This window comes from Capra hircus, chromosome 18, assembly GCF_001704415.2.
Source record: "Capra hircus breed San Clemente chromosome 18, ASM170441v1, whole genome shotgun sequence".
NCBI lineage: Eukaryota > Metazoa > Chordata > Mammalia > Artiodactyla > Bovidae > Capra > Capra hircus.
In genome coordinates, this window is record NC_030825.1 from 27,420,348 (window position 1) to 27,491,701 (window position 71,354).

At 44.4% G+C, this 71,354-nt stretch overlaps 2 protein-coding genes and 1 non-coding gene across 5 annotated transcripts; 2 read left to right on the forward strand and 1 right to left on the reverse strand.

The window, feature by feature from the left end:
* On the forward strand, window positions 9,868-41,738 carry CCDC113 (coiled-coil domain containing 113). Of its 3 annotated transcripts, none has more exons than XM_005692042.2 (9): window positions 9,868-10,046; window positions 14,114-14,240; window positions 15,332-15,493; window positions 20,556-20,711; window positions 21,489-21,569; window positions 24,785-24,940; window positions 28,215-28,364; window positions 40,210-40,365; window positions 41,370-41,519. In XM_005692042.2, the coding sequence occupies exons 1-9, from the start codon at window positions 9,946-9,948 to the stop codon at window positions 41,454-41,456; spliced, it is 1,176 nt and encodes a 391-aa protein (XP_005692099.1). In that variant the 5' UTR covers window positions 9,868-9,945; the 3' UTR covers window positions 41,457-41,519. The 3 variants fall into 3 exon arrangements, with proteins under 3 accessions (XP_005692099.1, XP_005692100.1, XP_005692101.1); XM_005692043.2 differs by having other exon boundaries at window positions 9,946-10,046; window positions 28,257-28,364; window positions 41,370-41,456; XM_005692044.2 differs by lacking the exon at window positions 15,332-15,493 and having other exon boundaries at window positions 9,946-10,046; window positions 28,257-28,364; window positions 41,370-41,738.
* Window positions 40,742-55,878, reverse strand: PRSS54 (protease, serine 54). Its single transcript, XM_005692041.1, has 8 exons — window positions 55,716-55,878; window positions 54,691-54,928; window positions 54,460-54,551; window positions 51,550-51,721; window positions 47,083-47,341; window positions 46,363-46,494; window positions 42,152-42,453; window positions 40,742-40,877 (listed from the first exon to the last, which is right to left on the reverse strand). Exons 3-8 carry the CDS (start codon window positions 54,515-54,517, stop codon window positions 40,817-40,819), a joined length of 984 nt encoding a protein of 327 aa, XP_005692098.1. The 5' UTR covers window positions 54,518-54,551; window positions 54,691-54,928; window positions 55,716-55,878; the 3' UTR covers window positions 40,742-40,816.
* Window positions 53,430-53,501, forward strand: TRNAW-CCA. The gene has a single exon. It is a non-coding gene; the product is annotated as a tRNA-Trp (tRNA).

Consider the following 71,354-nt stretch of genomic DNA (forward strand, 5'->3'; position numbering starts at 1 on the left):
GAAACCAGGATATCTGACTTTTCCTTTTTTTTAGCCACACCATGTGGCTTGTGGAATTTTAGTTTACTGACCAGGGATGGGACCCATGCCACCTGCAGTGAAAGTGTGGAGTCCTAACCACTGGGCTAGCCTGGCTCTTTTTAACCACCTTCCCCACCCCACTGTCCTAAAACTTCCCCAAATAAAACAGAGTAAAATCCCAATGTATCAAGATATAAGACAAATATTAGCAAAGTTGCTCTGAGGGTGGGGGTCAAGGTCGGGGTTCAGAGAGAGAAGACAGAGCTGCGCTGAGACTCACCATCACTGTGGAATTCTTTTCCTCTTCATTTGAGCACCATGCTGCTGCTGCTGCTAAATCGCTTCAGTCATGTCCAACCCTGCGCGACCCCATAGACGGCAGCCCACCAGGCACCTCTGTCCCTGGGATTCTCCAGGCAAGAATACTGGAGTGGGTTGCCATTTCCTTCTCCAATGCATGAAAGTGAAAAGTGAACGTGAATTCGCTCAGTCGTGCCTGACTCTTTGAGACCCCATGGACTGCAGCCTACCAGGCTCCTCCGTCCATGGGATTTTCCAGGCAAGAGTACTGGAGTGGGTTGCCATTTCCTTCTCCATAGTAGAGGGCTATTAGGGAGTACGCTGGGGAGGTAGAGAAGTAATTTAGACCCATATTCAGGAAAAACCTCAAATGTAGACTTTTGGTGTAACAGTCTAATGTGGATCCAATTATATTTGCATCATATTCTTTTTTAAAAAACTATTGATTTGTTAAATGTAAACACTTAAACACCCACTGCAATATGTACAACCCCCACCCCCCCACCCTCTTTTTGGACATATTGTCTCCTCCTCCTTTTCCTTGTTCTTCTCCTTCTTCCCTTTAAAGATTGAAGGATGAATTGTCTCCTGAAAGAAACTAGGACTATTTGGAGAAATGGCTGTTTCTAGATTTGGGTAAGGGAAATGTAGATGAACATCTAGTTTGCCAGAAACTAAGCAACCACACAGAAAATGGTGTAGATATGTTAAAAGGATGAAGGAACCAGTTTGAAGGGGCTCCCACTGGCCAAATTTGAGATAATTTGAGCATTAAATTAAATAATGATAATAAGGGATTACAAATCGTAGAATAACAGAATTCATAGGTCCATACAGATATAAATAAATAAAGTACAATCTTGACTAATAAATGTAAGATTCCTAAGATTAGAAAAATCACCATTTGGCAGCTGTCTCTGTAACAATTTGTTCAGGCAAGAATTACCAGTGATGGTGGATGAGAGTACGATGAGAAATAGAGTATTTACAGACATAAATTATCTCTCCACAAAATGCTTATAAAGGACAGAGAAATTCAGTAACCTTAAAGCAGAGAAACCTGGTAGGCACCACCTTAGTCAAGAGACCAAAGTTGAAATCACACACTATCAAACGCCTCCTGACACACGGTTCTGAGAATGGCATATCGTTTCTGCGGTTTTCCTGCCCAAGAGACAGAACCTGAATCTAATCGTGGCGAAACACCAGACAAGCCCGAAGTGAGGAGCACAGATCAAAATAATTGGCCTCGACTCTTTATAAATGTCAGGGTCACAAAAGACAAAGACCAAGGAACTGTTCCCGATCAGAGGAAACTGAAGACACAGGACCACTAAATGCAGTTCTGGACCAGAAGAATTCACATGTCTGTTTTACTAAAAAGACATTAGTGAGGCAATTGACAAAAATTTAAATAAGATCTCTGTGTTAGATAACAGTATGAAATCAACGTCAATGTTTTGATTAACATTATCTTATAAGATAATATCCTTGCTTTTAGGAAACACACCCTGAAATATTTAGTGATAAAGAAGCATATGGGGTCTGTAACTACTCTCTAACATTTCAAGAAAAATGTTTGGGTAAGGAAAATATAGATGAAAGTCTATTTTGTTTTATATATATATTTACATATAGAGAGGGGCTTCCCTGATAGCTCAGTTGGTTAAGAATCCTCCTGCAATGCAGGCGACCCTGGTTCAATTCCTGGGTCAGGAAGATTTCCCTGGAGAAGGGATAGGCTACCCACCCTGGTCTTCTTGGGTTTCCCTTGTGGCTCAGATGGTAAAGAATCCGCCTGAAATGCGGGTCACCTGGGTTCAATCCCTGGGATGGGAAGAGCCCCTGGAGAAGGGAAAGGCTAGTCACTCCAGTATTCTGATCTGGAGAATTCCATGGACTGTATAGTCCATGGGGTCGCAAAGAGTCGGACACAACTGAGCGACTTTCACTTTCACGTGGAGAGAGAGGTGAATGATGAAGAAAATGTAGTGAAATGTTAATATTTGGAGAAGGTAGAAAATCTGGGCAAAGGTGTATGATAACTTTTTATTATATTTTGCAGCTGAATTTATTTCAAAATCAAAATTTTAAAATAGCACAATATTGGGATTTCCCTGGTAATCCAGTGGTTAAAACTCTGTGCTTCCATCGCAGGGGGCACAAGTTTGATCCCTGGTGGGGGAACTAAGGTCCCAAATGCCTTGAAATGCGACCAAAATAATAATAATAATAATAATAATGCTGTATTAAAAATACACCTCATAGAGTGGGATTATTATTGTGATCCCCAAATGGGTAACTTATGATCCGAGGCTAGCGTCTGGGATAACATAGGCAAATTCATCAAAAATACTATTTTATTAGATAAAATAAGTTCACTGTTGGTTTTTTAAATCGGAAGGCTATAATTTGTTTTCAGTCCATTACTAATCATAAATTAAGAAGTACATAACTGAGAAACTTGAAAGGTAATGTACATGCAATAAAGTACAATTTTATACTGTGCTGTGTGTGTGCTAAGTCGCTTCAGTCGTGTCTGACTCTTTGTGACCCTGTGGACCCATAGCCCATGAGGCTCCTCTGTCCACAGGATTCTCCAGGCAAAGAATACTGGAGTGGGTTGCCATGCCCTCCTCCAGGGGATCTTCCTGACCCAGGGATTGAACTCACGTCTCTTGTCTCTTGCTTAAGCAGGCAGGCTCTCTGCCACTGGTGCCACCTGGGAATCCCACAATTTTATATTATACATATGTAAATTTTGCAAGCTCGACTACCATTGATACTCACCCATTTTTTAATCCTCTCAGGACCCCGACCAGGTGGGCATGATTATCTTCATTTTACAGAGAAGGAATCTGAGGAAGGTCACACTCTAGCATGGGGTAGGATCCAGATTCAAAGCACTATCTTTTGAATTCCAAAGCCAGTGTTTTTAAACACTCTGCTACGCAAATTATTGGGCTTCCCTGGTGGCTCAGAGGTTAAAGCGGCTGCCTGCAATGTGGGAGACCTGGGTTTGATCCCTGGGTTGGGAAGATCCCCTGGAGAAGGAAATGGCGACCCACTCCAGTATTCTTACCTGGAGAATCCCATGGATGGAGTAGCCTGGTAGACTACAGTCTACGGGGTCGCAAAGAGTCAGACATGACTGAGCGACTTCACTTTCACTTTCATGCAAATTATTGAGGCTATTGTCATCAACAGACATCAACTGAGTACCAGCTACTTTAGCTCCTCACGCCTCAGTTTCCTCATCGGTAAAATGGAATCATAGTAGCACTTTTATTAAGACATTTCAAATGCTCTGAATAGTTCCTATACAGTCATGTGTGAATAATTTTAGTACCTACTATGCCTAAGGTCAGGAAGCAACAGTTAGAACCAGACATGGAACAACAGACTGGTTCCAAATAGGAAAAGGAGTATGTCAAGGATGTATATTGTCACCCTGCTTATTTAACTTCTATGCAGAGTACATCATGAGAAATGTTGGGCTGGAAGAAGCACAAGCTAGAATCAAGATTGCCAGGAGAAATATCAATAACCTCAGATATGCAGATGACATCACCCTTATGACAGAAAGTGAAGAGGAACTAAAAAGCCTCTTGATGAAAGTGAAAGTGGAGAGTGAAAAAGTGGGCTTCAAGCTCAACATTCAGAAAACTAAGATCATGGCATCTGGTCCCATCACTTCATGGGAAATAGATGGGGAAACAGTGGAAACAGTGTCAGACTTTATTTTGGGGGGCTCCAAAATCACTGCAGATGGTGATTGCAGCCATGAAATTAAAAGACACTTAGTCCTTGGAAGAAAAGTTATGACCAACCTATATAGCATATTCAAAAGCAGAGACATTACTTTGCCAGCAAAGGTCCGTCTAGTCAAGGCTATCACGTATGGATGTGAGAGCTGGACTGTGAAGAAAGCTGAGCACCGAAGAATTGATGCTTTCGAACTGTGGTGTTGGAGAAGACTGTTGAGAGTCCCTTGGAATGCAAGGAGATCCAACCAGTCCATTCTAAAGGAGATCAGTCCTCGGTGTTCTTTGGAAGGAATGATGCTAAAGCTGAAACTCCAGTACTTTGGCCACCTCATGCGAAGAGCTGGGAGGGATTGGGGGCAGGAGGAGAAGGGGACGACAGAGGATGAAATGGCTGGATGGCATCACCGACTCGATGGACATGAGTTTGAGTGAACTCCTGGAGTTGGTGATGGACAGGGAGGCCTGGCGTGCTGCAATTCATGGGGTCGCAAAGAGTTGGACACGACTGAGTGACTGAACTGAACTGAACTGATGCCTAGGCACTGGGATCACCATGAGATCTAAGATTCTATTCTCCACTCCCAGGCTAATCCCCACAAATGTAAACAGCCACTGGAAGCATCTCACATTGAGGACCAGCCTGTGGATATCTGGTTCAGGGAACCAGATAGAGGGATACCTTGGAGGGAGTGGCCTCAGCCAGCAAGACACTGAGATAGGCCTGCTGACATCACTCCTCAGTCTGGAAGAAGCAGCTGCCTTTATTTGGCAGTAGTCCTCATGGTGACTGACTCCCCAGGCAACCTAGCATATGTCTAACAGAACCCCCGCCCCAACCCACAACAGATCTCATCTGTCACCATCAATACCATGGTCTGGGTGAAGGAGACTTGTCCTTCTGCCTGGAGATCTCCCCACTGGCCTTGCAGGCCCCTGCCAGGATCAGTCAGGATCCAACCAGAAGAGAAACCACTTCTAGCATCTGAAAAGCACACGACTGCAGGGATTTAGATACATACGTGGTGGAAGAGTGGAGGGGAGCCAAAGAGCCGCTGAGAGTAGGAAGTTATGGCCTCCTCACAGCTGGAGGGACAAGGGGGCAGGTGACGTCACTGGAGACCAGGGCCACGGTCACCTGCAGAAGCTGCAGCCACAACTGGCCTGTCCCCTGGGGGCTGCGGAAGAGATGTGGCCACAACTTGGAAAAAACCCTGGTGCTGGGGAAGACTGAGGGCAGGAGGAGAAGGGGACAACAGAGGGTGAGATGATTGGATGGCATCCCTGACTCAATGGACACAAGTTTGAGCAAGCTCCGGGAGATAGTGAAGGGCAGGGAAGCCTAGTGTGCTGCAGTCCACGCGGTTGCAAAGAGTCAGAAACAACTTAGTGACTGAACAACAAAGGCATGGGGAGGGGAGAGCTCCATCCTCCCACCTCCACCTCCCACCGCTGTGCCCCAAGCTTCTTCCTTTCACCTGTCCACTGGGCTCCAGACAGGGCCCTCCAGCTGCCCTGGGAGCCTAGGAAATGCAGACTGAATGGCTCATTGTCAGCCCCTGCCCCACCCCACCCCCTACATGGAAGATGAAGGGGAAGGAATAGATCTCAGGGCACAAAGGCCAAGACTAGCCCATGGCTTTTCCACCTTGGCATTCCAACAGCTCATCCAGTGCCTGGCACACACCCAGGCTTCATAAACATGTGAACAAATGACTGACCGTTGGGGCAGGAAGGCACAGCGCCCTATGCCACTGAATGTTTTAAAAAGTGAGCGACAGTGAAAGTTGCTCAGTCGTGTCTGACTCTTTGTGACTCCATGGACTGTATAGTCCATGGAATTCTCCAGGCCAGAATATTGGCGTGGGTAGCTGTTCCCTTCTCCAGGGGATCTTCCCAACCCAGGGATTGAACCCAGGTCTCCCGCATTGCAGGCAGATTCTTTACCAGCTGAGCCACAAGGGAAGCCCAGAACACCTGGTATAATCACTTGAAAAACTGGCAGTATCAACTAATATCAACTAATGCTGAACTGACTTTGACCCAGCAATTGCACTCCTAAGTGTGTACTTAACATAAATGTGTACACACGTTCCCAGAAGACATTTACTAGTGGTAAATGTTCTTAGCGGTGCTTATGACAATAGCCTTGTACTGGAAACCCCTCCAAAGCTCATGGACAGTGGTATGGACAAACACAATGGAATATCGTGCAGCCGCGGTAATGAGTGATCTATAACTACCCACATCAATGCAGTTGGCTCTCATCAACAGGACGGCGAGGAAAAGCAGCCAGACACAGAGGCGTATGTGCTGCACAATTCCATTTGTATAAATAGAAAAACAGGCAACACTAATGTCTGCTTCTGAAGTCAGAGTCCTGGTTGAAGCTTAATCCTTTGGATGGATCTGATCCTATGATTCTGAACTGAAAATGCAGAGGCTACAAAAATGCCAGGCAGGGGGCAGCATCCACATGGAAATGTTGAAGTCTGTAGGAAGAAGTGGTCCCCGGAAAACAAAGGGCGAGGGTGACCTCTGGACTTTGAGCCTCTCTGAGACCTTTTCTGTTTGTACCTACCTAGATTAGCAGACATATTCTCCTTTCTTCCCCAAGAAGAAATGCCTCTCTGAGTCAGGTTTCCCAACCTCAACACTATTGATATTTTGATAGAAATATTTGTTAGGGGAGCTTGTCCTGTACCTTGAAGAGTGTTTAACAGAGCTCAGCAAGTCCCCCACATACAAACCTTCAAGTTGCGAACTTTCATGTCCAATCATGTAAGTTAGTTCATGTGTCTGACATACATTGCCAAGTACACGCGTCCTCTACAAGTGTGGCTGTGCTGTGGCATACTTGACTGTCCTGTGTTTGTCTGTTTTTTACACATTGTTCAGATGCTCAGTCATGTCCGACTCTTTGGCATCCCCATGGACTGTATCCCTCCACTTTATCCCTGAGGTTCTCTTGGCAAGAATCCTGGAGTGGGGTGTTATTTCCTCCTCCAGGGCCTTTTGGCTGAGATTGCAGATGGTAAAGCGTCTGTCTACGATGTGGGAGACTCGGGTTCTATCCCTGGGTTGGGAAGATTCCTTGGAGAAGGAAATGGCAATCCACTCCAGTACTATTGCCTGGAAAATCCCATGGACAGAGGAGCCTGGTAGGCTACAGTCCATGGGGTTGCAAAGAGTCAGACACGACTGAGCGACTTCACGTTCACGTAGGGGATCTTCCCGACCCAGGAATCGAACTCTTATCTATTGCATTGACAGGTAGGTTCTTCACCACTAGCACCACCTGGGAAGCCCCTTTTTATGTATTCAGTTCAGTTCAGTTCAGTTCAGTTGCTCAGACGTGTCTGACTCTTTGCGACCCCATGAATTGCAGCATGCCAGGCCTCCCTGTCCATCACCAACTCCCGGAGTTCACTCAGATTCACATCCATCGAGTCAGTGATGCCATCCAGCCATCTCATCCTCTGTCGTCCCCTTCTCCTCCTGCCCCCAATCCCTCCCAGCATCAGAGTCTTTTCCAATGAGTCAACTCTTCGCATGAGGTGGCCAAAGTACTGGAGTTTCAGCTTTAGCATCATTCCTTCCAAAGAAATCCCAGGGCTGATCTCCTTCAGAATGGACTGGTTGGATCTCCTTGCAGTCCAAGGGACTCTCAAGAGTCTTCTCTAACACCACAGTTCAAAAGCATCAATTCTTTGGCGCTCAGCTTTCTTCACAGTCCAACTCTTACATCCAGACATGACCACTGGAAAAACCATAGCCTTGACTAGACGGACCTTAGTCGGCAAAGTAATGTCTCTGCTTTTCAATATACTATCTAGGTTGGTCATAACTTTTCTTCCAAGGAGTAAGCATCTTTTAATTTCATGGCTGCAGTCACCATCTGCAGTGATTTTGGAACCCCCCAAAATAAAGTCTGACACTGTTTCCACTGTTTCCCCATCTATTTGCCAAGAAGTGATGGGACCAGTTGCCTTACTTGTGTATAAAGTATTAATATTATAAATCCATTACAGTACTGTATAGCCGATTGTGTTAGTTGGGTACCTAGGCTAAATTTGTTGGACTTATGAACGCCCTCTCAGAATGGAGCTCATTCATATGTAGGGGAATTACTGTGGTGGGTGGAAAAGCATCCCTAAAAATTTATGTCCATCTGGAATCTCAGAATGTGACCTTGTTTGAAATAATGATCCTTGCATGTCCTTATACAAAGAGGAGAGGCCACACAAGACACAAGGAAGAAGGCCATGTGAAGAGGTAGGAAGAAACTGGAGCGACAGAGTTAAAGGGCAAGGAACGCCAGGGATTGCTGGGAAACATCAAAAGCTAGATAGGATTCGTCCCTAGAGCCTTCCAAGGGAGCCTGGCCTTGACAACTGCTTGATTTTGGACTCCTAGCCTCCAATATTGTGAGGCAACACATTTCTGTCTGCGGCAATTTGTTATGGCAGCCTTGGGAAACTAATTGCAAGCACTATCTCTGATTTCTAAACTTTGGAAGTCAAAGGTACCCTTTTCAGTTATAACAAACAAAGATTTCTCCAGATACTGCAGAATGTCTCCTAGTGGGAACGGGGGATGCAAAACAGCTGCCCCTTGGCCCTTGTTAAGAACTGTTATGCTAAGGGGGCAGAAATGGTGAGAGGACCAAGCAGAGTGGTCCTGGTGCAAGTAATGGTGAATGGTGGAAGTCACTCAGTCATGTCCGAGTCTTTGTGACCCCATGGACTATACAGTCCATGGAATTCGCCAAGCCAGAATACTGGAGTGGGTAGCCTTTCCCTTCTCCAGGAGATCTTCCCAACCCAGGGATGGAACTCAGGTCTCCCACATTGCAGGTGGATTCTTTAATAGCTGAGCCACAAGGGGAGCCCAAGAATATTGCAGTGGGTAAGCCTATCCCTTCTCCAGGGGATCTTCCCCACCCTGGAATTGAACCTGGGTCTCCCGCATTGCAGGTGGATTCTTTACCAACTGAGCTATCAGGAAAGCCCAGCCAACTTGTCTAAGCTACTATATTCCTCAGTTTCCGGATCTGTAAGAGGAAGAGAACAATACCAACTTCATAAGACTGTTCTGAGGATGAAATGAGTTGATGACTATAAAGTGGTGTGAGCCACAACACTGTCACCACTGTCACTTCAGGTTTCAACAGTTAGTTTAGGGGCCGTCTCCTCATTTAACCAGGAGCTTCTTGACATACTGAATGGCCTGCTCCATACATTCCCCCCAAGATACTCAGGATCATATACTAATATGATCAATGCCTATTTAGAAACGTCTTAAGTTTATACCCATTTAATAATCAGCCAAGTTTTTCCCTTCCAGGAATGCAGATTATTGGTATCTGAGAGAAGCTGCAGTGAGTATGTATGAAGCTCCAGATGGTGAACAGAGTAGAGGCCTCACAGTGAGGTGGAAAAAGGAAGACACTCCTGCCAATTCAATGAACTTTCTGGGTCTCAATTTCTCCATTTGGAAATGGAGAATAGATACTATTACAAGGTTATTGCAAGGATTTTTATAAACTATGCTCAACATGGTGTCAAGGGTATTAGTAAGTGCTGAGCAAACAGCTTGTATTATCATCGTTTTAAGTATACTGTTGAAAAAAAGTAAACAGCGAATGCACCTAGGTATCTAGTCCAAGGACAGCGATCTCGCTTTGGTCTGCCCTGGGCTGGCCAAAGCACTGGACTGGGCCTCCGGAAGCCCCGCCCCTCCACTACCGCGTCGGGTCGCCCTGGCAACGCACTGCTTGGTCGCAGCCTGAGTGAAGCGGTCGCTGGTTCCCTGCGCTCTTGGCCACAACTCGGTATTGACCAGAGTAGCTTCGGCAGTGATGACGGACGACGACTCTGAGACTTCTGCCTCGGAGACACCTGGCCAGGAAGAGAGCGATCTGCCTGTTTTCCAGTTGTGTGGGCTGGTGGAAGAGCTCAGGTACCCGCCGGCCGGATTCTGAGGGTGGTCCCTACTCAGCGTGTGGGCTCCGAGGTTGGTCCAGCATGGAGATACTCCAGGTCCACGCTGAACGCTGAGGAAACTGAAACCAGCGCCCCCCCCCCCCCCCCCCCCGCCCCCGGCAACCACCAAAAAAAAGTGGTAAAGGTGCCTACCTTTGCTCTTTATTCTTGTATCTCCACCTTCAGGGCACTAAAAAGCCACTGGTGGAGACAAAGATGCGAAGCCTAGAGGGTAATTGGTGAAGCTAGAGCTTTAGCCTAGTGGGTCTGTCTGGTACCATGCTATGTGCTTAGCCACTTCTCTATTGTGCAATGACAGCTTGGACCAGGTAACCTCTAAGTCCTTTTCCAATGCTAAGATTCTATAATAAAATTAAGGTGGAAGCAGATAGAAGGGAGGCTATTGAGATACTTTTAATATAAAGCAATATACCTAAACCAGAGTATAAGCATAGAAGTGAACAGCAAAGAAGGACTAGCCCAATTGTCTATATTTTTACCAGTCTGTTTTAATATCTGAGAAACGCTTGGCTGGAAGAAGCACAAGCTGGAATCAAGATTGCCGGGAGAAATATCAATAACCTCAGATATGCAGATGACACCACCCTTATGGCAGAAAGTGAAGAGGAACTAAAAAGCCTCTTGATGAAAATGAAAGAGGAGAGTAAAAAAGTTGGCTTCAAGCTCAGCATTCAGAAAATGAAGATCATGGCATTTGGTCCCATCACTTCATGGGAAATAGATGGGAAACAGTGGAAACAGTGTCAGACTTTATTTTGGGGGGCTCCAAAATCACTGCAGATGATGATTGCAGCCATGAAATTAAAAGACACTTACTCCTTGGAAGAAAAGTTATGACCAACCTAGATAGCCTGTTGAAAAGCAGAGACATTACTTTGCCAACAAAGGTCTGTCTAGTCAAGGCTATGGTTTCTCCAGTAGTCATGTATGGATGTGAGGGTTGGACTGTGAAGAAAGCTGAGCGCCGAAGAATTGATGCTTTTGAACTGTGGTGTTGGAGAAGACTCTTGAGAGTCCCTTGGACTGCAAGAGATCCAACCAGTCCATTCTGAAGGAGGTCAGTCCTGGGTGTTCTTTGAAAGGAATGATGCTAGTGCTTTGGAATGATTCAGTACTTTGGCCACCTCATGTGAAGAGTTGACTCATTGGAAAAGACTCTGATGCTGGGAGGGATTGGGGGCAGGAGGAGAAGGGGACGACAGAGGATGAGATGGCTGGATGGCATCACCGACTCGATGGACGTGAGTCTGAGTGAACTCCGGGAGTTGGTGATGGACAGGGAGGCCTGGCGTGCTGCAATTCATGGGGTTGCAAAGAGTCGGACACGACTGAGTGACTGAACTGAACTGAACTGATAGCAAGTAAATTGGATATCAAGATTCTATGAGGTAATTGAGGTTAGTTGTACAACTTACTGGTTTCGCATAGAACATCCTGGCCTGGCAGCTGAATAGCTGTTACTGCAAAATGTTTATAAATAGTTTAGGTCAGAATTGAGGTGTTATTATTAAAATAGCTACAATCTTGAGTGCTTATTATGTGCCAAGTATTTTGCACATATGAACTCATATAATAACAAAATAACCCTAGTAATATGGTGAGGAAACAGACACAGAGGTTAAGTCACTTTCTTATAGTCACACAGCTAGTCAGTGGTAGAGCTAAAATTAAGACACAGATCGCACTATTATATATAAACTACATAAGTAATAAGAACCTACTATATAGCACAGAGAAATCTATTTAAGGCTCTGTAATGACCTATATGGGAATAGAATGAAAAAGATTGGATATATGTATATGTATAACTGAGTTTGCTGTAAGCAGAAACTAACACTACTTTGTAAATCAACTATATTCCAATACAAAATTAATTAAAAAAAGACTTTGGTGCAACTCCATAGCCTACACTGGGAACATGACATATGCTGAAAAAGAAAGATGCTTTGATGCATCAGGCTTTTCTGTTGAATCTTTCCCACTAATATTAAAATTCAGCCAAACAGGATTTTCAGCACAGTAAACAGATGTTCAGCTCAATACCATATGAAAATATCAAAGCTGTTCTCTCTCTTATATATACACTTACATACATATGTGTGTATTATACTGTTGCTGTTCAGTCTATAAGTTGTGTCCGGCTTCTTTTGTGACCCCGTGGAACAGAAGGAACCTGGCAGGCTATAGCCCATGAGTGCATACTAAGTCGCTTCAGTCGTGTCCGACTCTTTGCCACCCTACAGTCCATAGGGAATTTCTCAGGCAAGACTACTAGAGGGAGTTGCCATTTCCTTCCCCAGAGGACCCTCCCCACCCAGGAACTGAACTTACATTTCCTGCACTGGCATATGGGTTCTTTACCATTGATGGGTTCTTTACCATCGTGAAAGTGAAAGTTGCTCAGTTGTGTCTGACTCTGCGACGCCATGGACTATATAGTCCATGGGATTCTCCAGGCCAGAATACTGGAGTGGGTAGCCTTTTCCTTCTCCAGGGCATCTTCCCAATCCAGGGATCGAACCAGGTCTCCCACATTGCAGGCAAATTCTTTACCAGCTGAGCCATCAGGGAAGCCCTGTACACTTATGTAACATACAGATATGTTAGATAAGTTGAAAGGGTCACAGTCTTGGCATATACAGGATAAACTAGCTTTGTCATCTCTAATGTTTAAAAACCATCTGTTCAAAGCGTTCCTACCTTTTATAATAGACTTCTAGAGAATAATACTTCATCCACTGGGTGGCTGGAAATAAAAGAACTGAGAAATATAAACCAAAGTAAACCTCTGAAGATTGTGGATGTGTGTAACTTCAAGAATTCTGTAGTGGACTTGCCTGGTGGTCAGTGGTTAAGAATATGCCTGCCAATGCAGGGGACACAGCTTTGATCCCTGGTCTGGGAAGATTCTGCATGCCACGGAGCAATTAAACCTGTGCGCCACAACTACTGAGCCTGTGCTCAAGAGCCCGAAAGCCACAACTACTGTAGTCTGTGCACCTAGAGCCTGTGCTTTGCAACAAGAGAAGCCACGGCAGTCAGAAGCCCGTGCACCACAACTGGAGGGAAGCCCCTTGCTGCAACTAGAGAGAGCCTGTTTGCAGCAACAAAGACCCAGTGCGGCCAAAAGTAAAATTTAAAAATAAAATATTCAGTATTAATTCAGAAGGAATTTCACAGATGAATTAGAAGATATTTGAAGATGAAACTTGTACCAATTTTCAGTATATAGGCATGTCTCATTTTATTGCGTTTTGCTTTATTGTACCTTACAGACATTGTGTTTTTTACAAAACAAAGGTTTGTGGCAACTCTGCATTGAGCAAGCATATTGATGCTTTTTTTCCCAACAGCATTTGCTCATTTTGTGTCTCTGTCACATTTCCATGATTTTTGAAATATTTCAAGCTTTTTCTTTATATTATTATATTTGTTATGGTGATTTGTGGTCACTGATTTTTTGATGCTACTATTGCAAAGATTATGACCTGCTGAAGGCTCAGATGATGGTTACTGTTTTTATTTTTTATTTTTAGCAATAAAGCATTGTTAATTAAAGTATGTACTTTTTTAGACATAATGGCATGCACACTTAGTAGACTACAGTATAATATAAACATAATTTTAATGCACCAAAAAAACAAAAAATTATGTGACTCACTTTATTGCACTATTTACTTGATTGCAGTTGTTTGAAACTGAATCCATTATATCCCCAATGTATGCCTGTAATACTAGTGCTCTGAACTTTATGGCTCATTAGATGTATATTAAAAAAATATAGAGAGTATGTAAATAGCATTCACTGTGTGCCAGGCACTGTCCCAGAGTCTTTGCTTTCCTTATCACAACTCTCAAAGATAGGTGCTATTATTATTCCCATTTTACAGATGAGGAAAGAGAGGCACCGAAAGGTTAAGTATCTTACAAGATCATACAAAGCTAGTAAGTGTTAAATACTAGGTACTTGGGATTTAAACTCCAGTTGGTGGAACTTTTTCAAGGGCACTCTCTGTTTTGCAGTTATGGAAACTCTGCTCTCAAAACTGAGACAGAGATGTTTGAAAAATATTACAGTAAACTGGAGTCCAGGGACCAGCGACCTCCACGATTATCAGAAATCAAAATAGCAGGAGCAGAAATTGCACAGGTATGCAAGAGAGATCTAAGAATTCTTTAAAGCTCTTTGCCCCTTTAGAGGCAAGTAACATTTGTTATCTGCCTTTGCTGTGCCCTTCTTGGCCAAGTGGCATATGACTTTCTCCCTGTTCTAATTTTGGTTCTTTTCCCTCCAAGGTTTCTCTTTAGATTAGGATTTACATATATATACTACCATGTGTAAAATAGATTGCTAGCAGGAACCTGCTGTATAGCGCAGGGAGCTCAGCTCAGTGCTCTGTGGTGAACTAGAGGGGTGGGGTAGAAAGGGTGAGAGGGAAGCCCAAGAGGGAGGGGATATATGTATACACATAACTGTTTCACTTCATTGTACAGCAGAAACTAATACAACATTATAAAGCAAGTATACTCCATTTAAAATACAAAAGGGAAGCTGACTCAAAAAAAAATAGTACGGAGTGGGGGTCTATCTTTTGAGGATCAAACAATGCCATCTTCAGGTCCACACACTTCCTGGGTCACCTGCTTTTGACCTTGGGCTTCATTGCCCTGTTGTTGCTGTTCAGTCGATTAGTCATGTTCTACTCTTTGCGACCCCATGGACTGCAGCACGCCAGGCTTCCCTGTCCTTCACTATCGCCCAGAGTTTGCTCAAACTCGTCCATTGAGTTGACAATGTCATCCGACCATGTCAGTGCCTAGGAAATCCAACGTTTTTGTCTGTTTTTGCTGAAAACCTTGGCCCCCAGTGCATTTTCTCTTTTATATCCAGCTCAGGAAGCACTGAGCTCCAGGCTTTCCCTGACACTGATTTGATTGCTAGTCTGTAGCAATTTACTTTAGTTCAGGGTTTCCCCACACTCAAGACACTTCCTCTTACTTATTTTCAGTTCATTGTCAAGCATAGACCTTTGAAATATTTTGTGCAGTACCTTAGGTTGACTTGTGAAATGAACATCACCTCTGGCCCAGTGTCCAGCATCATTTATCATGGAGTTGGTTTGCTCTGGCCATCATTCAGAGTGATTTCTAGCATGTTCGAGTGGTCCTTTTGATACCCACCTTCGATTGCTTTCTTACCACTTCCTACTTGACAATGGCTTTGTATTGCTTGTGTTACAGTTACGAAGCAGGCGTAAATCCAAGTCCCGCATGGGCATGGAACGTGTGATGGGCCTCAGTGTGGACCAAAAACTGGAACTTGTGCAAAAGGAGCTGGAAGACACAAAGGAAGAGATCAGGCACATGAGAGCAAATGCTGAGCGCGACCTGCAGCATCACGAGGTAGGCCTTCCAGTGGGCCGTCCTCCCTGGGCTCCCCGCTTCTGCCTCAGCAAGAAGCATCTTTATTACGCTCATATGATTGTTGGTGCTTTGAGAGAAACGCACTCGGATAAAATAAACTGAGGACCTGCCTTTAAGGAACTTACCACTTGCTCGAGGGGATATCAAATTTTAAACTTTTTGGTCTTCCCTGGTATTCCAGTGTTAAGAATCTGCGTTCCAATGCAGGGGACACAGGTTCGATCCCTAGTCTGGGAAGATTCTGTGGGCCATGGGGCAGCTAAGCCCCTGCAACTACAACTACCGAAGCCCCACAACTGTGGAAGCCCTAGGGCTCCAGAGCCTGTGCTCCACAACAAGAGAAGCCACCCTATTAAGAAGCCTGTGTACTGCAACTAGAGAGAAGCCTCTGCTTGCCGCAACTAGGGAGAGCTCTCATGTAGCAACAAAGACCCAGCACAACTAAAAATGAATAAATAAAATTAAAAAATTTTTAAACTCTTTAAATGAAAAATTTCAAAATACACAAATGTAGAGAAGCTAGCGCAGTGAACCCTCATGCATTCAGTGCCCGCACATAGCAGGCACCAACATGTGGCAGCTCTTGTTCCCTCCGTATCCCTACCAACTTCCCCCTCGTAACTGGCCACTGGGCTATTTTAGGAAGGGGATCTTACAGATGCTGTTTATCTGTAAATATTTCAATATATGTTTCTAAGATGTGGATTCTTTAAAAAAAAAAAACCCGTAATCAACAACCATCAGTTCAGTTCAGTTCAGTTCAGTTGCTCAGTCGTGTCCGACTCTTTGCGACCCCATGAACCGCAGCACGCCAGGCCTCCTTGTCCATCACCAACTCCTGGAGTTTACCCAAACTCATGTCCGTTGAGTCAGTGATGCCATCCAACCATAAATGCTCTTAAAAAATTCAGAATAATTCCTTAACGATATATGGGGCTTGAGGTTTAAGTCAGTGAGTCGAGTGAAAAATCCCTCGTCACCCTCCATGGGCTGCATCCATGACGATGGTTCACGTCATATGGGAGACCAAGGTGGTCAGTTTTCCAACAGGAAGAAATATCACCGTTCATTTGATTGCCAATAGGATGAAGTTGCTGGCTTGCATTTCATAGCCATCTTGTATGAAAAAATAGATGTTTCTGTTCTATTTCTAAATTTCTTCCATTTCTAATGGAGGCATCATATTCATTTCCTTGAAAGGGACAGATAGTGAACTCATGTCCCCATTGATAGAACCATCTCTACGGTGTAAACCTCTCCTGCCCTTCCCCCGCTCTCCTCCTTTCTCTTTCCCAACACGCTGCATTGAATTCTAACATGTTTAAGGAGCTCAGGATGTGGCAGCATTGTCCTCACATGCTGAACTGTGTGATTAAACATCATGGTGTGGGTTAGAGTGGTCAGAGAAGACATGTTGGGGCGGTAGGGCTGGACATAGGACTTGACATGTGAAGAATGGCGGCTGCTGTTGCAGGAATAGGAAAACAAGGGCCCCCTAAGTAAGGTGAATGACATGAACAAGGAAGTGGAGGTGGGAATGTTCATAGCAAGTTCATAACCCTGAGGAGGTTGGTGAGGTCGGAGGAGAAGGTGCTTTGGGGGCTGTATTAGGAAATCAGGTTGAGTAGGCAGAGGGGTTTCTCTCTGATGTTTTAGAAAGCAGGACCCCAGTGAGGATAATTGAGCAGGAGAGTGATGTATCAATTCATTTCAGTTGCTCAGTCATGTCTAACTCTGTGACCCTAACTGCAGCACGCCAGGTTTCCCTGTCCATCACCAACTCCCGGAGCTTACTCAAACTCATGTCCATTGTGTCAGTGATGCCATCCAACCATCTCATCCTCTGTCATCCCCTTCTCCTCTCACCTTCAATCTTTCCCAGCATCAGGGTCTTTTCCAGTGAGTCAGTTCTGTGCATCAGGTGGCCAAAGTTTTGGAGTTTCAGCTTCAACATCGGTCCTTCCAATGAGTATTCAGGACTGATTTCCTTTAGGATTGACAGGTTGGATCTCCTTGCTGTCCAAAGAAGTCTCAAAAGTCTTCTCCAACACCACAGTTTAAAAGCATCAATTCTTCAGTGCTCAGCTTTCTTTATAGTCCAACTCTCACATCCATACATGACCACTGGAAAGACCATAGATTTGACTAGATGGACCTTTGTAGGCAAAGTAATATCTCTGCTTTTTATATGCTGTCTAGGTTGGTCATAACTTTTCTTCTAAGGAGTAAGCATCTTTTAATTTCATGACTGCAATCAGCATGTGCAGTGATTTTGGAGCCCCCCAAAATAAAGTCTGGTACTGTTTCCACTGTTTCCCCATCTATTTCCCATAAAGTGATGGGACCAGATGCCGTGATCTTTGTTTCCTGAATGTTGAGTTTTAAGCCAACTTTTTCACCCTCCTCTTTTACACTTTCATCAAGAGACTCTATAGTTCTTCGCTTTGCCCTAAGGAAGGTGTCATCTGCATATCTGAGATTATTGATATTTCTCCTGGCAATCTTGATTCCAGCTTGTGCTTCATCCAGTCTAGCATTTCTCATGATGTACTATGCATATAAGTTAAATAAGCAGGGTGACAATATACAGCCTTGGTATATTCCTTTCCCAATTTGGAACCAGTCTGTTGTTCCATGTCCAGTTCTAACTGTTGCTTCCTCACCTGCATACAGATTTCTCAGGAGGCAGGTCAGGTGGTCCGATATTCCCATCTCTTTCAGAATTTTCCACAGTTTATTGTGATCCACATAGTCAGAGTCTTTGGCATAGTCAATAAAGCAGAAGTAGATGTTTTTCTGGAACTCTCTTGCTTTTTCAATGATCCAGCAGATGTTGGCGACTTGATCTCTGGCTGCTCTGCCTTTTCTAAATCCAGCTTGAACATCTGGAAGTTCATGGTTCATGTCCCAGTGAAGCCTGACTTGGAGAATTTTGAGCATTACTTTGCTAGTGTGTGAGACGAATGCAATTATGCAGTAGTTTGAGCATTCTTTGGCATTGCCTTTCTTTGGGATTGGAATGAAAACTGACTTTTTCCAGTCTTGTGACCACTGCTGAGTTTTCCAAATTTGCTGACATATTGAGTGCAGCCATTTCACACCATCATCTTTCAGGATTTGAAATAGCTCAACTGGAATTTCATCACCTCCACTAGCTTTGTTTGTAGTGATGCTTCCTAAGGCCCGCTTGACTTCACATTCCAGGATGTCTGGCTCTAGGTAAGTGATCACACCATCGTGATTATCCGGGTCGTGAAGATCTGTTTTGTACAGTTCTTCTGTGTATTCTTGCCACCTCTTCTTAATATCTTCTGCTTCTGTTAGGTCCATACCATTTCTGTCCTTTATTGTGCCCATCTTTGCATGGAATATTCCCTCGGTGTCTCTAATTCTTTTGAAGAGATCCCTAGTTTTTCCCATTCTATTGTTTTCCTCTGTTTCTTTGCATTGATCACTGAGGGAGACTTTCTTATCTCTCCTTGCTATTCTTTGGAACTCTGCATTCAAATGGGTTTATCTTTCCTTTTCTCCTTTGCCTTTTGCTTCTGTTCTTTTCTCAGCTATTTGTAATGCCTCTTCAGACAACCATTTTGCCTTTTTGCATTTCTTTTCCATGGGGATGGCCTTGATCCCTGTCTCCTGTACAATGTCACAAACCTCATCCATGGTTCTTCAGGCACCCTGTCTATCAGATCTAATCCCTTGAATCTAGTCACTTCTACTGTATAGTCATAAGAGATTTGATTTAGGTCATACCTGAATGGTTTAGTGGTTTTCCCTGCTTTCTTCAATTTCAGTCTGAATTTGGCAATAAGGAGTTCCTGATCTGAGCCACAGTCAGCTCCCGGTCTTATTTTTGCTGACTGTATAGAGCTTCTCCATCTTTGGCTGCAAAGAATATAATCAATCCGATTTCAGTATTGACCATCTGGCGATGTCATGTCTAGAGTCTTCTCTTGTGTTGTTGGAAGAGGGTGTTTGCTATGACCAGTGCGTTCTCTTGGCAAAACTCGTTAGCCTTTGCCCTGCTTCATTTAGTACTCCAAGGCCAAATTTGCCTGTTACTCCAGATATCTCTTGACTTCCTACTTTTGCATTCCAGTAATGTATAGAAAGTAGCATTTAAGGTGGATAGATGTTCTGGCCTGTGAAGTTTATGGGGAGGGAGGAGCCTATGGCCAGATGCTGGCCAGCAAAGGAAGATGCTTTTGTTCCTTGGTGCCCAGTGAAAGAGCCTGATCAAAGATGATTTGCTCTGTGGCTACTCATTTTATTCTTAAAATAATATATGCGTGTTTGCATTTTTAAATTTAAAGATAATCTCTGTTGTAGCAAAATTTAAACATGCAGGTAAGCTAAAAGAGAAATATTTGAAAACATCCACCTAGAGGTAATTACTGTTGGTTCCTGTATTTGTCTCCTAGAGTTTAGATTTCCTATGTATATATGAATGTCTTTATAAAAAGGTATCATATTATTTTGTGAACTGTATTTTTCACTTAATAGTGTCTTTTTGTATCAATACATAGATTCATTATAACTTTTTTTTTCAAATTATAAAAGTATATAGTAAGAGTACTTCTCTGCCTCCTTCCTAGTCCATCTTTCCAGATACAGCTGTGGTTATTGTTTTGGCATATAACCTCCCAGATATTATATATGTGTAATATATATATGATATGGTATATATATGATATATGATATACATATATATGATATGGTGATATATGATACATATTAGTGTTATAATTTTAATGATAAATAACATTTCAGATATGGAAATTCATATTTCTGGAGATACTCGAGGCCCTTTTTTGTTTGTTCTTCTCCTTATATATATAGATACTGTAACTTTTTTGAGGCATGCTTTTTAATAACAAGGTTCATATGGTCCCATTTGTATCTTCAGGATATCTTTCTAAGACTAAAAAGAAACATCAGGCATTGGGACCCAAATAGGCCTGAGACCTTAGGTTTCCTTAGATGCATGTCTCCTTGAGAAGTTTTGCAAACTGTCTTCTCTTTGCACTGACTCCCCCAGGCCATCATCGAGGAAGCTGAAATTCGATGGACCGAAGTTGAGAGAGAAGTGCATGAGTTTGAAAAAGATATTCTAAAGACCATATCCAAGAAGAAAGGGAGTATTTTGGCCACTCAGAAAGTGATGAAGTACATTGAGGACATGAATCGTCGGAGAGTGAGTTGACAGGTGGTTAGAGCTTAGAGAGGGAAATACTTTCGTAGAACAATGACACAGAAGTGGTCCACGTGAGGCTGCTCCAGTCCATTTGGTCCACCATAACTGTTGTGCACATATGAACATTTTTTTGTGTCCCTCAAAGCATGTGTGTCTTAAAATGCAAGTTTATCAAAGCCAAAATCAAACAGGCAGAATGGATATTCATAGTTATCTCAGATCAGCTTCTTCCTTTTAATTTTCTCATTTGTTTCAAGACCTGCTGTCTTGTTGAGAAAAGTGTGAGCCTGTTTAGTCAGGTGACTACGTAGTGGAGAACAAGTAAACCTCAATTTCTCTGAGTTCCATTAGTGTAAGAATGAGACAAAATGTTCCTTTGCTTTCAAAGATTCTGTAGCCTATCAAGCTTTGGATCCTGCAGATAGGTAGTGGTACTAACCCTACCATGTTATATGTAATAAAAAATTATGTAAATTACCAAGAGGGTAATAGATCAAGGAATCATAAGATCATTTTGTCAGGAAAGGCACCTATATCCAACAATATACTCAAGTTATCTTGAATTTAAAAGTAATAGAAAATTTGTATAGAGCAGACCCAGTTTCCTCTGCTGCTTGCACACGAGCAAGGATATCGTAGCAACACCAGCTTGAGTAGACATCAAAGAGTTAAAAATAAGTGACTGCATGTTAGGGCTCAAAGTTTAATTCTGCAGTCGCAGACCTGCTGATAGGGAAGAAGGAGGACAATGGATTAAAATTTGCTTTTATTTTTTAGGATAACATGAAGGATAAATTACGTTTGAAAAATGTTTCGCTCAAAGTCCAGAGGAAGAAGTTGCTTTTACAATTGAGGCAGGTATGTGGATTTGTCTTTCTTTCTTTTTTTTTTAAGGTTACTGTAGTGGGTAGAACAACATCCTCCCCAAACTGTCCATGTCTCCAAATTCCAAAGATGTCCATGTCCTAAATCCTGGAGTCTGTGACTATGTTACTTTACGTGGCATAAAGATTATGCGGGTGTGATGAAATCAAGAATGTTGAGATGGGGAGAATATCTTGGAGTATCTGAGTGGGTCCAACGTAATCACAAGAGTCCTTAGGAGAGGGAGGCAGGAGGGTGAGACAGAGAAGATGTGGGAATAGAAGCAGAGATCAAAGCAAAGGAAGGGATCATGAATGAAGGGTGCAGACTGCCTTAGAAGTTGGTAATGGCAAGGAAACAGATTCACCTCTAGAGCCTCCAGAAGGAATGCCACCCTGCCAACTCCTTGGTTTTGATGCAAAGAACTGTTTCAGACTTCTGACCTCATGAGCTGTAAGAGAATACACTTCTATTGTTTTAAACCTCTGCATTTGTGGTCATTTTTTACGGGAGCAAGAGGAAATTAATACAGTTTCTATGCTGATAAATCTGTCATGGAGCTGCCTTGAATTTAAAAGACCTTCATGGGGCTTCCCTGGTGGCTCAGTGGTAAAGAATCCACCTGCCAATGCAAGAGACACAGGTTGATCCCCAGTCCAGTGACTAAGATTCCGTATGCCGCAGAACAACTAACTCACAACTACTGAGCCTGTGCTCTAGAGACCGGGAGCCACAACTGCTGAGCCCAGGTGCCACAACCACTGAAGGCTGTGTGGGAGCCCATGCTCCATAATAAGAGAAGCTGCTGCAATGAGAAGCCGCCAACTGCAACTAGAGAGTAGCCCCTGCTCGCCTCGACTCGAGAAAAGCCCCCACAACAGCAAAGCCCCAGCACAGCCAAAAATAAAGAAAGAAAACCATATATAAAAAACCCCTCATGACATAGTTGTTGACCCTTTTGGGGAGTGTGGCCTGGGTGGCACAGTTCGGAGTATGCTTTGCCGAGTCTTTGAGCAGCTGATCCAAAAGGCTCCTGATTAAAGGCAGACATGGCACAAGGCCTCTGGAATGTGGCTACATGGTTCCCTCCTCTCTAAGCTCAGTATTTCTGTCATTAACTCAAATGCAGTCACTAATGGCGTGTGAATCAGAGGTGGCCGCTGACAGTGACACAGAGTTGGGCAGGAGAATTAATATCTGGGGCCTGTGGATTGATTGACTTGGGATCCCAAAGGCTCAACAGGTTGGGGGCAACTTTAACACATGAGGTAACTAAGGACAAATGTGAGATCCTTCACTTTGATTCCCCCCAAATACCTGCACAGGTCCGGGGTGGCTTGGTCGTGGAGCAGCTGATACAGTCAGTTCAGTTGGGGGCCATGCTGTTGCTTAGGCTGCACTCCACAATGCCCCCCACAAAGGGGTGGTCTCTCTGCGCTCTGTTCTGATGTTCTGAGTAACCCCACCTGGAGCACCGTGTCTCACGGAGAGCTCCACGCTTGAAGGAATCTGCAAACTAGAGTCCACGTAGGAGAGGGAACCGAGAACACATCAGGGGACCTGGGACTCGTGGGGCCGAGGAGCAGGGGCCCACGAGGGCTGTAGCTGCTGCCTCCAAGTGCTCTGGCTGCTGTGGGAAAGGACCATGCCGCTTGGGAGGGTCCCCAGGCTGGAGCCAGGGTGGAGATGTCAGCGAAGGAGAGTTGAGTTCAGTGGAAGAAAGAACGTGGCCCCAGCACGTTTTCAAGAAGGTGCCTCCTAATACCGAGTTCCTGGTTCTCTGGGCTTCATGCAAGCTCAGGCATCCAGAAGCATGAGAAGGGAAGCAGATGGCTGACCTTGAACCTAAAAGCCATTGCTACCCAGAGATGACACTGATGGGGTCCTGTCCTCATAGCCTCACAGGGAGAGGTGATGGTGAGAAAAGGCGTAGATGCATAACTGCTAGACGGAGACCACAGAAGCCGCAACCAGGAGCCACAAAATCCAGAGACTGAGTGGAGGCACGGGTTGCCTTCTGGTGTGGAAGATGGGAACAGTTTGAACTGGAGGATGGGTCAAGTTAGGGCTTAGGGAAATTGTTGTGTTATTCGGGGGGAAGGGAAGAAGATGTCTTTTAGGAGATATATAGCTTGAATAGCAAGTGGGTGTTGGGAGCAGTCCCGAGGTTGGCTTTTGTGACCACAGATGTGAGATGCCGTAGAGCTGGTGGGACAGGTAAGTGAGGTGAGGACTAGGGAGGCAACCTAATGCACTAATACACCCCGAGTGCAGAAACGTCATGTGATCAAAGGAAAGGCATTTATGAGCTGCTTATTCTGAGTTTTCCAGGTTAAAAACAACCTTTAATGGCCTCTTCCTTCACAGCCCTGTTTAGGCAGCACCTCCTCGGGGAAGCCTCCCCTGACCCCGCCTTCCATACTCTCCTGGCCTGCCTGGAGGGGCTTCTGTTTACATGCTGCCCCTGTGTGTCCCATGACACCATGCTGTGACCTGCCTGTGAACTGTCATTGAGTATGGGAGTATTGTATTTACTCAGATCTCTATCCCTAGGGCCTAAGGCCATGCCTGGCACCAAGCAGATCCCCAATCCAAGTTTGTAGAATGACTGAATGATGACTGACTTCCAAAAGCTCACCTGAAATTGAATGTATGGCGATACAGGAGTCAAAACCTCACATCATTTCTTTTTCGGCCATGTTCTATTCTTTATTATTTTTTTTACTGGCATATAATTGCTTTACAAAGTTGAGTCAGTTTCTGCTGTACAATGAAGTGAGTCAGCTACACGTGTACATACACCCCTCCAGGCCCTCTCACTGCATCCCACCCCTCTGGGTCATCACGGAGCACTGAGCTGAGCTGCCTTGCTATACTGCAGGTTCCCACTAGCCATCTGTTTTCCATACGGTAGCATATACATGGTGGGCTGCCGTCTCTGGGGTCGCACAGAGTCGGACACGACTGAAGCGACTTAGCAGCAGCAGCAGCAGCAGCAGCAGCATGTACATGTCGCTCCCAGTCTCCCAGTTCATCCTACCCAGGCCTTCCCCCACTGGGTCTACAAGCCCATTCTCTGCATCTGCATATCTATTCCTGCCCTGCACATAGGTTCCTCTGTATTATTTTTTTTAGGTTTCACACTTACGCATTAATGTATGTTTGTTTTTGTCTTTCTGGCTTGTGTTACTCTTCTTTCTGAGCTGTAGAAGGAAGAGGTAGGCGAGGCCCTCCACGACGTTGACTTCCAGCAGCTGAAGATCGAGAATGCTCAGTTTTTAGAGACGATTGAAGCAAGGAATCAAGAGCTGATCCAGATGAAGCTGGCATCTGGAAACACCCTGCAGATCCTTAACGCGTACAAAGTAAGGTCCAAGCTCGTGCCCCGGTGCTTGGGGTTTCCTGAGCCACAGCAAGATTCTGGGACATCACTGTGGCTTCACCGAGAGCCTAGGCATCCTACGCTCCCCTGTTGCTCTCTGATTTCTCCCAACAAAGCCATATCTCCTGCTGTTGCTGCTGCTACGTCGCTTCAGTCGTATCCGACTCTTTGCAACCCCATGGACTGCAGCCTACCAGGCTCCTCCATCCATGGGATTTTCCAGGCAAGAGTACTGGAGTGGGTTGCCATTGCCTTCTCCGGCCATATCTCCTAAAATCCCCCAAATGACTCTATGACCTTGACTATGTGTTAAAACCAGTTGAGGAGCCTTTTTTTTTTAAGATAGACACACTAGCTCAACCCCAACCAATTGAATTAGGAGGTGAGAGCCATACATTTTTTTAACTCCCCAGCTGATTTTTATGCACTGTGAGTTTTAAGAACCAGCCACAATTAGGGCTCTATTTAATTTAGTCTGTAACAAGCACCTCCCTGGGGCTTCCCTGGTGGCTCAGTGGTAAATAACCCGCCTGCCAATGCAGGAGACTTGGGCTTGATCCCTGTCTTAATGGGGAAGATGCCCTGGAGAAGGAAATGGCAAACCACTCCAGTATTCTTGCCTGGGAAATCCCATGGACAGAGGAGCCTAGTGGGCTACAATCCCTGGAATCGTAAGAGAGTTGACACGACTGAGCAACTAAACAACAATAAGTGCTTCCCTGCTTAAAACTCTGCAAAGGAAATCATCTTAGCTTTAAAAAAAAAAAAAACCTGCTAAATAATTCCTTATCTACACAGAACTGTCTTCGGCGAGAAAGAGGCAATATTGATAATTAAGCAGGGACTATGGGCATGAGCATGGCCTGTTCCTGGCAGACCAGGTGGTCTGGTCATTCTGCTGGCAACTGTCTGATACAGTGGCCCATCTATCCTGCCCACTGGCCTAGGAGACAAGGGTGGTTTTTACAGAAGAACATTTGCAACTGATTTTGATAGAGAACACTCTCTTTGATACCCAATTAAGTAAAATTGATTTCTCCCCTAGAAATTTCATTCCTCTCATTTGTAGACAGATATCCCAAAATATTATACTTATTTCATTTTGAATTTTATCAGTAAAACAATTGTGGCAGTTTGTTTTTTTCTCTTGTTAATATAATTATACAGTATCAGTTTTGCCTCTTGGCCTGCAAAGCCTGAAATATTTCCCATCTAACCTTTTACAGAACAAGGTTGCTGACCCTTGGCCTTGTGCCTTGGTGGCAACAGCAGCCACGGACTTGGGCAGCCCACACAGTGTCATTTAAAACCGTGAATTCGAATGTGTTTATATTAGGCTTATGTTTGTTCAATGTTTTCCTTTTACAAATGAAAAACCTGAGGCTGAAAGAGGGAGAGCAATTGCTGGATTCAAGCCACATGCTGTGACGGAGCTGGGGCTCCTAGTCCCGTGTGTGTCCCGCCTTACCTACTGCCTTCCGCTGGCAAAATGTGTGTAGGCAAGGTCGTGCTCACATTCTGAAATTCTTGTGTCCAGTTGGAGAGCTGTGAGGTATGTGGTTACATCACACTGGACCTTGATCTGATCCTGAGGGATCAACTAAGTGGCCCAGGGCCAGTCTGGTCTTGCGGGGAAAAGTCAGGGCTTTGGAGTGGAGCTACTGTCTATAAAATATTAATACGACAGCCAGGCCCACGTCTTGAGCTCCAGAACGTGTAGTGCAGATTGATGGTGAAACCCAAGCAGCTGGAACACAGGCCCTGGTGGGCAGGATGGGAGCCATTCTGGTCAGAATCCCAGGGGCTAGGGTGCCTGTCAGCCTGCTGAGAGTAACAGCAAGCAGATGGTGAAGCTGGGAGGAGACGCCTACAGGAGATCTAAGGCGACACAGCCTGAAGCTGAGAGAGACGCAGTTTGACTTTTCTGTGTCTCAGTTCTCAGGTCTCCTGTGGAAAGCAGGGCCCAGCATGGTGAGTTGTAGAGTCAGGCTTACCTGGGTTTGAATGGGGACTCCTCTGGGAACCATGGGCCGATGCTTCCCCTCTCAGAAGCAGGTTTTTGTGACTGCCTACCAGGACAGAGCTTGACTGGTCAGTGATGTGTCCCTAGCACTGAGGACAATGGCAAAGCAGGTGCTCAGTCAGAACTGTCAAAAAACTGCTAAAAACCCAGAAGTATGTTTACGGATGGATGGGCAGCAGGTTGGATCATTTTCATTTTAATGTCAAACACCCAAGTGTGAGATGTCATTAAAAATATGTAGAATGGGACTTCCCTGGTGGTCTAGTAGCTAAGACTCCTTGCTCCCAATACAGGGACCTGGGATCGATCCCTGGTCAGAGAACTAGATCCCACATGCCGCCGCAGCTAAAGATGAAAGATCCTGCGTGCCACATCTAAGACTCAGCACAACCAAATAAATACATATTTCTAAAATAATAAAAAAATATGAAGAATAATTTGCCTCTATTACTAAATATATGAGAACCTGTGGCACACTAGGCACAGGGCTAAGTGCTGAGGGTTTAGCCACGAAGGAGACAGACAACAGCGTCTTCTCTTCTGTGAGTTTTATGAGTGAGTCTCAGTCAAGGGAGCCCCTGGGGCATCCCTGGTGGCCCCATGGTAGAGTCTGGCTGCTGTTTCAGGAGACATGGGCTCGATTCCTGGTCTGGGAAGACCTCACATGTGAGATCGCACATGCTCACAGTAGCATCCACCTCTTTGTCCATCCAAATGACGGTGGTCTTAGGCCACGTGCTCTCCGTGTGCCAGGCACTGTGCTCAACACTTTACCAGGATTTGTCTCTGTTAAGCCTTTCCTGGTGGCTCAGACAGTAAAGGATCCATCTGCAATGCAGGAGACCCAGGTTTGATCCCTGGGTTGAGATGATCCCCTGGAGAAGGAAATGGCAACCCGCTCCAGTATTCTTGCCTGGAGAATTCCATGGACAGAGGAGCCTGGAGGGTATAGTCCATGGCATCTCAAAGAATCAGATACGACTGAGTGACTAAGCACCACAACCCTACAAAGCAGTCAGGCCAAGTCTAGAGAGGTTTTCTTAGTAACGGTGGGGTGGGATTTGGGTCCAGGTGTGTCTGGGCGCTTTGCAGGTGAGAAGCCTCCCGAGGTCCTCCCCTGCCTCTTAGGCACCAGGATTCTGAAAATCTGGAGTCATAAGAAGGACAGACCCAAGTTCCTGGATGGTCCTGCTATTCTGCTGAAGAAAGAGTTGTCTGCCTCTTTTTCCTATAGCGATCATCTTTGCTCAAGACTTCCTGTGTTGTTATATTGCAGAGCAAGCTACACCACGCCATGGAAATGTCCCTCAATCTGACCAAGGAGTTCTTGCTGAGAAAAGAGTTACTTGAAAAAGTTGAAAAAGAAACCCTACAAGCAGAGGAGGTAGGCAAGGGTAAAACATGCTCTTTCTTGTGTTTTTCTCCTCCTGTCAACTAGGAATCTGAGTCAGCCACCTTGGTTTCTGTCTAGAAAAGCCTTAGATCAGAAAAATCAAAATAGTTCTGGGCCATCAGAGGAGAAGGCTCCCAGTCCATGGTGTTGGCATTTTAATTACTGCTGGGTTAGAATCTAGAGTCAGAAATCATCTAGAAACCACAGAGTCCAAATCACCCTTGAGAATTCCTTAAGTGACTCATAAGGTACCAAATTCAAAGTATAGCGTATTCAACCTGGCAAAAACATGTACGATGCGTGTAATAATGTAACCAATATAAGAAAAAGAATGCACAGCAAATGATAACATTCTATGCAAAGGAGAGAAAGCTTTTTAAACATGGAGCTCTCACTTGGTATGATGGCTGCTCAGATGGTAGACTTGTGACCTCCGTCCCAGTGCCCTCCAGGGCCTGCAGTCACCATGTGAACATCTGAGCTCCCTCCATCTGCACCGGGGTTGAGTGCTCTCAGTATTTGGCTGAGCACATAGAGTTGAATTCCTGCAACCTAAATGCACCTGGGATCCTCAAAAGGGACTTTGGGGGGAGCATGGGGGACAGTGAGCCCTGGACTTGTATTCTGAAGGCCTGGCATCAGCTTTGGTGTTGCCAGTCTTTAGCCTCGAATAAGCCTTTGAAGGAGACAGAACTCAGGTTCCATATCCCGGCAAAAGATGTCATAGCTTTTGTTGCGGTGATCAGACAGGGTGCTTTGTCAACCTCTTACAACCATCCACCTGTTCAGTTAATACTGTCATTGTCTCAAATGAGTCTGAAGTGTCCCCGACACTGCCTACAACAGTCCCAAAGCCACAGGATTACTACATCTGACTCAGTTTTGCCGTGGCGTCCGCATCGTATTCTTGGTGGAGAGCCCAAATCCTTTGCAAAAAAAAAAAAAAAAAAGCCAGTCTCAGTACAGAGTGGCCTATAACAAAATCAAAGCAAAGATCTGTGTATTCTCTCTATGTGGAATTCCTGTGGTCCTTTGTTTGGGTTGATACTTCTTAGATGACAAGTAAAATGTGAGATCAATCTTTAAAAGCCTGGCGTTAACTACTTAGTATATTTTCATTTTCTTAACTTTTAAAAAAACAGCTCAATTGGGATATAATTCATGTATGAAATAATGTATCAATTTAAAGTGTAGATTCGAGTGGCTTATAATATATTCCCAGAGTTGTGTAACCACCAGCTTGAGTATTTTTGAACATTTTCATCACCTCAGAAAGAAACCCTGGATCCACTAGACATCCTTTATTTTACCTCACCTCATTCCCATCCACCAACCACTCACTCACTCACTTTAGTCTCTCAGTCGTGTCCGACTCTTTGTGACTCCATGGACTGCAACACGCCAGGCCTCCCTGTCCACCACCAACTCCCGGAGTCTACCCAAACTCACGTCCATTGAGTCAGTGATGCCATCCAACCATCTCATCCTCTGTCGTCCCCTTCTCTACCTGCCCTCAATCTTTCCCAGCATCAGGGTCTTTTAAAATGAGTCAGCTCTTTGCATCAGGTGGCCAAAGTACTGGAGTTTCAGCTTCAACATCAGTCCTTTCAATTAACACCCAGAACTGATCTCCTTTAGGATGGAATGGTTGAATCTCCTTGCAGTCCAAGGGACTCTCAAGAGTCTTCTCCAACACCACAGTTCAAAAGCATCAGTTCTTTGGTGCTCAGCTTTCTTTATATCTATACAGTTTTCTCACATCTATACATGACTACTGGAAAAACCATAGCCTTGACTAGATGGACTTTTGTTGGCAAAGTAATGTCTCTGCTTTTTAATATATTGCCTAGGTTGGTCATCGAAGAAGGCAATGGCACCCTACTCCAGTACTTTTGCCTGGGAAATCCCATGGACGGAGGAGCCTGGTAGGCTACAGTCCATGGGGTCGCGAAGAGTCAGACACGACTGAGCGACTTCACTTTCAATTTTCACTTTCCACTTTCATGCATTGGAGAAGGAAATGACAACCCACTCCAGTGTTCTTGCCTGGAGAATCCCAGGGACGGGGAGCCTGGTAGGCTGCCACCTATGGCGTCGCACAGAGTTGGACACGACTGATGCGACTTAGCAGCAGCAGTAGCAGGTTGGTCATAACTTGCCTTCCAATGAGTAAGCATCTTTTAATTTCGTGGCTGCAATCACCATCTGCAGTGATTTTGGCGCCCCCCAAAATAAAGTCTCCCTCTGTTTGCATTTTTTTCCCATCTGTTTGCCATGAAGTGATGGGACCAGATGCCGTGATCCTAGTTTCCTGAATGTTGAATTTTAAGCCAACGGTTTCACTCTCCTCTTTCACTTTCATCAAGAGACTCTTTAGCTCTTCTTTGCTTTCTGCCCTTAGGAAGGTGTCATCTGCATATCTGAGGTTATTGATATTTCTCCTGGCAATCTTGATTCCAGCTTGTGCTTCATCCAGTCCAGCATTTCTCATGATGTACTCTGTATATAAGTTAAATAAGCAGGGTGACAATATACAGCCTTGATGTACTCCTTTCCTATTTGGAACCAGTCTGTGGTTCCATGTCCAGTTCTAACTGTTGCTTCCTGACCTGCATATATATTTCTCAAGAGACAGGTCAGGTGGTCTGGTATTCCCATCTCTTTCAGAATTTTCCACAGTTTATTGTGATCCACACAGTCAAAGGTTTTGGCATAGTCCATAAAGCAGAAATAAATGTTTTTCTGGAACTCTCTTATTTTTTCGGTGATCCAACGGATGTTGGCAATTTGATCTCTGGTTCCTCTGCCTTTTCTAAAACCAGCTTGAACATCTGGAAGTTCATGGTTCAAGTATTGCTGAAGCCTGGCTTGGAGAATTTTGAGCATTAATTTGCTAGGGTGTGCTGCTGCTGCTAAGTCGCTTCAGTCGTGTCCAGGTCTATGTGACCCCATAGACGGCAGCCCACCGGGCTCCTCCATCTCCGGGATTCTCCAGGCAAGAATACTGGAGTGGATTGCCATTTCCTTCTCCAGCTAGCATGTGAGATGAGTGCAATTGTGCAGTAGTTTGAGCATTCTTTGGCATTGCTTTTCTTGGGGATTGGAATGAAAACTGACCTTTTCCAATCCCATGGCCACTGCTGAGTTTTTCAAATTTGCTGGCATATTGAGTGCAGCGCATTAACAGCATCATCTTTTAGGCTTTGAAATAGCAGCTGGAATTCCATCAGCTCCGCTAGCTTTGTTTGTAGTGATGTTTCCTAAGGCCCACTTGACTTCACATTCCAGGATGTCTGGCTCTAGGGGAGTGATTACACCATCGTGATTATCTGGGTCGTGAAGATCTGTTTTGTACAGTTCTGTGTATTCTTGCCACCTCTTCTTTATGTCTTCTGCCTCTATTAGGTAACCACAGGTGACTACTAGTCAGCTTCGTGTCTCTGTGAATTGGCCTTTTCTCATAGGGTCTTTCGGAGAAGGCAATGGCAAGCCACTCCAGTACTTTTGCCTAGAAGATGCCATGGACGGAGGAGCCGGGTAGGCTGCAGGCCATGGGGTCGCGAAGAGTCGGACACGACTGAAGTGACTTAGCAGCAGCAGCAGCATAGGGTCTTCCCAGGTGGCTCTAGTGGTAAACGACCTGCTTGCCAATCAGGAGACGTAAGAGGCTTGGGTTTGGTCCTTGGGTTGGGAAGATCCCCTGGTGGAGGGCATGACAACCGACTCCAGTATTCTTGCCTGGAGAATCCCACGGACAGAGGAGCCTGGTGAGTCCATTGGGTCACAAAGAGTCGGACCCAATTGGAGAGACTTAGCATGCCCACATGCTGCATTGCAGACATATTCTTTACCACTGAGCTACCAGGGAAGCCCTATATATATATAGTACCTCTATGTTTAACATTTACAGAAACTGCCAAGCTGTTTTGCAAACCGGCTGCTCCATTTTATATTCCCATCGAAAATGTGTGTGTGAGGGTTCCAATTTCTGTACATCTTCACCAACACTTGTTATTTTCAGGTGCTTTCTTCAATGCTTTGCAATAGGTGGGAAGTGGTATTGATTTGAATGTCTTTATGACTAACGACATTGAGCATCTTTTCATATGCTTTTTGGCTACATGTCTGTCTTTCCTGGAAAAATATCTATTCAAGAACTTTGCCCAATTTTTTTTTTTAGATTTATTTATTTATTTTATTTTTGGCTGCACTGGATCTTTGTTGCTGCATGGGCTTTCTCTGGTTGTGGCGAGCGTGGGTTACTCTTCAAGGATTTCTAATTGCAATGGCTTCTCTTGTTACAGAGCACAGGCTCTAGGGGCATGAGCTTCAGTAGCTTCAGCATGTGGGCTCAGTAGTTGCTGAGTACAGACTCTAGAGTGCAGGCTCAGTAGTTGTGGTGCATGAGCTTAGTTGCCGCTCAGCACATGGAATCTTCCCGGACCAGGGATCAACCCCCTGTCCCCTGCACTGGCAGGAGGATTCTTATCCTCTGTACCACCAGGGAAGTTCCCTCCTTGAGTTTCTTTATCATCTTCATGATAGCTGCTTTGAAGACTTTGCCAAGCCCTTCTTCTGGATTCTCTGAAAAGCAGTTTAAGTTGCCTCTTTTTATCCCTGTGTGGATCACACGTCCTTGTTTCTTTCCTATCTCATAATTTTTCTTGCAAACTGGACATTTTAGATAATATATTTTAGCAACAATATCTTGGTCTTGTTATCGTTTTTGCTTCTTGTTTAGTGATTTGGCTGCACTATTCAGTAAAGTCTCCCTCTCTTGCTCTTAGTAGCCTCTGATGTGGCTCCTCAGAGGGTACAGCCTTGCTCACGGAGTCTATCTCCCTACAACCAGGGTGATTTCAGCTGAGTTCTCTTTGACTCCTCCATCTTCCAGCTAAACCTCTCGCTGGTCTGCCTCTATTGGTACCACACCTAGCTGTTAGCCTCCTTCATTACTAGCTGATGGCTCTACTGCCTTAACACCCTGAGATGTTAATTGCTCCACATTCTTGATCTAATTAACATCAGGCTTGATCACAGGGGCAAAGCATTGCCAGTCATTGAGGCTTGCTCTAACCACATATTTGTTGTTTCAACTCTTTGTGACCCCAAGGGCTGCAGCACGCCAAGCTTCCCTGCCCTTTACTGTCTCCTGGAGTTTGCTCAAACTCATGTTCATTGAGTCAGTGATGTCATCCAACCATCTCATCCTCTGTCACCCCCTTCTCCTCCTGCTCTCAATCTTTCTCAGCATCAGGGTCTTTTCCAATGAGTCAGTTCTTCTCATCAGCTGGCCAAATTATTGGAACTTCAGCATCAGTCCTTCCAATGAATATTAAGGGTTGATTCCTCTAGGAATGACAGACTTGATCTCCTTGAGTCCAAGAGACTCTCAGGAAGGCTCTTCTTAATTTTCTCTTTCTCTGGTTAAGTTAAAGATCTAACTGATCTACTTTTTGCTTGTTGCTACTTTTATTGGAACTATCAGATAGATCTTAACCACTCACCCCAAAGATCTCCACTGTTTTCCACAAAGTCCTTAGGCATGATATTCCCACACTGTTCCAAGTAAAGTTCATTTCTTAGGCCACATTCCGGAGCTCTTTGTTTCACAGCCTCTCCCCTGCACCATTGCACCGGAGCTGGGCATGGGAACAATGGCCTGCCTTTCCTGTAGTTTCACCCTGCTCTTCAAGCGGGGTGCTGGGTGAGACTGCAGTCCCTGCTCTTCTGAACATATCCCTCGTAGCTAGTGCTTAATGCTCTAGTTCTTACTTCATTATATTCATCTCAGGTATTCTCTAATCATCATCCTCACAAGAGTGTCCGCTGATGGTTCTGAATATATTTTTAGGTCTCCCCACAGTTGTGTGTCCTGCTAGACAGATAGTAGGTATGCACTGTATACTTCCTGACAAATTTTTACTGCATTCTGAAAACAAGTTAATAAAAAATTAGTTTTATTAGGTTGTCTTAAACTGAATTAAAATAGCACTTCTCAAACCAGAAGAAGACAATCAATAACTGGGGAATCTTGTTACAAGCAGCTTCTGATTGGGTAGATGGCCTGAAAGTCTGCATTTTCACCCGGTTCCCAGGTGATGCCAGTGTCACAGGATGGTGATTCTTTTGTGAAGCAAGGAATCAAAATAACATACTAGGTTAGGAAGAGTCAACATCATAAGAATGTTAGTTCTATTTAAGTTGATCTGTGAAATAACAGTATTCCAATTAAAATAACAACAGTTTTTGGAAGGTTTAAATAAACTGACTCAAAAATTCTTTTGGAAAAATAGGAAAATTAAAATTCTTAATAAGGAGGAGACTAGCCCTACCAGATACTGAGACATGTCATGAGGTTACAGTATTTAAAACAGGACCATTAAAAAAAAAAGACCATGAATAGACTGGAAGATCAAAGAAAAAATATAAGCCAATTGATATAAGTATACATTAATACTGATGCATTTAGTTTATGATAAAAGTGACATTGTAATAAAAGACAACAGATTATTCAGTTAGTAACAGTTAACTTGGAACTTATATGTAATGGTGAAATTAATCCAGTCATATCATAAATTTAAATGTAAATAATAAAGCCATTAAAGTCCTAAATTTATATAGTGGGAACATTTTTATTATGATCTTGGAATGGGGAAGACATTTAAAATGTAAAGCCCATAAACCATGAAATCAATAAAGTCAACTATATAAAAATAAAAATTTTTCCGGCATGACAAAAACCATCGTAGTAACGCCAAAAGATAAGTAACTGGGAAAATGTTGTATCTAACATCAAAAGGAGCTAATTTCCTTAAAACATAAATGCATTTTAGAAATTAATAGGAAAAAATCTAACAAAAAGTAGGAAAAATAGGCCAAAGACTTAAACAGTTTACAAAAAAGCTAAAAAATCTCAAACATATTAAAAATGTTCCTCTTCACCCATAAGGGTCAGAAAAAGTAAAGCTATAATGAGGTACTATTTTTCCTCCATTAAACTAACAAAGATGAAATAGTAAGATTGTGTTGAGAGAATAGGGAAAACAGGCAGTCTCAAACATTGCTGCAGAAGTATATTGGCTTGATCATTATAAGAGAAGGCAAGTCAGCACCGTAAATTGTGTACACTCACATGCTTAGGGCAGAGTTTCTCAACCTAGACACTACTGACATTTTGGGTCAGATAATTCTTTGTTGTGGGGTCTGTCCTGTGCATGGTAGGGTATTCAGTAGCATCCCTGACCTCAGCCTACTAGATGCCAGTAGCACTCCCCTAACTATGACAAGCAAAAATGTGTCCAGGCATTGCCAAATGTCTCCTGCGGGGAAATAGCTCCTGGTTGAGAATCACTGCCTTAGAATAAGCAATTTCACTTTCAGTAGCTTATCCTACTGATATATTTGCATTTTTACAAAATAATGTATACCCCAAAGATTTTTAATCACAGCACTGTTTGTTGTAACAAGAGATGAAGAAGCTAAGTGACCGGGGTGGGGACTTGTTAAATTATGGTACATCCGTACAGTGGAAAATTATGCAGCTGTTGAAAAAGAGTAAATTCTTTATGTGCTGATACAGCAGATCCTTCAAGATTTATTGAGGGGGAGAAAAAAGTTGGATAAATAAAAGTGAATAAAGATCCCCATAAAGCAGCCTGTCGGGAGTGGTGTGCTCTGGAGTGGGTGCTCCTAGATCTCACTTGTTTAATCGAAGAGGAAAACCTTCCTTTACTTTTGAAGTGAGTGTGTTCTCATTCTATTGGCTCCAACAACCCCAGTCAGGAGGACCCTTCTTGGGGCCCCACTCGAAAAGCTCAGCAAAGTGTCTAGCATAAGGAGCTGTCAGAACTTGAAGATCCAGTCCTCTTTCTTTCTGTCCTACAAAACCACCACTAAGGTTTTGGATTTTTGAAATGGGTGATGGTGACTTCACGGCTTCTTCAGCTTCTCAAGCATGACAGGGCCAAAGATTATCTTGTACAGAGATTGTACCTCCCAGCTTCCCTACTTGGAGAGAAACAAGTGTGGAAATGGAGCAGCAGAAGTGCCTCTTCTATGATCTAGAAGAGATCTAAGCTGATGCTTCTGGAGAAATCTCTTAGAGATAAAAGCCGGCAGAGTTGAGACTGTACACTCAGCTGGAGACCAGCTTCATCCTAGATAAACTTCTTCACTGCAGAGTGTCTCCCCTGGAATGTTGCTGTTCATGGGGAGAAGATTTGAATCTATTTACCAACTACCTGGAGATTTGCTTGAGAAGCTTCTGCTGCTGCTGCTGCTAAGTCACTTCAGTTGTGTCCGACTCTGTGCGACCCCATAGAAGGCAGCCCACCAGGCTCCCCCATCCCTGGGACTCTCCAGGCAAGAATAATGGAGTGGGTTGCCATTTCCTTCTCCAATGCATGAAAGTGAAAGGTGAAAGTGAAGTCGCTCAGTCGTGTCCGACTCTTAGCAACTCCATGGACTGCAGCCTACCAGGCTCCTCCATCCACAGGATTTTCCAGACAAGAGTACTGGAGTGAGGAGAAGCTTCTGAGTCTCAGTTTTAAGATGGAGGAGAAAAGAAAAGCAGTAATCTTTAAGGAAGACTGATTAACAAGCACTAGTATTGCTGGGCTGTGCTTAGTCATTCAGTTGTGTCTGACTCTTTGTAATGCCATGGACTGTAGCCTGCCAGGCTCCTCTGTCCATGTGATTCTCCAGGCAAGAATACTGGAGTGGGTTGCCATGCCCTCCTCCAGGGGATTTTTCCATCCCAGGGGTCGAACCCAGGTCTCCCACATTGCAGGCGGATTCTTTACTGTCTGAGCCATCAGGGAAGCTTAAGGATACTGGAGTGGGTAGCCTATGCCTTCTCCTGGAGAACTTCCTGACACAGGAATCGAACCAGGATCTCCTGCATTGCAGATGGGTTCTTTTACCAGTTGAGCTACTGGGGAAGTCCAGAATATTATTGAAGCCAATAAATGCCTCCTTGGTGCCTAGGGCAGGTGAAACAGTGCCATCCACTGGCTGGTTCCCCACACCACAAGATGTCTCCAGGCGGCACATTTGCTGAGTTTATTATTTCAAAGTATCCAGTGATCCCAGATTTAATATGAGGCGCCCCCAGAGATGCCATTTCCTTTTAGGAGAATTTTATATATTCTACTTTTGTTTTCCCCCAGATTTCTACTTTATTGTACTAAAACCAAATTAATTCCAAAAAGGGAAGAGGTTCTTTGGCTCTTGCCTTACTCATCGGCTTGCAGACATGTTTATATTGCTGAAGGGGGGTATTGAATTGATACAACTTTGTATGATCATTATTCTTAAAATTTACTGAGTGCTACTGTGTACCATACCCTGTGCTAAGAGCTGACAGCCGCTTAAGAGTTTCATTGGATTCTCATAACCACTATGTAGGTTATCTGATTAGTCTTATTTTCTAGATGAGGAAACTGAGGCTCAAAGCAGATATTCACAACCATCTACTTTAACATTGAGAAAGTCTGGAATTTGGTAGCAGGTGTTTGAGAGTGATAAAATTTGTGAGATTTCTGTGCAAATCACTTAATATTTCCGAGTCTCAGATAGTGATTCCTTCCTACCTCCTGGAATCATTGAGAACTGAAAGGAGTTGTGTATGTGAAGGTGCTTGATAAACTGTAGACTTTATTATAGTTCTAAACAATGATTTATATCCCTTCATTAATAATCTTCCTGTTATTGTATTTTTTTAAAGTGAATATAATTGGCTACTCTTTGGGTCAAAAAAAGTAAATACAGAGATTTCTATCCATGCAAACATATCAAGATTGCCAGGAGAAATATCAACAACCTCAGATATGCAGATGACACCACCCTTAAGGCAGAAAGCGAAGAAAAACTAAAGAGCCTCTTGATGAAAGTGAAAGAGGAGAGTGAAACAGTTGGCTTAAAACTCAACATTCAGAAAACTAAGATCATGGCATCCGGTCCCATCACTTCACGGCAAATAGATGGGGAAACAGTGGAAACAGTTTTTTTGTTGTTGTTGTTAGTGGGGGGCTCCAAAATCACTGCAGATGGTGACCGCGGCCATGAAATTAAAAGACGCTTGCTCCTTGGAAGAAAAGCTATGACCAACATAGACAGCATATAAAAAGCAGAGATATTACTTTGCCAACAAAGGTCCGTCTAGTCAAAGCTATGGTCTTTCCAGTAGTCATGTATGGATGTGAGAACTGGACCACAAAGAGAGCTGAGCACCGAAGAATCGATGCTTTTGAACTGTGGTGTTGGAGAAGACTCTAAAGAGTCCGTTGGACTGCAAGGAGATCCAACCAGTCCATCCTAAAGGAGATCAGTTCTGGGTGTTCGACGGAAGGACTGATGTTGAAGCTGAAACTCCAGTAGTTTGGCCACCTGATGCGAAGAACTGACTCATTGGAAAAGACCCTGATGCTGGGCAAGATTGAAGGCGGGAGGAGAAGAGGATGACAAAGGATAAGATGGTTGGATGGCATCACTGACTCAATGGACATGAGTTTGAGCGAGCTCTGGGAGTTGGTGATGGACAGGGAAGCCTGGCGTACTGCAGTCCATGGGGTTGCAAAGATTCGGACACGACTGAGCGACTGAACTGAACTGAGAGATTTCTTGAAGGATCCAGGAAACCTAAAAGCAGTATATGCTTCTTGGAAGGGGACTTGTGCGGCTGGGGACAGGGGTAGGATGGGAGCTTGTCATTGTGTACTTTTATACCATTTGGATTGAATATGTTGCCTATTCAAAACAATTGTTAAAAGGACAATGCTAATTCAAAATCCACTTAAAAAAGGACTAGTTTTACTGTATAATAATTTAAAAAAATAAAATTTAAAAAGACAGATTCCTCAAAAAAACAGAATAACCATATGATCCAGCAAGTTGTCTTCGAGGTATATATCCCAAATAATTTGGAAGCAGGAATTTGAACAACAGGTATTTGTACACCCAGGTTTATAGTAACATTATTTGCAACAGCCAAAATGTAGAAGCAATTCAAATGTCCATTGACAGATGGGTGAATAACCAAAATGAGCTGTACATACATGTAACAGAATTTTATTCATCCTTAGAAAAGAAAAAATTTTGACATGTTACAAAATGGATGAACTCTGAAGACATTTACACTAAGTGAAATTAGACAGTCATGCAGGAGCAACTATTGTATGATTCCACTTATATCTAGAGTAGTCAGATTCATAGAGAATGGGGGAAGGAATCCCCTAGCAGTCCAAGGAACTAAGTTTACTTAAGCCACACAGTGAGACCAAAAAAAAATTTTTTTTTAAATTCATACAGACATAAAATAGAATGGTAGTTGTCAGGGCCAGTTAGGGAAGGGTATGGAAAGTTTAGTGTTTAATAGATACCGAGATTCAGTTGGGGAAAATGAAAAACTTCTGCAGACAGATTGTGATGAAGGCTGCAAACTAATTCGAGTATACTGAATGCCACAGAGCTGTACATTTTAAAATGGTTAAAACGGGCAATTTTATGTTATATATATTTTGCAAAAAAAAGAAAAAAAAGCCCCTAAGCAATCAAAAGTAAAGCACATTCCTTAATAAAGGAAGGAAAGGAAAAAGGACAAAAGGGAGGGAGGAAGAAAGACCGTGTAGACGGAACTTGGTGTTTCTGAGCTGGACAAACATGTCAGGATCTGTAAGAAGTCAGGGTCTTGTGATTTCACCCACTCCTTTGAAAATGTAAATGTTATTTTTAGAACAACGTTGAAAGAAGGGGGAGTTGCCAGGGCCAGTAAGTCCCAGGAGGCTGGAACTGCCAAGGGAGCCCCACAGTCTAATTGGTCCCTTCCCCCACCCAGGACCGGGCCAAGGCCCTGGCTCTGAACATGCAGCTCCGGAAGCAGCTGTCTGAGTTCCGAGCTCCACAGGTGATGATGTACATCCGGGAGAAGATCCGCAACGGGGACCTGGAGAAGACCATCAGGATGTGGGAGAGGAAAGTGGAGATCGCAGAGGTGAGCGATCTCCCAAGGGGTCCCAAGACCCCTCAATGTCTTATGCACTGCCCCCCCCCATCTTTTGTTTAGGATTTTGTTTTCTGAGCTAAGAATGCAGGTGTTTGGATGTGTAATGTCTGAGAAATCTCAGTCATTGCTTCAATGTTTACACCAAAATAAATGACTTCTTGAAAAAAGTTTTTCCTTAAAGCTCCTTTTTCTTGTTAAAGACAGGGCCTTTTCAGGTTATCAGGAAGACACTCTGTAGCAATAGTGTGTTTTTAGTTGCTTATTTTCTTATTGAATTCTGGAAGCTTCTGAGTCCCTCTCCCCACCGTGGATAATTAAGTGATTGCTATTTAATACATGGATAAGCCAGGTTTTTAAAAAATGAGATAATAATGGATTTTAATATCACTCAGAACCTGATTCCATGCATTTACACAGTTGACATGGGTCTTTCCGTTGACTAAGTCCGCAGCCTTTTCATACGGTACAGTGTGCCCGGAAGCCCCCTTGCCCATTGTGAGCTGTGGAGAAGAAAAAGGAAAAGTGCAAATGAAACGCTGCCGTCTAAAAAAAAGACCAAAGGGAAGCACTGAGACTGCCACAGGCCAGGCTGCACACACAGGACACTAGAGACATCCTTAGAGCAGCGCAAAAACCCAGTCTTGGAAGCTCTGGCATGTAAACCCCAGGTACATTTTCCAGGGTGCTTCTTTCTGCCTTTCCCGTGGTCCCTTGGCAGCAGGATAATAAACTAGGGTCCAAACATGGGCCCATCATATCTGGGGCCAAGAAGTAGCAGAGAATCACAGCAGGAGCCTGCAACTTCTCACTTCACGGAACAGAAACAATGAATCTTCCGATGCCCCAAGGTGGCCAGTGGCCACCGCCGGCATGCAGACACTGCGCCCAACACAACGTCATCCTTGCCACCACAGGGCTAGATGCGGTTACGATTGGTACAATCCGTTTGTCTCAAATGACCTTCTCCCCCCTCCCCCTTTCTCCTTTTGTAGATGTCCTTGAAAGGCTACCGCAAAGCTTGGAATAAGATGAAAAACACCAATGAGCAGTTGCAGGCAATTTCTGGCCCTGGGAAATAGCCAGAAGGAAGCTACCGCTGCCGACCAAAAAGTGATCCATTAAAGTTATTAGCTCCTGTCTAAGTCATGGGGTCCACTCACTGTTCCCTGCGCTGGCTGGGGTCCCCAACTCTCCAGCCAGGCTGCCAGTCACCTCCCAGGCCACCTCAGCCCCCTAGGGAAGTGTTTTCACAGCCTGGCCCCGGGAACCCGTGAACACTGAAAGAACCACAGGGCACTCTAATGGTTTGACACTTGTTAGCCCACGTTTAGTTCACAAGCACACACGAAAGCGACCTTCCCGCTCGCGGGAGTGGGGCTAGAGGAGAGGGAGCCGGCCCAAGTCTGAGAGCGGGCCTGTCCACGGCCGCCCAGCTGCCCGACTCTCAAAAAGAGACACCGAAACAGCATGGTGAATGCCTGGCACTCAGCGTTCTGAGCTTCCTCTTCGGTTTGGAGGGCTAGCTCCTAGACGAACATCCCATTACCAAAGAAAACGAGCGCAAAGAAAAAGTAAGGTAATTTCTTGGGGCTGATGTAACCTGGTCTGGCCTGAAGGGGGCGCATGCGCCATGAACTCCCCACCGTAGTAGTCATAGTACATGGGCTGGATGGCCATCTCAGAGCTGCCTGGCTCCCTCCGCCCCTTTTCCCGGAAGTCTAGACTCATTTGAGTGCCATTGTCTGGCAGTGAACGCGTGGAATGCACGGTGGACCTTTCTTGTCCTTGGAAGGATAGTCGGGGCCACGCAAGCTGGCTCAGCCTAGCCTGTTTCCTCTGTGTCACGAGATCACGTGATGAGTATCTGGGTAAGGGGCTGGGGTTCTCCCAGTGATGGAAGGAAGACAGGGGAGAGCTGGTCTTCCTGGTTTTGGACGTGATCCAGTCGCTGTAGTCTTCCACCCTGATGTACAGGAACAGGCCCGGGCATTTCTCCCCTCCTTGGGACAGGATTCCTCTCAGCACCCACAGACTCATTTCCTTCAGCTGGCACATCATTGGGTTTCCCGGGTCCCCCTGTGATAAAGGACAGAAGGCTTCAGGTCTTAGGAAACAAACTCGTTCTCTCTCTCTCTCTCTTTGTAAAAAATATGTCCTAGTGCTATTTACTCTCTGTTCTAGAAAAGTTTTACACTATTCTGGCCTGTTCTAGCTGGTTCTCACTAGAAATGAGGTAAATTATAAGATACTGTTTCTCATCTAGGCCACTGTCCCCACAAATTCCAACAAGATGACTTTTCCTTTTATCATACAAATTGAAGGCTCCTGCAGTTTGCCTGTAGCTTCCTGGTTCCCATTTCATTTTCTTGCCCCTTTCTAGGACTTTGAATAAACCCACCCTCTCTCTGGTTTCTCACTCCTCAGATGTTATTTTGTTCCTTTCTGGCCTGGAATGGGCCCATTTTCCCCCTTCTCTTCTCTGTTTTGTTTAGATTTAAGCTGCTCACACCCACCCGCAGTCCAGCCAGGGTCAGAGTCAGACTAGTAGGGGAGCATATGCCACCAGGCGGGACTCAGATTTATCAGCCTGGCAACTGTCAGCCAGGCACCCTGCCCCCGCCATCCCCATCCAAGACTCTAGAGAGCTGTCCTCCTGGCTTCGGGAGCTCTGCCCTGCAGACCTGATCTCCCTTCAGGTGAGTGGGCAGGAGCCTGACACACCTGGCTGGAGATGTAACCCTGGCAGGTTACCTAATTCTCTGAGCTAAACTGGGGACTCAGTCCACCTCTGTAACACCAGCAGAAGTCCTAGCACAGTGTCTGACCTACAGGATGCACTCAGTAAACAATTAGCTGCTATTACCCTGGTGTCGAGAAAAGGCCATCGTTTTTACATGAAAAACTGAGAAATGTGGAAAAAGAAACAAAGCAGCAACTAGGAATAATTTATCTTAACTGTCCTCTCCCGCCCCCATCCCCCAAGCCTCCTCTTAAAGGAATACCTGCTCCCCAGCCCTGGCCGTGGTCCATCTTGGTCGAGGCGGGAGTGGTTTTCTCATCGAAGGCTGGGCGATTACACTTCACTCTCACTATTTGGACTGAGGCATGGGGGAGGGGGCTTACAGTTGACAATGGCAAACAATCTGAACAGATTGAACCATGAGAGTCAGAGAGGCGCAAAAGTGGTCACGTCAGTCCCTGCCCATCCCCAGGCCTCGGTGCCTGAGCCTTCTTGTGTGTCTATACGTTTGCAGCCTCTTTCAACTGAACCCTCCTTTTTCTGAGGAAGCCATGCCAGAACAGAAATGAACAGGAGAAGGCAAGAGCCACTCCGCAAGCAGGACCAGGGGAGGCACGCTCGGCAAGGCTGCCATAATTCCCTGGTTGTCTCACGGTCACACACACGTGAGGATAACATTCTAGATTTCATTCTGTGCCTCTCATCAGATGGAACGGGGTGCTTGAGTGTGGAACTCTTCATTTTTCAGCTTTTCACACTCTACTGTTTTCATCCCTTGCTGCCAAACAGCAGAAGGTAGAAACTTCATCCCAGAGCTCTGGCCAGTCCTCCTGGGACTGGTGAACAGGCTTTTTTGTCTGCACCCTGTTGTGTCTGCCTGGGGCACAGAGGGTTTCTGGCCAAGCATGGAGTAATCACTGTGTTCACCAGACCCACTTCCAGTTTGTTTTAACTGTGCTTTTACAGCTTGAGGAAGGAAAGGAATGCAATTCAGGACAAATAGTTTGACAAATGATTATGTGGTCGCCATCCCTGGCTCTTGGGCGGTTTTGCAAGCTGCTGTTCCACTCAGGTGTAGAGTACGCTGCTTTTTCTCTTCTCCATAACCTGTAAGGCTGAGACCTCTGCAGCTCACGCAATGGAGACAAAAAGTACCAGCTGCTCCTCTGGAGCAGTCTCACCTCATCTCCTGGGGGAGCGACCCTTTCATTGGGCGATCCTCAACCTCAACATTCAGCAAAAGCCCTAACAGTTTGGGAAGAAGGAGGGGTGAATTCAGAGTGATTCTGCTTTTGTTGGATCTCTGGGGACTCATTAGAGCAGACACTGAAAAGTGAAAGTGAAAGTCGCTCAATCGTGTCCGACTCTTTGAGACCCCATGGACTATACAGTCCATGGAGTTCTCCAGGCCAGAATACTGGAGTGGGTAGCCTTTCCCTTCTCCAGCAGATCTTCCCGACCCAGGAATTGAAGTGGGGTCTCCTGCATTGCAGCTGGATTCTTTACCAACTGAGCTATCTGGGAAGCCCAGAGCAGACACTGAACCTGGGTGAATTATTCTACATGTGAGAAGTGTGGTTTTGAGGACCCCTCGACACTAGAACACAATTCCTGGGACTCTAGCTAGACAAGGCACTGTTTTGTTTTGTTTTTTTTTTCCTCATGGTCTGAGACAGTTTGTAAGCATAATTCTAAAAAGCAAAGGACTGTCTACAGGTGTGCTTCCATTAAAAACCAATCTGAATTTTGTGGGTGGTTTAAAGAAGTGATCATTTAGACTGTAAGCAGTTTGTGTGTGCTGTGTACTAAGTCATTTCAGTCATGTCTGACTCTGCGATCCCATGGACTGTAGCCTGCCAGGTTTCTCTATCCGTGGGGATTCTCCAGGCAAGAATACTGGAGTGGGTTGCCATGTCCTCCTCTAGGGGATCTTCTCGACCCAGGGATCAAACTGGAGTTTCCTGCATTACAGCGGATTGTTTACCGCTGAACCACTGGGGAAGCCTGAAAGAAGTTTACCATATTCCTATGCATCTAAGAGTCTCTTAAAACTCCCTATCTTTGAAATGGAATGTGTCTTTTAATCAGTTGATTCCAGAATTTCCATGCACTTTTCTTCCAGCATTTTTTCCTTCTCAATGTTACATAAAATAGTAGTGTGCTCTACAACTGATAGCATCTAGATCTGATGAAGTGTGGCTCTAGATCGACCGAGTGGCTGATGGCAGGATTTTGTTAAGTAGCTACATCTTCTTCTGCATTTTAACACATTCTCTAAGAAGTTGCTACAATCCCGCATCTGACAGAGCTCAGTACAATGTTGGTTCAGTTGCTCAGTCGGGTCCGACTCTTTGTGACCCCATGGACTACATTGCAGTACAATGTAGAACACTCGATAAATGTTAAACCAGCTTTGGAAGGGCAAACTTATTGTCTGATGAAAGGCAGTCCTTCATGCTTTTGCAATGAAATGACTTTGAGAAAGAATTGTCCACATCTAAGTATTTTTTCCCCTTTCTCTTAAAAAGACTTTCCCTTAGCCCTCTGAAAAAATTTTCCCACTGGGGAATCCTAAAGACTATTTTGAGAAAAGTGGTTGATGGAATAGAGGAGGGAAACTTTGTCTGGAAGTCTGGCAGACCTGGGTTCTCGTCTTTAATGTGCATTAACTGTGTGGCCCTGGTAAGCCACGCTTTTCCCAGGTACAGATACGAGGGCCATGGACAGGTGTTTGTGAATTCTGTGCATTTCCCTGAGGCAGTAGAACAGCCCACATCCAGGTAGAGGGCAGGGCTTCTTATCGGAAAAAAGAAACCCCGTGACTGATGAGCAATGGCATCAGTCTAGGTTCCAAAGGAGCCAAATAGAGTGAGCCTGTGCTGTAAGCACACTCAACACATATCCCCATGTGTGGCTGGGTCTCGTTCTTTCAAACTTTTAGCTCATGAAAAATCATGTTACTTAGCCATGCTTAGTATTTCACACCGACAATGGTGACTGGTTAGTCCATTCAGCAGATGGTTATTGAGCTTTTTATTATATTTTATTTTTTATTCTGTATTTATTATTATTATTATGGAGTTATTGAGCTTATTTGCCAAGTGCTGCTCATCCTAGAGATATCTGTGAATCCCAAGTGACAGTCCCTGACCACACGCAGCTCACCATCCAGCCGGGGGCGTCCCCAACCCTCCCCATGAAGTAACCTCTGCTTACTCTCAGCTTCTGTTCCACCATGTTCTTACCAAGCAGACAGCGTCGGTCTCCATCTCTAGGTGGTTGCCACATCCTGTTTTCTGCCCTATGTTTAAGGGACACGAGTCAATGTCTTTCACGGAGATTTTCCTCAGGATACTCATTGTCATGTGATTTCCTGTCTGGACCACGCAACAGAGAGCGCAAGAATTATTAACAGGGAGACACCCCCCAGGTCAGCTCAGCTAGAGCTCACATATCCAGATGGGAGTCAGCAAGGAATGTTCTCGTAAACCCCCTTTCCCTCACAGAAATCACAACCTGTGTCTGGCTTCCTACTGAAGACTACCTTTGCGAAAGCAAACAGCCTGAATGTGAAAGCAGGCAGAGAACATTTACCCTTTCTTTGCTTTTCCTTGTTTGCTTCCCAAGAGTCAGAGAAAACAAGGATGGCTCAGAGAAGAGGACTGAAAGCTCTGGTTCAGGGAATGATGTCCCCTTGCCCCTCAGTAACCCTGCAGTCATTTCAGGCGTTCACTACCTATGTATGTCCAATTTTGGTGTAAGGATAAAAGAAAAAGGACCAAATGTAAAAAGTGACCTCAAAGAGGGCAAGCGCTGGGAATCCTGACTGGTTTAGTGGGGGTTCCAGCCCATCTCCAGAACCTCAGGCCACCTGAATTATAGAGCTAAGCCCTGGAATGGTTCATCCTGGTCACCCCCACCGCTGGCACACACACAGCCTCCTCTAGGAGAAGGAAGCCATTAACTGCAGATGTGGGGTTCCATCCTGCCACCCAGCAGTTCAGCAGGAGTGGCGGCCTGTTCAGCTTTCTGCCGAGGAAGCAGATGGGCCGGACCAGGCTGTTGAACTGCATCGCCGTGTCTGTCTTCAGGAGGGCTATGTTATTTCTCATTGTCTTATTGTCGAAGTCCTCATGGATGATTATGGTGTTGATAGGATACTCTTCGTGAGCAATCAGTTTTGCATCCATCTTAGCTATACCAATTATAGCCACAGCATCCTTCCTGGAGAGAGAGAACAAGGAGGTCTTGAGAAGCTGAGGCACCGAGGAAGCTTCACACTTCCCTGTTTCCATGTTTATTCATTTTTTGGCTCCATCCAACTCCTCTTCCTAGGGCTACTTTTTACTCACCTTTTTGAACCATGTCCCCAGAAAATTATTTTTCGTTTTATTGAAGTGTAGTCGATTTACAATCTTGTATTAGTTTCTGGTATACAGAAAAGTGATTCCATTTATATATATAATATATAATATTTTATATATTATATACATGAAATATATTTCATAGATTATATATGAAATACATGAAACATTCATAGATTATATATGAAATATATTTCATACATATAAATGTATTCCATATATACAATATATTACAATAATATATTTTATTTTTCATATTCTTTTCCATTATGACTTATCACAAGATATTGAATATAGTTCCCTACACTATACAGTAAGACCTTGTCGTTTATCAATTTTATTATAGTTTGTCAGGAAATCATTTCTGAACCCCTACACTTGTGCCATCATCCTTTGAAGATTCTTCTATCTTACAAGCATATAGCCTACCACCTGAAGATAATCTGGTATGTTATGGCTGATTATCTCTCTTCTGCTGCTGCTACTAAGTCACTTCAGTCGTGTCCGACTCTGTGCGACCCCATAGACGGCAGCCCACCAGGCTCCCCCATCCCTGGGATTCTCCAGGCAAGAACATTGGAGTGGGTTGCCATTTCCTTCTCCAATGCATGAAAGTGAAAAGTGAAAGTGAAGTCGTGTCCTACTCTTAGTGGCCTCATGGACTGCAGCCTACCAATTTCCTCCGTCCATGAGATTTTCCAGGCAAGAGTACTGGAGTGGGGTGCCATTGCTTTCTCTGATCTTTCTTCTATGCTTATTTATTTACGGGTCTAAAATTAAAATGAAAGAAAAACTTTTAAAGCCATAGGTTGGAGTAATAATGTAAACCCTGGCAATAATCAAATGGTGTAACAAAAACTGAAAAGAAAGCAGGGGTGGGTTGTATACACCAATTTTCTCACCTTTCATGGGAGTCTAAACTGTTATTTGTTTACAGCTAATATATGAAATAACAAAAGTGTGCAGACATTAAAGTACATAAATAACCTATTAACACTGAGTGGTCGTGAGGCGAGAAAGAAAGAGTGAAAAGATAGGAATTCTGGCATCAACCATGGGAGAGTCTTGAGAGGATGATCCAGAGAGAAACAGAAGACTTGGGTATTTTCCATGAAATTGTAACTCTAAGACGAACACGTTTGTAAGAAAACAAATTCAAGCTTTCCAAATCTGTTAGAAGAGGCCTATGAAACAAAGCCATATAACGAAAACAGAAAGCCAGAAAAACAGAAGACATAATCTAAAAACAAAAAGCAGGAGTTTTATTCTGAATATCAAAGCAGAAGAGCATGCAACAAGACAAAGAAAGGCTTCTCGTGGTGATAAGGAATTCGATCTACAATGAAGAATTTATTGCAACAAGCGACACAATATTCATGAATTAAATTCCAGGAAATAGAAGGAGAAAAAGCCAGGAGTTTGTAATTTGCCTTGGTCAGCCCAGGAAAGATCAAGTAGACTTCATGCTCCAATTTTATATATTAAATTATATTCCAAGGACAGAGGGGAACTTTTAGATTTACTTATGGAAAATAGTCACATGGACCACGTAGTAGACCATGAAGACAACATGAATGAATTCCTTAATAGATCACCTTGCCGTCTAACTCAAAATTAAATCATGCTGGAAAACAAAGCAAAGCATCCTATCGCCTGGATATTTTTAAACGGTCTTTAATAAAACCCAGAGTCAAAAAGGAAATCAACTGAACCAGGAGATCAGATAGAAAATAGCAGTAATGAATACACTACATAGAAAACAACCTCTCTGGAGGGCAATATATATAGCACATATAGTGGTTTTTTTTTTTTTAATCTGGTTTAATAGAATGTCCATTTACCGTAAACCATTTGGAGAATATGGAGAAGTTCAAAGAAGAAAACAGGAATCATGGGTGCTCTGAGCATCCAGAGATGGGCACTCTTCAAGTGTTTGTGTATTTCCTTCACGCTTTTTCTCTCTGTGCGTATATTTGTGCCAGTCTCATGGTTGGGAAGATTCCCTGGAGAAGGAAATGGCAACCCACTCCAGTACTCTTGCCTTGAAAATCCCATGGACAGAGAAGCTGGGTGCAGGCTACTATCCTTGCGGTCACAAAGAGTTGGGCATGACTGAGCGACTTCACTTTCTTTCTTTCACTTTCATGGTTAAGGTCTGAGGTTTAAGTGTTTTAAACTTATCCTAAGCTAGTGGAGGTGATGGAATTCCAGTTGAGCTATTTCAAATCCTGAAAGATGATGCTGTGAAAGTGCTGCACTCAATATGTAAACAAATTTGGAAAACTCAGCAGTGGCCACAGGACTGGAAAAGGTCAGTTTTCATTCCAATCCCAAAGAAAGGCAATGCCAAAGAATGCTCAAACTACTACACAATTGCACTCATCTCACATGTTAATAAAGCAATGCTCAAAATTCTCCAAGCCAGGCTTAAGCAGTACGTGATCTGTGAACTTCCAGATGTTCAAGCTAATTTTAGAAAAGGCAGAAGAACCAGAGATCAAATTGCCAACATCTGCTGGATCATTGAAAAAGCAAGAAAGTTCCAGAAAAACACGTATTTCTGCTTTATTGACTATGCCAAAGCCTTTGACTGTGTGGATCACAATAAACTGTGGAAAATTCTGAAAGAGATGGGAATACCAGAGTACCTGACCTGCCTTTTGAGAAACCTATATGCAGGTCAGGAAGCAACAGTTAGAACTGGACATGGAACAACAGAGTGGTTCCAAATAGGAAAAGGAGTATGTTAAGGCTGTATATTGTCACCCTGATTGTTTAACTTCTATGCAGAGTCCATCATGAGAAACGCTGGGCTGGAAGAAACAGAAGCTGGAATCAAGATTGCCAGGAGAAATATCAATAACCTCAGATATGCAGATGACACCACCCTTATGGCAGAAAGTGAAGAGGAACTAAAAAGCCTCTTGATGAAAGTGAAAGAAGAGAGTGAAAAAGTGGGCTTAAAGCTCAACATTCAGAAAATGAAGATCATGGCATCTGGTCCCATCACTTTATGGGAAATCGATGGGGAAACAGTGGAAACAGTGTCAGACTTTATTTTCTGGGGCTCCAAAATCACTGTAGATGGTGACTGCAGCCATGAAATTAAAAGACGCTTACTCCTTGGAAGGAAAGTTATGACCAACCTAGATGGCATATTCAAAAGCAGGGACATTACTTTGCCAACAAAGGTCCGTCTAGTCAAAGCTATGGTTTTTCCAGTGGTCATGTATGGATGTGAGAGTTGGACTGTGAAGAAGGCTGAGCGCCGAAGAATTGATGCTTTTGAACTGTGGTGTTGGAGAAGACTCTTGAGAGTCCCTTGGACTGCAAGGAGATCCAACCAGTCCATCCTAAAGGAGATCAGTCCTGGGTGTTCTTTGGAAGGAATGATGCTAAAGCTGAAACTCCAGTACTTTGGCCACCTCATGTGAAGAGTTGACTCATTGGAAAAGACTCTGATGTTGGGAGGGATTGGGGGCAGGAGGAGAAGGGGATGACAGAGGATGAGATGGCTTGATGGCATCACTGACTTGATGGACATGAGTTTGAGTGAACTCCGGGAGTTGGTAATGGACAGGGAGGCCTGGCGTGCTGCGATTCATGGGATCGCAAAGAGTTGGACACGACTGAGCGGCTGAACTGAACTATCAATTCCCTTAACAAGACTCCTTGTTCGGACTCTTATCAGTTCCCTTAACAAGATAAGCAGTAAGGACCTTTAGTGTCAAGAGTCAGTGCCTTTGTGATTGTAGTACATAAAGCGGGAGCCAATATCCTTCCTACAGAGGATGGCGAGCGCATCCTTTCATTCCACAGCGGTGCAGCTGTTAGTCCTTACCACAGAGAAGACACAGACTGCGCCGACCTTGGCAGCTGGTGGTTTTAGGACCCCCAAGCTCACGGCAAGCCCTGAGCTGGTAAAAAAAAAAAAAAAAAAAAAAAGCCGTGTTGCCCTGACACCAGGAATCCACCTTCCAGGCTTCCCCAAGCTGAGTAGGAAGCAGAGTCCCCCGGGGCCCGCCCCGCCTCGGTGGGCTGTGTCAGCTCCAAAGCTGGGGTACTGGCCTGTTCTGAAAGGTGGACGCGATGCTGAGGATCCAGAACTCACTGAGGATGCTGCCGAAAGTCAGGTGGGTGTACTGGGAATCCTGCAGCGACACCACCCACGGGAACTCCTGCTCTTCGACCAAACCCTCCTCGGAAGTGACCGCAATGTTGCTTTTCTGGATGCCGCAACCTGGAGGGGGTGTGCAGGGGCCTGACTGCCGGGCAAGCAGCTGGAGGCAGCTGGAGGCCTGTGGCCGCCACTACCACTGCCACATCCAACCTCAGGACCTGCTCACTCTCCTGCCATTTCCCCCACTTTTTCTGGCTCGCCGTTACCATACCACCCTCGTTTATTTTCCTAGGAGTCTTCTTCCCCATCAAAGACCCTTGGTGACATCTTTGAATCTGAAAATGTTAGGCTAGCGATGATCACTCTCATCTATTGCAAGCTTAGCACTTGGCAGATTTGTTGTTGTTTGTTTAGTTGCTAAGTTGGGGCCAATTCTTTGTGACCCCATGGACTGTAGCTCGCTAGGCCCCTCTATCCACGGGACTTTTCCAGGCAAGAATACTAGAATGGATTGCCATTTCCTTCTCCAAGGGATCTTCCTGACCCAGGGATTGAATCTACATCTGCATTAGCAGGCAGATTCTTTACCACTGGGGGCTTCCAGGTGGCTCAGTGAAAAAGAATTCCCTTCCTTTTCCACCAGGGAAGTCCCACTTAGCTTATCCTAAGCTGTTTATCTGAAATCTTTCATATATATCAGCAGTTCTTAAAGTGTAGTCTGGGATCTTTGGGAGTCCTCAAGACCCTTTCTGGGGTCTGCCAGATTAAAACTATTATCTGGACACTGTGTCCCAAGTCCAGTTGGCCCCTATGCGTTGGGACTTGGGGAGAGCCACTCACCTCTCTGGGCTTTAGTTTCCTTTTACGAGAGGTGGGTAACACACACCTCTCACAAGAGGAGAGGTGTGTCCCCATGACTGATAATGCTGAGCTCAATGGATGATGGCATTACCCACCCCCACTGCTCTGGTAGCCACTACGTGAGTACCCAGCGTGTGTTTCTAAGTTGGTGGTCCTGGGCCCTGGCGTGTCACGTGGTGGGTAGCACCGGCTAACAAGGTCAGGTCATTGGTGGCTTCCTTTTCATGCATTCATCTAACTACACACGCAGCCCTGCCGAGTTAGGGACTGGGCTGACGGGACAGATTTCAGGGTCCTGTCCCCACCCCAGGGGAAGTCCCAATGCATGAGGAAGACAGACATGCTGAAGAGTGACAGAGAGATCTGTGACACAAGAGACTGTCCCCAGAGTACACAGAAGAGGGGACATGGACTTTGCCCAGACCATGAAGTCTGGGAGGGCTTCCTGCAGGAGGTGACCTTTGAGGTGAGCACCAGTGGCAGAGCCTTTCCAAACCGTGATGCTGGAGTTGACTGAATATTCAGTGCAGTCATTAAAGGACCACTCCATGCCAGGGCACCATGTGATCAGATTCACATTTCTGTGAGCTGACACTTGGAGACTTTGCTGGAACAGTGACAGAGCCGGTCGTTAGCAGGATGATGGCTGCAAGGCCATCAGGTGCTTCAGGGTCACCAGAGATAGGAATTCTAGTTTGTTTGTTTTTCCACAGGATATTGGCCATCTGTGGTGAGGACGGCATAAACAACCCGTCCTCATGCAGCAAGAAGCTATATGTGTGTGATGACTTTTACCTTTTCAAAGTTCTAGTTGGCTGATTCATTCATTCATGACCTTACAAAATCCTTGAAAGGCCAGGATATAATGAGGAAATCTGTCCCAGAGATGAAATGTTGGCCCCAGGTCACTTGCTTGAGGCTTTTTAAGAGGGGCGGAGAGGTCCTTTCTGTGTTTTGCCTCCTGGCTTCCCTGGTGGCTGAGAGGTTAAAGCGCCTGCCTCCAATGCAGGAGACCTGGGTTCGAACCCTGGGTTGGGAAGATCCCCTGGAGAAGGAAATGGCAACCCACTCCAGTATTCTTGCCTGGAGAATCCCATGGACGGAGGAGCCTTTTAGGCTACAGTCCACGGGGTTGCAAAGAGTCGGACACAACTGAGCGACTTCACCTTCACCTCCCTGGCCTGCAAGGCGGTGGAGGAGGCCAGGAAGGCAAGTTGGTCTGCTTGGTGTGTGTGTACGTGTGCACGGGGAGCTCTCTCATGTCTCCTATTTAACTCCAGGAAGACAGGAGAGAGCCAGCTGGGGCGGCAGGAGCTGGCACAGAGACTGCTTTCGTCAGGTGCCCCACCATCTACCCCTTTCCAGGCTGGAATCTATAACCTGGGGATCAGGGAGGTGACTGCAGCTGCCACTTCTGCCAGGCAGCCTCTAAGGCACCTCCCTGCCCCTGGGCCCAGCCCTGCAGCTGGGGATCAGTTTAGAGGTAATGTTAAAAGTTTAAGGATAAAGGCCTTCATCCGAAGCTGAAATAGAAACACTTGGAAGGCCTGGTTCCCAAGTGCATAAGACACATCTTGCCCTCCCCTTACTCGCCCCCCAACTCTGGCTCAGGAAGGATGGAGCCTGGAGGATATGTCCTGGGGAGAGCAGGGGCAGGGGCGGTGAATGGGAAGCCAGGAGCTTATGTCAACCCTCTCTGCCCCCAGGGGGCCCTCTCTGTAGCCTAAGCTTTATTTTCCTGACCAGACTGTCACCAAGGACTAGTCTTGACACCAGGCTGCTCAAGTCCAGTGTCCTACATCCACCCACCACGTTCCATTTCTTCCCCTGGTTCCCTCCACCAACTCATGCTGCCCAGAGCAAGGCGGCATGACTCACCCGCCCCCGAGTCCCTCTCTGGACTTTAAAAGGACAGTTTCCTTTTCTGGGATGATTCCCCCTGCCACGTCACACGCTCAGCTAAAGTCGTGACGGAAGAGCGAAGAGTGCACACTCACTGGCAGATGCGTGGGAGACATAGAGCAGGAGCAGGAGCGCCCTTCTCATCGCTGCCATCCCCAGAGACGGCCGCGGCAGACACCATGGGCAGCTGTGAACACAGAAGTGCCGAGCGCCTGGCCTTTTCCTCTTCCCCCCAAGGCGGTGACGTCCCCCACTCCCACCCCCGTATCGGAGTCCCTGTCCCTTGCCTTTCCACCCACAAAACTTCCGAGACACGGGAATCAGACCTGTCAGGTCCCTGTTCTTTGGTTCCGAGCAGTAAAGAGGCCAGGACCAGCTGCCCAGCCCCGATCTTCAGCCAGTGACTCGTGAGATGGCCCAAGGAGAGGAGGCAGCCACGCTGGTTGGTTTTCTGCACAACCCAGCCAGGGTCCCCGGGTTTCCCCACAGCGTCAGGTCTCAGAAAAAGGTTATTTTTTGACTCGCGGAATTCAACCCTTGCCTTAACTCTGTAGCCATAGGATGCTGCTGAAAAGCAAAAAGTGGGGGTTCCGTAAAAGCCCACCCTGGTTTTGCCCCTCCTATGGGCTTTCCTGGTGGCTCAGATGGTAAAGAATCCACCTGCAATGCAGGAGACCTGAGTTCGATCCCTGGGTTGGGAGGATCCCCTGAAGAAGTGGAAAGGCTATCCACTCCAGTATTCCTGCCTGGAGAATTCCATGGACAGAGGAGCCTGGTGGGCTACAGACCACGGGGTCTCAAAGAGTCGGACACAACTGAGCAACTGAGCACATCAAACTCTGCTGGCTTAAGTAATGCTGGGTTTCTTTTCGCTGATGATTGTTCAGACTTTTACATAGTAACCACCCCAGCAGTTTGCTCAGTTCATTCACACAGTAACCCTGTGAAGTGGACACCGTCGCCATCCCCATTGTGTGTGTGTGTGTGTGTGTGTGTGTGTGTATAAAGTCGCTGAGTCATGTCTGACTCTTTGCAATCCCATGGATTGTGGCCTGCCATGTTCCTCTGTCTGTGGGATTTTTCCAGGCAAGAATACTTCAGTGGGTTGCCATTTCCTTCTCCGAGGGATCTTCCCAACCCAGGGATTGAAGCCCTCATCCCCATTTTACAGATTCAGAAACTGATACTCAGAGACCATAAGAATCCCACCCAAGGTCAGCCAAGGCTGCCTGGTGGTGGAGCTGGAGCTCAAAGCCCAGGCGTGCTCCTCCGTCCCTGCACCACCAGGCCTACCCCCACCTCAGACAATGCACAAGGGCCCTAGGAACCCACACACGCTGTTCTCAGTCACCATGTTCTGCTCATGATGCCAGATGTTTCTTGCCGTCAGGATGGTTCTCAGAGCTCTTCCGTGAACTGCTCCTGCGAAAGGAGAAGTGAACTCACTCTGACCTTGTACCGCAGAGCTCAATCGAGGGATTCCTTCTAGCACCTTGGGAAGAATATTCCATTGTGGCATCACGGTTACCATGGAGCCACCAAGCAAACGTCTGGACAAGGGGACATGGGAGGAGCGGGGATGAAAAGCCGGCCTGTTTCATGAACTTGGCAAGGCTAGTCTGGAAGCCTGCCTCTCCCCAAGTCTGGCTGAGACAACTTCCCTTTCGCCAGGTCAAAGCATCCTGTCCGGTCACGGCCATGCTCTGTCTGCTTCCTCGGCACCCGCCCTGTGTCTACATGAGTCTGTCCGACCGGAGGGAGGAAGCCCACGACTTGGGAGGGTTTGGTTTTTCCAACCCCGACAGCATTCTTATGGTCCTAGTGTGGTTTCCTGGAGGCTCAGCCCAGTTTTCTTTAACCCCCCAGCTTGTGGGTCCACGTGGAGCTACCAGAAGTGCCCTGCCAGACCACAATTGCTAGGTGGATCTGCACTCCAGCCACTCCAAACAGCCCAGGCTTCAGCACAGGGCCAGGACTTCAGAAAAGTGTTGACAACATTGTGGTCAGATGTAATTCCACAGACCCAGAGGGCTGCTGGCATTGACTAGACAGATGAATGACTGATAGGTAAAGGATGGCTGGATAGAAAGCAAAGCCTGATGAGAGAGAAACCACTGCCTCCTTCCCTTCTTGGCTTCCCTGACATCCATCCCATGTGCCTTGCCAGCCTGCATCGCCTCCAACCCCAAGGAGGGAGAATGGAATTGAAAAGATTTTTGGCAGTGGGAGAAACCGGAGTTGCTGATCCTTCAATATGCTCCGCATACTGCAGATCTCCAAGAGTTTTCACAATTTCTCATTCAGGACTCACAATCACCCTTGCCAGGATGAGGGGATTACCCAAGGTTTCCAGATGGAAACACCATGCCTCAAGGTGGGACAGTCACTTCCCTAGAGCCGAACACCTGGGAAACATGGGCAGGATTCCAGCCGGATCCTTCCAACTCCAGGGTGGTCAACCAGCTCCAAGTCGGCATTTCTCAGCCTGGACCACATGCTTGATAGGGGATGGAAGCAGAAACAGTGATCGGGGCAAAGTCAGGGGCTGCTCTTGAAGAATGGGGATGCTGACGTTAGTACCCAAGATGTCAACTCCCTCCAGATTCCTTCTTAAATTTCTGCATGAAAAGAAGCCATGTGCAAGCTGCCAGAGACACTCCGTCTCCTCGCAGGAGGGAGCTAGCATAACCCACAATAAGAAAGACTTAGAAACCTACAGGTGTCCAGCAGACCTTACAGACGTGCACATGCGAGCTCAGTCCCTAAGTCGTGTCCTACTCTTTTGCAACCCCATGGACTGTAGCCCGCCAGGCTCCTCTGTCCATGGGATTTCTCAGCCAAGAATACTGGAGCAGGTTGCCACTTCCTTCTCCAGGAGATCTTCCCCGACTCAGGGATCAAACCCAAGTCTCCTGCATTGGCAGGTGGATTCTTTACCACTGAGCCACCCGGGAAGCCCAACCTTATAGACAGTGGGCCTCAAATTTTCACCCTCTCTGGGCCACTTAATATAGACTGTCAACTTTAGGTAAATTTTTAAAAAATTCACCACAACATTTAAAATAATTATTTGATTCTTCAAGGTTAATAATAATAAAATTTTTATTTTATATTAAGAGGAAATTCATTTGCAATCTTACACCAAGGGCTTCATGCTCAGGACAGTGGCAGCATGAAACATTCAGTTTTTCAACCTGTCATTTTTTAACTTGTTTTCTTTATTTTCACTAAGTTAGAAAATCTTAACTCTCAGCTAAAGGGCATCCGAAATCACAGTGTGTTCTGGAGTTTCCATCAGATATTCAGTTCAGCGTATTCAGATTAAACATGGACTCCAAAATTACAGAGAGTTTTTTTCAGTGATGGCTGTTCTCACATGCTCAGGGGCCAGCCCATCAAGCTCAAAACCTGGGCTGAAATTTTCTTTTAGGAAACTGAAAGCTTCATCCTGGGAGACAGCAATGGTTGGATTACTAGTCCACTTAGTTGCTTTTCCCTCTGGAAAATATTTCTTCTTGTCCCATTGCCGCTATGTTGAAAATGTTTTTTAAACATGCCAATAAGAGCTTTACTATACTTCAAAAATCTCTTGTGGAATTAACAGAATTAAAAAATCAAGCACTTCATTTTGTTGTTGTTTAGTCTCTAAGTCATGTCTGACTCTTTGTGACCCCATCGACTTCAGCAAGCCAGGCTCCTCTGTCCTCCACCATTTCCGGAAGTTTGCTCAAATTCCTGTCCATTGTGTCGGTGATGCCATCTAACCATCTCATACCCTGTTGTCCCCTTCTCCTTTTGCCCTCATTCTTTCCCAGCATATGGGTCTTCCCCAGTGAGTCAACTCTTCCCATCTGGTGGCCAAAGTATAGGTGCTTCAGCTTCAGCATCAGTCCTTCTACTGAATATTCAGGGTTGATTTCCTTTAGGATTAACAGCTTTGATCTCTTTGCAGTCTAAGGGACTCTCAAGAGTCTTCTCCAGCCCCACAATTCAAAAGCATCAATTCTGCAGTGTTCAGCCTTCTTTATGGTCCAGCTCTCACATCCTTACATGACTGCTTATTTATGTACCACCGATTTCCCCAGTGTTGCTTCCTACTCATCCCTTGTTTGTTAAATTGTTAAAGCAAAATATCTACTCGCCCAGTATGTCATAGTTATTGCTCACTTGCATGGGGAGACTTTTCTACTGTCCTACAACGTCTCTTGGACAGGAATTTGGTTGATAGCTCATGCTGCCTTCTCTTTGAGGTATTTTTCATTAATGATCATGTTCACTGAAAAATTCCCAGGCATGATATGATGTCTGCTATGAAGAGGAAAACTTTGAATTGGACTTTTGCTATTTAGATATCTTTTCTGCTTCGGAAAAAAAAAGCAAGAGTTTTAAATTAAAGAAAGCATTATAATGCCCACATTCTGGAAAAAAACTCTAACTTATGTAGCAAAGAGGTCATCATGCTTGTTTGAAAATGACAAAAATATTTCAATGATGTCATGCCGTGATTTGGAAATTTTATTTTCAGATATGTATGTTGGATTTGCAGGTTTTTCATGAAAGAGATTATCCACAGAATGTTTCAAATCTTCCTAGAAGGGTTTAACATAGAATATCAAGTTCATAACATAGAATATTCCCAAGTTCTTAACCCTTAAAGAAGGAACTTGTATGCAAGAATTTTTCAATTTTTATCAAAATAAAGAGGATTTTATTAACCACTGGCCAGCTTGCCAGTGGGCTTAGTGGTAAAGAAGCCACCTGCCAGTGTAGGAGACGAGGGTTCAATCCTTGGGTCAAGAAGATCCCCTGGAGAAGGAAATGGCAGCCCGCTCCAGTATACTTGCCTGGAAAAGCCCATGGACAGGGGAGCCTGGGGGTTACAGTTCATGAGGTCACCAAGAATCAGACATGACTGAGTGACTGAGAGCACACACACACACTCACACAAACCTGATAGTCAAATTACCCAATCAATCTTTGAGACTGGCTGATAGTGAATATTTGTATCACATGTAGCTGTATCAATGTAAATTTCCCTAATGAAAACTTTCAATTTTAAGTTTTAAGAAAGAACATCTCACAAATATATTTATTTAGTAAAAATAAATTTATAGTATAAAAATATATTCATAAATATATTAAGTCAAACCTACCATACAAGAGCTAGGACATTACCATTATCTTGTATCTGTCTATGTATTCCACCCTCTATCTTTTCTCTTACTCTTTGTTGAATAATAATCAGTTCATCCATTATGCATGCTTAAACTACATATTGAGTATATGGGCAAGAATTTCTCTAGGGTGTATATACTAGAAGCAGGGTTTCTAGGTCAGAGGATCTGTTTAGTTCCATTCAGTTCAGTTCAGTCGCATCCGACACTTTGCGACCCCATGGACTGCAGCACTCCAGGCTTCCCTGTCCATCACCAACTCTGTGGAAAACCATAGCTTTGACTAGATGGACCTTTGTTGGCAAAGTAATGTCTCTGCTTTTTAATATGCTGCCTAAGTTGGTCATAGCCTTTCTTCCAAGGAGCAAGCAACTTTTAATTTCATGGCTGCAGTCACCATCTGCAGTGATTTTGGAGCCCAAGAAAATAAAGTCTCTCACTATTTCCATTGTTTCTAAACCATCTATTTGCCATGAAGTGATGAGACTGGATGCCATGATCTTAGTCTTTTGAATGTTGAGTTTTAAGCCAGCTTTTTCACTCTCCTCTTTCACTTTCATCAAGAGGCTTTTGGTTCCTCTATGCTTTGTGCCGTAAGGATGGTGTCATCTGCATATCTGAGGTTATTGATATTTCTCCCAGCAGTCTTGATTCCAGCTTGTGCTTCATCCAGCTCCGCATTTCGCATGATGTACTCTGCATATAAGTTAAATAAGCAGGGTGACAATATACAGCCTTGAAGTACTCCTTTCCCAATCTGTTAGGATATATCTATCTTTAGAAAATAAGGCTAAATTGTTTTCCAAGGAGGTTGTAACAATTTGCACTCATATCAGCAGCATATATGGGTCCTGCTGATCTATGCCTTTCTAACCTTTGCTACTGTCAGCCTTAATTTTTGGCCAATCCAACAGTTATATGTGATATCTCATTGCTAATTTTCATTTCTCTAATTATTAATAAGGTCAAGGTTATTTCCCCACATGCTTATTCTCTCCAGAGTTAATGCCTGTGTCTTTTGCCCTTTTTTTCTGTTGCGTTCTTAATGGTATGTGAGAATTCTTGATACATTCTGAATATTGTTCACTGTACATATTGTGAATATCTTCAACCAGTTGTGGCCTCTGTTTTCCCTTTTGACTTCTTTATGGTGTTTTGATTAAACAGAGGATTGAATTTTGTCAAATAATTTTTTTGTACCAATTGGAAGAAGAAATGGCAACCCACTCCAATATGCTTGTCCGGGAAATCCCATGGACAGAGGAGCCTTGCAGGTTAAAGTCCACAGGGTAGAAAAAGAGTCAGACATGACTGAACAACTACACAAGATAATCGTATGGTTATTCTTGAAACTGTTAGTGTGGTTAATAAAATGGACAGAATTTCTCAAGCCACTCAAATTCAGGGATTAATATTTTATCTTTTTATACACTACTATTTGCCAATGTTTTATATAGCCTTTTTGGCATCTGTGTTTGTGGGTTAGACTAACTTGTAATTTTCCTCTCTCATTTTATCAGTTTTAAGGCCCTGTGGAATTTTTGGGAGATAGAAATGACATGTTCTCTGAAATTTTGCAGAATTCGATTGAAAACTGTCTACGTCTGCTGTTTGTGGGTGAATTTCTAAAGGCTGTTTAATTTTTTTAGTGCCTCTAGGTAGCCTGGAAGGCTGCAGTCCATGGGGTCGCTAAGGGTTGGACACAACTGAGCAACTTCAGTTTGACTTTTCACTTTCATGCACTGGAGAAGGAAATGGCAACCCACTCCAATGTTCTTGCCTGGAGAATCCCAGGGACGGGGGAGCCTGGTGGGCTGCCGTCTATGGGGTCGCACAGAGTCGGACACGACTGAAGTGACTTAGCAGCAGCAGCAGCAGGACGATGCTGACTATTCATCTTGAGGCACTTCGGTTAGTTATGTTCTTCTAGGAACTTTTCCATTTTGTTTGCTTTTAAATTAAATCACTGACTCGATGGACGTGAGTCTGAGTGAACTCCACGAGTTGGTGATGGACAGGGAGGCCTGGCGAGCTGCGATTCATGGGGTCGCAAAGAGTCAGACACGACTGAGCGACTGAACTGAACTGAACTGAAGGACTAACACTCACTATCATTTAAAATCTGTATTATGAAAGTTAACACCCTTTTTCGTCCCTAGTATTGTTTATTCATGCCTCTCGTCTACTCTTACTAGTTTCTCCAGAGTTTCAGTTTACCTGTGCTTTCAGAATAAACTTTTGTCTTTGTTGATCTTTATGTTTTTGGTTTTGAGTTTTATTTTTTAAAGAAATTTTTTGGTATCTTCGTACATTTGTTTTCTTTCTTATTACCAGTATCTGTTTTTAAAAAATACTAGTACTGGCTTATTACTCTGTATCTTGATATTCTGGTTTATTATTCTCTGCATTTAGATGTATTATCTGTTTTCTTCCACCTTCATTGGGTTTATTTTGTCTTCTTTTTCTAAAATTTTAGGTTGGACATTCAGCTCATGGATATTCTTGCCCTCTTTTCTAAAATAAACATTTAAGACTTTGTATTTCCCTGTATCTTTTAAGTTTGATACATTGTGCTTGCCTTATGGTTCATTTCTAATATTTTAATGTTTTCATTATGATTATTTTTGACTCTTGAACTACTTAGAAGTGTGTTTTTAAATTTCCAACTGTATGACTAGTTCTATTTAACTTTTTCTAGCTATTTCTAACACAACTGGGTTGAAGAATATCTGTGTGATACTGATTCTGCAAAATCTTTGAGGCTTGCTCTTGGCTTAATACATAATAAGAAACTTTTTAACTGTTCCATGTTTGCTTGAGGAAAATGCAAACTGTCTCTGCCCGTCAGTTCACCTTCAGTTTGTCGACTGTCCTCTTCTGTATCTCTGATTTTCTGTCTGTTCGGCCTATTAATAGTTAAGAAAGGTGCTTCCTATCACGGTGGCTTAATCAACTTCTTCCTAGCATCATAGCCAGTTTTGTTTTGTGTTTTGAAGCTATTTTACTAGACACACAAATTTTAGATGGTCATATTTTCCTGATGAATTGAACTACAGTTCTCTGTCATTATTCTCTGCAGCTGTATTCTATGAAGTTGTGATAAACACTGAATTAATGAATACTGAACCATTGCTCCTTGGGGAAATATTAGGCTAGGTTCACATAAGCCTCTCATTATGAAGTTTTCATCAATTAATCAATATGTAGTCTTGTTTCACGTGCGTTTCTGTCTCGAGCCACCTTATTTAGTACATATCATTTACTCGGTAACATTGAACATGTGGCCAGCAGCACTGTAACTCATGCCTGAATGAAGCTTCTCTAATCCATGCATTTTCTCAATAAGCATTCTTGTGCATAGGGATGCTAGACACCAGCACTATGCTTGGGGACCATTTTAAACAAGCAAACTCACCAACAAAAAGCACAGAAATACAAAAACTACAGCACTAAATAGCCAAACGGATGGTTGTTTCTAGTATGAGCTAAAACAGGAAGCTGTTCAACCTCAGCTGGAAACATGCTTGTTGAGTGACTCAAAATTTCATCACTCTGTGTCTACTTGAGAATGACTGCAAAGCACTGCAAGTGTTTATTTTAGGGTTAAAATAAAGTTCAATGAGTAGGCAAACTTGCAAATACAGAATTCATGATAATGTGTATTGACTATATTTATGATTTCTATCCCTAATAATACCCTTAATCTTAAAAGCTTACTTTGTCTGACATGAGTATAACTATCGGAGAAGGCAATGGCACCCCATTCCAGTACTCTTGCCTGGAAAATCCCATGGACGGAGGAGCCTGGTAGGCTGCAGTCCATGGGGTCACTAAGAGTCGGACACGACTGAGCAACTTCACTTTCACTTTTCACTTTCATGCACTGGAAAAGGAAATGGCAACCCACTCCAGAGTTCTTGCCTGGAGAATCCCAGGGATGGTGGAGCCTGGTGGACTGCTGTCTATGGGGTCGCACAGAGTCAGACACGACTGAAGCGACTTAGCAGCAGCAGCAGCATGCTTACTTTGTATCTGTTGATGTTTCTTTTTCCATGCTTTTACCTTTTTTCTTTTTTAGCTCAGGCAGATGCTGCTTCTTTTTAAATTTATTTATTATTTATTTTTGGCCTCACTGGGTCTCTGTTGCTGCATGCAGGCTTTCTCTGGTTGTGGAAGCAGGGGCTACTATCTGGTGCAGTGTGTGGGCTTCTTGCGGTGGCTTCTCTAGTTGCGGAGCTCGGGCTGTAGGACGCACAGGCCTCAGCAGCTGCAGCGCTCGGGCTCAGTAGTTACAGCTCGTGGGCTTTAGAGAGGGGCTCAGTATTTGTGGCACACGGACTTTGTTGCCTTGCAGCGTGTGGGACCTTCCTGCACCAGGGATCAAACCTGAGTCCCTTGCATTGGCAGGTGAATCTTTAACCACTGGACCACCAGGGAAGTCCATCCATGCTTTTACTTTTTCACTTTCAACCTTTCTGTAATTTTATGCTTCAGATGTATCTCTTATGAATAGTACATTGTTGGATTTTTTTAAAAAAGAACTCCAGTCTGGCAATTTCTGTCTTTTTAACTGGCATGTATACTCTGTATTAATTGGGATTATTAGTATATTTGGAATTGTTTTACTATCTTCATTTTTTAAAAAAATTTGTTTGTTCCCCTTTTTCTGAGCTTTCTCTCCTTCTTTCTTGCCTTTTTGGCTCATGTTTTGTTTTGCCTATTCCACATTTTCTTGCTCCTGGTTAAAAATTTTTACAGTCTATTTCTATTCTTTAGAAGGTACCACTCAAGCTATCTCCCCATGCACATTTAACTACATCACCTCTAATATTAATTTTTATATTAACTCCCCCATGATAATACTACCACCTTAGAAGGCTTCCATCTTAATCTCCCCTCATGATGTATACACTATTCTCATTCTATATTTTAGCTCTTTCTTTAACCCCATACATTATAGTTTTTAAGTTACTGTGATTACGATTGCGATTGTATTGTTTGCATTTAAACAGTATTTACCATGTTTTTTGCTCACTATATTTTGTATCTTAGACTTTATCTCTACATCTGTATCTCTTCTCCAATGAATCTCTTTTAGGAGTTTTCTTTAGTACAGGTTTCTTTTATTTTTATTTTTTTAGTATAGATTTCTTAACGATAAAAATGTATCAGGATTTGCTAGTCTTTAAATGTCCCTTTGTGCACTTCTTTTCTTGAGAGACCGTTTTGGTGGTACACAACTCTAGGTTAAGAGATACTTCGTTCAATCCTCAGAAGGCGTTTTTCCCCTTGTTTTCTGGATTCCACTGCTTTGAGAAGGATCCTGTCAACCTAACTGTTGTTTCTTCATAAATTATCTGTCCTTTCTCTCTGGCCCTTTTTAAGATCTTGTTTTGGGTGTACTATGCTTTCATTAAGGTGAGTTGAAGCATGAATTTCTTTTTATTTGTGCTTTTTGGGGTATGCTATACTTTCTTGATTTGTGTTTTTATGTTTTCTTATAGATTCTGGAATGATCTCAGCTCTTTTCAAATATTGCCGCTTCAGGCTTTCTATTCTTCATATACTTTTCATATTTGTATCTTTTGGTCACCTGGACTGCATTCTAGGTGATCACTGTGGATATACATCCTAGTTTACTTAATTCTCTCTCTCTCTAATTTACTATCCAGCCATCTTCTGGAAGTGTTTTCAGCTCAACAAAGAAACGCCTTTATTTCCCGAATACCTATTTTCAAGGTCTCTCTGTGTCTGGTTGTATCTTTTTGGTCCTCACCTTTGTCATTGCATCCTTTATTTCTTTAACCATTTCATATATATCTGTTTTATATTTGGTATCTGACAGTTCAAAGATCTGCTAGTTGAGATGTGGAGGAACTCTAAATATGTTTTCTATATTATCTGTTAACTCTTAGAATGGCTTGCCTTCCCAAGTACCTTCCTAATAATGATGGAAGTGAGTTTCTTCTTCAGCTAGGAAGTCCTCTGGATCTAATCTGGGAACACATTTTTCCAGAGAGTTTGCTTATGCTTCTGGCCACTAGGCTTCCCTAGTAGCTCAAATGGAAAAGCATCTGCCCACAATGTGGGAGACCCAGGTTACACCCCTGGGTTGGAAAGGTCCCCTGGAGAAGGAAATGGCAACCCACTCCAGTATTCTTGCCTGGAGAATTCCATGGACAGAGGAGCCTGGTGGGCTACAGTCCATGTAGTCGTAACTAGTTGGACACGACTGAATGACTAACACACACACTGGTCACCAGAGAGCATCACTACCAGGGGCTGTGGCTTGGTTTTCCACCCTCCCTGCATGTTAAGTATTTTAACATGTGTGCCCCCTAGAGCACTTGCCCCTAAAGCCAGTGCGTGAACAGCTCAGGTCTCAACTCATTTTTCTTGAAACCTTCTCCTAAAGCTTGTGGGAACAAAGGTCATCCCAGGGTGTGTCCTCTGCACTGTTTTGCAATAAGAGGGCTCCTCAGACCACCCAGTCTGCAGTGATGCTCAAAACCAAAAAGGCTTGAGCTTTTCCGCAGACCACACATTAGAAACTGGACTCATGGGCTCCCAGTAGAGCAAAATGTAATTTCCAGGTAGTCACTGTGTTACTTCCTATTTCACTGTTGGATTTCTTTGTTGCTGTTGTTTGGTTTGCCTCACCTAGATTTTTGGCTGCTTTCTCAAACTCATCATGCTCCCAGATTCATTTATATCAGAAGTGAATCACGCTTGGGTTCCAGCCACTCCTTTTCTGAATTACAGTATTCATGCTTCTATTTTTATCACTATTTTTAAACTTCACGGAAACTCTTTTAGCCATCCCCTCATTTTTGTGAATTGGGGCTATAACACGGCACAGGCCTGATATTCCCACAGGCCTCGGAGTGGACCTGTGATCCGAGGCAGGCTCATCAGATCCTCCCCTCCCTGGAATTCGAGTCCTGAGCCAAAGGGTAGAAAGACCAAAATAGCTGGAGCCACTGGGCCGGACCAACAGCAGGCCGTGCTAGCTCCGCTGCCTCACTGAGGGTTCCTCTCTGACACTTGGATCTGCCATAAACAAGCTCAGATCCCACCAGCAAACTTCTATAGAGGACAGAAAAGTCCAAGGCAGGCATGGGTTTGTGTGCACAGAGGCATTAAAGATTTGTAGAGCAGAGGGAACTAGGAGGTTTGAACTTCATCTTTGAGTTTTGGACCTACGGACCTCCCAGACCAGGGTGTCTGATGCAGCTTTGAGGGTCTAAGAGCAGAGGTATCGACCCAGGTCCCATACAGCAAAGGCATCGGCAGCCACTGAGGACTGGAGGGATGAAAACCAAATGTTCCAGGGCAACCAGCTCTTCTCTCATTGCTTAGGACTGGAGGCGCCTGTAAAATGTACATGTACATGCGTACAGATGTGTGCACATGTGCATATACAGGCCTGCACATCTGTACACACGTGAAGAGCTCCCATTCCTTCTGTGCCCCCCGCCCCCGCATCATGCACACGGCCCCTTTGTCACTCAGAGATGACCAGCTGGCGCTCCGCAGGTTGCAATTGGCCTATCTGAGAATTCAGTTTGGACCTCATGCTGCTGCTGCTAAGTCACTTCAGTCGTGTCCGACTCTGTGCGACCCCATAGATGGCAGCCCATCAGGCTCCCCCGTCCCTGGACCTCATAGTGGTGAATAAAACTGGATTTCCAACAATTAAAAAAAATCCAGGGCTTCCCGGATGGCTCAGTGGTAAAGAATCTGCCTGCCAAAGCAGGAGACACAGGTTCCAGCCCTGATCCAGAAAGATCCCACATGCCGTGGAGGGTCTAAGCCCGGGCGCCACAGCTGCTGAGCCTGTGCTCTAGAGCCTGAAGCCACAGCTATGAAGCCTGAGCACCTGGAGCCTGTGCTCCATGACATGAAAAGCCACCGCAATGAGAAGCCCACACATGGTAAGTAGAGAGTAGCCCCTCTCACCACAGCTAGAGAGAGGAGAGCCCATGCAGCAGCAAAGACCCGGCACAGTCAAAATAAAGTTATTTTTAATAATCTAAGTATTTCCCATAAAATAATGGATTTCTGACTTCTCGCAAAAGGAAGAAAGAAAATCAGCCCTTAATACCTGATACCATTGGGCCCATATTCCAATATGGCAACTTAGAGCTCAGAGGTAGCTGCATACCAGCAGTGTTTTCAGACTGCCACAGACCCCACCATTCCCTATTACCTTACACCAGCCCGCCTGTGGGCGGAGCTTGGAGCTTGGAGTAATCGGAGAACTGGAAGAGAAGACGGGGTGGTGGTGGGGAGGGGGAGGCTGGAAGCAGGAGAGGAATAGGAGAGAAGAACAAAACAGGATGCATGCTTCAGTCTCACAGGAGGGTACAAAGTGATTGAAAACGTCTTCCATCTGCCAGCCATCATTGTGACTGATGAAATCATGATCCCCATTTGTTGGACAGCAGAGCTATACATATTTTCTGGGGGTTACATTTATTGTTTTACTTCTTGCAGTACTTCTGCCAGGTGAGTTTTAAGATCTTCATTTGATACATGAGGCAGCAGACTCAGGAGATAAGTATGTTGAGCCCAAACTTTAACCCAGACTTTAAGACTTCCTACCACCTTTTTTCACTTAAAAAATATTGAAAATAAAAGCACAAAGGATAAATACAGTAAACACTCATGAGCAAAAGTTCATTTTTTTCATATTTCTTTAAAAAATTTAATATACAATCAACAGAGTGAAAAAGCAACCTATGGAAGGGGACAAAATGTTAGCAAATCATATACCTTATAAGGAGTTAATGTCCAGGACATACAAAGAGCTCCTACAACTCAACAACAAAAAAATCAAATAACCTTATTTTTAAATGGACAAAAACCTGCATAGACACTTCTGCAGAGATGATATACAAATTGCCAATAAGCACATGAAAAGATGCTCAATATTACTAATAATTAGGGAAAGGAAAATCAAAACCACAATGAAGTATCATGTCATAGTCATCACAAAACATAGTAAGGTAGCAGAAACTAAATGTTGGCAAAGATGAGGAAAAATTGGAACATTTGTGCACTATTGTTGGGAAGGTAAAATGGTACAGCTGCTTTGGAAAACAGTACAGATGTTCCTCCAAAAAAAAAAGAGGAACTATGATCCAGTGATCCCTTTTCTGAGTAAATATCCGAAAGAATTGAAAGCAAAGCCTCGGAGAGATATTTGCATACCCAGGTTCACAGAAGCACGATTCACAATATCGAAGAGGCAGAAGCAACCCAAATGCCCATTAACAGACAAATGGAAAAAGAAAATATGGTGTATATCCAGGATATGTATCCAGAATCCACAATGGAATATTCTTCAAACTTAAAAAGAAATCCTGTCACATGCTACCACATGGATGAAACTTGAGTACATTATGTTAAGTGAAATAAGCCAGTCACACATACACAAAATTACTGTGTGATTCTACTCATATGAGATACCTAGAGTAATCACATTATTCTAAGCAGAAAGTAGAGTAGTGACTGCCAGGAGCTGGATGGGGAGTCTCAGTCATGCAAAAGGAAAAAGTTCTGGAGGCCTGAGTTACAACATTGGGAATATACGTAACACTACTGAGCTATATACTTTGATTTGGTGAAGATGGTAAACTTCATTTTTTTCCCTACAATGAAAAAGACAGACATTGACATTATAGGGACCAGGGGTGTGGCCCAACTGGGTAGTCTCTTCCCCTCCTTCCCAAGGTCATCCCTGACCTTGGGATGACTCCCTTTCCAAGGTCATCACTGCCATGTTGCTATCAATCCATAAACACGAGGCAGCCTCTGTGTGTTTTTTAAACAGTCTCACACTACATACCCTGCCGCTTGCTATTTCACTATTTTAAGATCTACTCCAGCCATGTTAATGTCGGTCAAGTATTCCAACTATAAATATATTTCAGTGTTTGTATTCATTCTCATGCTGATGGGCATTTCTAATTTTTAAAATATTAACAATTCTGCAGAAAATTTTTTTGTACAGGTCTCCATATGGAAGCATACAGGATTTTGTATGTAACCCTGTTTACACTAAAGAAATATCATTGCTTGACTATGCTGAGTCAATGTAAAAATTAGTTTTCCTGGAAGGAACTTTTCCTGGACATATAAAATGCATCAGCTTGTCACTGTATTTCTCAATGTCAATGACCAATGCCCTGAAGGAAATGGAAAATGTGACCTATATATGTTTTGCTGGGGCTCTGGATCCCCTATGGCAACAATCTGATCTAGCAGCAAACCCCACACATCTTGCCTCCTCCTTCTACTCACTGTAGGGCTGATGATTGCCCGGTTCCATCTGGGACCCTCTTGCTGTCCTGAAGGTTTGGAGTTTCCGAGGCCATGACATCCAGCCACAGGCCACCACTGTTCAAGGGACAAAAGCTGCCCATTTCCCAAGGATCCCCTTGCAGATTGCATCTGAGGCCTCGAGATCTTTTCCTAGTTAAGATGGCCTTGCTTGAGGCTACTAGTGCCTTTAAGAACAAAGCCTGCATGGACAGGACTCTTCAGTCCTGTCCATAGAAGGAGGTGCTGCTCCATGCCAGGACCTCCAGAAGGCCTAGGTCATCTGTTATTGAAGGAGAAAAGCAAGCTGTAAAACAGGATATGGACTGTGAGTTCATCTCTGGATTTTTTTTTTTTCAAGTAAAATGAAAAGATAAGACATTGAAAACATCTGACAGGCCACATTCATACCCCCGAGGAATCGATTAAGACTGTGGCGGGGGTGGTGGGGGTGGGCGGGGAGAGGTAGGGATCTTTTGCTTTGGCCTTCCTGTCTCTGTATACCTCCTCTTAAGTACCCACTACTGTTTCATAGGAAAGAACGTTTACCAGACGCAGACTGAAATCCTGGTACTTCTATGGTGATCAAAGGCACAGAGTTAATTTAAAAAATATTCTGTTATAGGGACTTCCCTGGTGGTCCAGTGGTTAAGACTCCATGCTTCCAAAGCAGTGGGCTTGGGTTCAATCCCTAGTCAAGGAACTACAATCCCACATACTGTGTGGCTGGGCCAAAAGATTTTTTTTTTAAAAAGCATTTTGTTATAAATAATTATTGGGGCTTCCCTTGTCACTCTGACAGTGAAGGATCTGTCTGCAATGTAGGAGATCTGGTCAGGAAGATCCCCTGGAGAAGGGAATGGCTACCCACTCCAGTATTCTTGCCTGGAGAATTCTACGGACAGAGGAGCCTGGTGGGCCACTGTCCGTGGGGTCGCAAAGAGTCAGATACAACTGAGTGACTCACACTTTCACTTTCACAAATACTTCACAAAGATTATCGTACTTCAACAAATACATCATATCTCTAATATTTATCGCTCAAGAAACAGTTGCTGAGCAAGGGTTAGAAAGAGAAGATCTTTTTTTGGAATAAAATGTGATGTGTCTAAGTTCAGTTTAGTTCAGTTGCTCAGTCGTGTCTGACTCTTTGTGACCCCATGAATCACAGCACACCAGGCCTCCCTGTCCATTACCCAAACTCATGTGCATCGAGTCGGTGATGCCATCCAGCCATCTCATTCTCTGTCATCCCCTTCTCCTCCTGCCCCCAATCCTTTCCAGCATCAGGGTCTTTTCCAATGAGTCAACTCTTCACATGAGGTGGCCAAAGTATTGGAGTTTCAGCTTCAGCATCAGTCCTTCCAATGAACACCCAGGACTGATCTCCTATAATGGACTGGTTGGATCTCCTTGCAGTCCAAGGGACTCTCCAGAGTCTTCTCCAACACCGCAGTTCAAAAGCATCAATTCTTTGGCGCTCAGCTTTCTTC

Coding starts and splice junctions, on each gene's coding strand:
- CCDC113 (XM_005692042.2), top strand. CDS start 9,946: ATGACGGACGACGACTCTGAGACTTCTGCCTCGGAGACACCTGGCCAG. Junction 10,047..14,113: donor GGGCTGGTGGAAGAGCTCAG/GTACCCGCCGGC, acceptor TCTGTTTTGCAG/TTATGGAAACTCTGCTCTCA. Junction 40,366..41,369: donor GGAAAGTGGAGATCGCAGAG/GTGAGCGATCTC, acceptor CTCCTTTTGTAG/ATGTCCTTGAAAGGCTACCG.
- PRSS54 (XM_005692041.1), bottom strand. CDS start 54,517: ATGGCAGCGATGAGAAGGGCGCTCCTGCTCCTGCTCTATGTCTCCCAC. Junction 42,454..46,362: donor AGACCGACGCTGTCTGCTTG/GTAAGAACATGG, acceptor CCTTTATCACAG/GGGGACCCGGGAAACCCAAT. Junction 40,878..42,151: donor TCCTTCCAAGGACAAGAAAG/GTCCACCGTGCA, acceptor TCTTCTCCACAG/CTCACAATGGGCAAGGGGGC.